At 35.0% G+C, this 72,089-nt stretch overlaps 1 protein-coding gene across 1 annotated transcript; it reads right to left on the bottom strand.

The window, feature by feature from the left end:
* Positions 1-11,731: 11,731 nt before the first annotated feature.
* CDH19 (cadherin 19) lies at positions 11,732-59,022 on the bottom strand. The gene is made up of 11 exons (XM_068993882.1): positions 58,828-59,022; positions 55,037-55,331; positions 48,532-48,651; positions 45,641-45,805; positions 43,353-43,534; positions 42,356-42,609; positions 37,563-37,684; positions 24,819-24,940; positions 19,478-19,592; positions 15,266-15,517; positions 11,732-12,222 (listed from the first exon to the last, which is right to left on the bottom strand). The coding sequence occupies exons 1-11, from the start codon at positions 59,020-59,022 to the stop codon at positions 11,732-11,734; spliced, it is 2,313 nt and encodes a 770-aa protein (XP_068849983.1).
* Positions 59,023-72,089: the final 13,067 nt, after the last annotated feature.

The following is a 72,089-nucleotide window of genomic DNA, read 5'->3' as shown; positions in this document are numbered from 1 at the left end:
TCTTATGTACCTGCAAGCTAAAGGGTGTCACCGAACTTTCTAACATCTGAAGAAATTCCACTGTGTTGTAGGTACATGTGTTCACATGATCCACAAACATCATATAAAGAACGACCTCCTTATCAATCTTTTTCAAGCCCAGTTCAAATGTTACCTGCTTAGAGAAAGTTTTCTTACCACATCTCCCTGCCCTACCCCCTCCTGGGGACCTCTTTGAGATTATGAGAACTGGAGCTGCATGGCTGTCTCTTGTTTAGAGTATATTTGGGGTCTTAAGAGAACTTGTGTCATTCTCTCTGATTTTAAAGACACTTAGGCATGTAATCAGTGCTCAATAAATACTTACTGATTAGGATTTAAAAGGGAAAATTGAATAAATATGCTGTCTATATGTCATTAGAAAGAACCAAGGATGAGAACAGCAGAATGGATTCTCACTATCTTATGGTGTGACTTCTGCCCCTTACGATGTATGTTACTATGAGTTGCTATAGTTTGTATATGTGTGTGTGTGTATATATATATATATATATATATATATATATATATATATATATATATATATATAATGGTATTTTTCATTGCTGGGCTTCCCTAATGGCTCAGTGGTAAACAATCTACCTGCCAATGCAGGAGATGAGGGTTTGATCCCTAGGCTGGGAAGATCCCCTAGAGAAGGAAATGGCAACCTACTTCAGTATTCTTGCCTAGCAAATACCATGGACAGAGGAGCCTGGTGGGCTACAGGAGAGTCGCAAAAGAGTTGGACATGACTTAGTGACTAAAAACAACAACAATTTTTCACTGCATGACACCAAGTAAAATAGAACCAAATCATCCTAAAAAAAAGTAACAATATAGGGATCATGTAGCTATCACATTTAATAGTATTATGCAAATGGATCTTTTGAAGAAAATAACTACTAAGTAACAAAATCTTTTAACATATGCATTTTCACATTTTCCTCCTACTTTTAGTAGTGAATGACATTTTTGGGACTTAAGTGTCATTGTATCTTTCAAGTAGGTTAATAGTGGTTTAACTGTATGAGATTTAACTTTTGAAAAGATTAACAGTGTTAACTACATAGTACCTTTTCCCAAAGAATACCTACTAAATATCTGTGTATTCCAAACCAGTATCGCTTGACTCTTTTATTACTAATGCAAAGCAGTACAGGCATGTCATTTTAAAATTCATTGTTATACTGATCCTCTTTGACTTGTTCAGATCCTCTCTCACCTGGGGTAATGTCTTAAGTCAAAAGCTAATTGTAAAAGCCACAACTCAGATCAGTTCTGCTTGAATAAAAGGACTGTCTGGAAGAAGAGAGGCACCTTGAGTTGCTTTATAAAGGTTTGATGTTGCTGAGATTCCCAGTCTCTCAGTGGGACTGATGCCATGTTTAACATATTTGATACATTTAAGTATCCTGCCTTTCAGAAATGCAATTAGAGGTCATGATGGAATACTCTGATTAACTTAATGTTGTAGACAGTATGAAAGTCAATGGAAGTGATTAGCGAAGGGAAACTATGAGCTGCAACCTGCCTCAGGGATTAGCATACATGCCACAAAACGTAACATTTGGCTTTTAGAAGTGTAAGGCACATGGCAAAAGAAGACTCAGCATGGAAATGAATTGCTCTTCCCCTGCAAGGCTTTTTGAGTTCAAATCCCAAGGTTCCACAAGCTTTGTGCAATCAATTTAATTAGAAAAAAAGAATACATTATAAGGCAGCAAATGATTTACAAGGGCAGAAACCCTTCTGCCACCCGAATGTTAAGTACACTAAGTTGGTTCATTCATAGAAACCTAAGAAATGACTTCTAGCTCTAGCTATCTATGCGTTTTAATAGCTCTGATAGTTTTTATTAATGTTGCAAACCAAACATTTTAAAGCTGAAAATCACAAGAAAAATTTAGGATTTTAACGTAATATAAAATTCCGTGTGGGTTGGTGCGACTTCCTCATACATATTCAATTATATTCTCTTCCTCTGAGTCAATAATGATAATCTTTGCTTTGGCACAAAAATACAGAAGGGCCCATAGTCTTTATTGAATTCTACCCATCCAACCTAAAGAGTGGGTAGAATGCACCCCCTCCCGGGGCAGATTTTATGGATGTCATATCTACTTTGCCTTTGCCAGGTCAGTCAAGCTTTATTTCATCAATAGAAACAGGCATTTTAACTGCTTGGCAACGATTCAGTAATGATTCAATGCTAATAACTGCCCACCACGCTTTACTATTTACTCTAAAAATATTAAGAAGAAGGATTTTAGGTTACTTTCTTTCCATAAGGAGAGTAGAAAGAGAACACGGAAAATAGTCACTGTAGATAAAATGGAAATTTCCATTTTGTTTTTATCCTGAGTGAAGTGGGTGTGTGTTAGAGAAATCAGTAAATGACCTGGTGCTCAGTAGTGACGGTGGCTATTATCTTGGTATTTCAGGCCATCCCTTGGTCAGTTGCTGTCTCCTTTAATCAAGGAGAACTACATTCTTTGATATAATACAGACCATGAACTCTGATATCAGAAGAGGAGAATTAAAAGAACATGTCAGGCTTATTATCTTTCTTTTGTTCCTAGGGCAGAGATCATTTTGCTGAAAAATGCATCGGGGAACCATGTGTGTTTATTATGAAAGCTTTCTTTGTGCTACCCAAACACATCAGAATAATTCAACAATCCTGTGAGACTTGGATTCAGTTCTCTCTCTGTCTCTGTGAATCTCAAAAGTCATAGCTTAAAAATAGCTAATCCCTCTCTCTGGTTGAGGATTAAATTATGAAAAAATCAAACTCATTCTATTATAAGTTTTAAAAGATACAGAAAATACTCACATAGGAAAACAAGCAAACAAACAAATAAACAAAAAACAGCCAAGAAAGGAGCAGGGGGATGTGACAACAAGCAATGCCAATGAGGAGCTGTTTCTCTGAATTCCCCAATGTGAATTTAGTGCTTTTTCATATTCTTGCCTACTTTCTTTTCTTTCTTTTGCTCATTACTGCCTTGCTATTCATGACAACATATACACAATTATTTATTTGTATGCCCTTTGTGGATGATCTTTAATATGCAGAGGGAAACTATGTCATATTAAGTAAATTAATATACTGCATTTTTATGCCAGTTTAATATAACAATAATTTAAGAATGCATATCCTTAAATTATCAAGGTTCTTTCTGTTCCCACATATGGTTTGAATGTGTCATTTCTATGGTTGATTAGTAGCAATAAGGAATGGTATGTAATAATAATAGGAAAAGAAGAGTGTTTGCCATTTAATTTTGATAGAAACTCAGTTTCAGTGATAATAACATAAAAATGACTAAGCATGTTTTGAAAAAAGAATACTAATCAGCTCTTTATTCTATCCATGTATGCTTATAAATATTACCATATCATCTAAAGTAACAAATCATCAGTAACCAAATGAAAAAGCACCAGATTAACAACCTAAGGAAGTGACACAGATTTAGGAGCTAATATGGTATGATGGATTAAACCTTGGAATCTAGAACTAACTTGATCTTGTGTATGACTTTAGGCAAATCAGTTTTTCTTTGTCCCAGTTTCCTTATTAGTATGCTAGGAATAAGATCAGTACCTTACTTTGCTAATAGAGATTTAAATGAGATAACACTTAAAGCAACACTTAGAGTAACACCCGGAAATGCAACTGCAATTAAACAAACAAAAAAAGGGTGAGTGAGACTTTAAGGGATAGCTTTGTTTATCATATCCAGAAACATTTGAAATACAAATCTCATCATGGATACGTTCTTGGTTTTGGCCAGAAGCGTAACTGAATGAGGATCAATAAGAGGCAGTGGCTCCTTTTCGAAGCACAGAGGGAACTAACTCAGCACCTTGTCTCACCTGGGTGCCAGCCTGACACCCAGGTCACAGTCAACTCAACCTCAACTCAACCTCAATGTGTTGCTCATCATTATTTTTCAGGCGAGGACACACATATAGCATTTGTTAGGATTCCAATCAGGATTCATTGCTCAGCACTCAACGTGGTGTTGTTCAGTAGATGATACTAGTGGATAAAGTCTTTGATGTTTGCTATTTATTTACAGAAGGTGAGTGAACACAAGAGTGAGAAATACACAGGATTTGCACAGTTAACACATTTTCCCAGCATGTTCTTCTGTACAGATTTCAATTTCAAGTACTTACTTAAAAACATAAAGTAACATGACTGTAGAATACTTTACAAAGGGGGAGAAATGTTTGTTCTTAAACACTGTGCTATTTGGACAAATTATTTTAATGATATACGGTGATGGGTGAGTATGAATAAATATATTATAAGATTTCTAAACTTCTAATTTTATTTATATAGTCCCTGAAACTTGACATTTTCAAGTGATCAGATGAAATTCTATGTAAACTGAATTTGTCAAGTGCAGGTATGTGTTAAGTTTTAAAGAGAGTTAAACTTAGATAATTAGCTCTGCAAAGGAAGCTTCCAGGATAATGCAGAGGTCTTCTGGGATGAGAAAGAAGTTTCTGAAAACTGAGGTGTCAATATGAGCTGGATAATTGCCTAGAACTTGCCTGAGCCCTAAGAATAGTTAGAAGAGAAAAAGATGACAAAAACGTTCTCATCAGAGAATATATGGCAACATGTCATTATTTTATTTTATTTTATGTTTTAATGAGAAAGGACAGTGGAATATAGAGAGAAGCCAGGTGCAGCTTTTCATTTTGTATCTTCAGAGGTGATGAGAACAATCTGCTTTGTACTTTAAATTCTTAGTATAAAATTAGAACTCTGGGTATCAGATCTGAGATATTACAAAAGGTATGAAAGCTTTTTCTTGGAGCCCTTAGCCCATTTACTTTGTTTTCCGTGTAGATCCAGTATTAACATAACATAGAAATAATTTCACTTTTCCATCAGTTACAAAAGTAAGCAAAATCAACCCTTTCTTTGTTCATAGTTTTTTTTTGTTTTTTTTCCTAAAACAAATAAACCAAGAAAAAGTCACCACCAAGTGCGGCTACTACTTAATTTAGCAGATCTTTTTCCAAGTAAATGTCACAGAGGAGGGATGTTCAATTAGAACATCTCATACATAATGTATAACTCGAGCAATTAATTTTTCCTTTGGTAGGAACAGCACATTACCATGGACGGGTCAAAGTGGGCAGGCAGGAAGTAACAGCAAGCTAATTATTGTCCTAAATTAATTTATATTCTTCTCACCTTTTTTTGTATTATTAACTATAGTCAACATACTGTGCGTTTCATTCTCAAGACTTATTTTATAAACGGAAGTTTGTAGATAGCTTTCAGCCATCTTCACTCATTTCCACTTCATTTTCTTTTTCCCATAATATTTCCAGAGTAAGATGAGTCTATGAGCATTCCTAAAGATTAACTTCATATAATTATAATAATTCTTATTTTTAACAATCACAACAAGTTATAATGTCATGTTACCTCGACATTCAGTTCAGTTCAGTTCAGTAGCTCACTCGTGTCCGACTCTGCAACCCCGTGAATCAGAGCACGCCAGGCCTCCCTGTCCATCACCAACTCCCGGAGTTCACTCACACGTCATTCGAGTCAGTGATGCCATCCAGCCATCTCATCCTCAGTCATCCCCTTCTCCTCCTGCCCCCAATCCCTCCCAGCATCAGATTCTTTTCCAATGAGTCAACCCTTCTCATGAAGTGGCCAAAGTACTGGAGTTTTCGCTTTAGCATCATTCCTTCCAAAGAAATCCCAGGGCTGATCTCCTTCAGAATGAACTGGTTGGATCTCCTTGCAGTCCAAGGGAGTCTCAAGAGTCTTCTCCAACACCACAGTTCAAATGCATCAATTCTTCGGCGCTCAGCCTTCTTCACAGTCCAACTCTCACATCCATACATGACCACTGGAAAAACCATAGCCTTGACTAGACAGACCTTAGTCGGCAAAGTAATGTCTCTGCTTTTGAATATGCTATCTAGGTTGGTCATAACTTTTCTTCCAAGGAGTAAGTGTCTTTTAATTTCATGGCTGCAGTCACCATCTGCAGTGATTTTGGAGTCCAAAAAAAAATAAAGCCTGACACTGTTTCCACTGTTTCCCCATCTATTTCCCATGAAGTGATGGGGCCAGATGCCATGATCTTCGTTTTCTGTATGTTGAGCTTTAAGCCAACTTTTTCACTCTCCACTTTCACTTTCATCAAGAGGCTTTTTAGCTCCTCTTCACTTTCTGCCATAAGGGTGGTGTCATCTGCATATCTGAGGTTATTGATATTTCTCCCGGCAATCTTGATTCCGGCTTGTGTTTCTTCCAGTCCAGCGTTTCTCATGATGTACTCTGCATAGAAGTTAAATAAGCAGGGTGACAATATACAGCCTTGATGTACTCCTTTAAGCTCAGTTAATTCTTTATATGTATTTTTTCGGTTACTTCCTCTAATAATATGATGAGGTATATATCCTTAATGTTACCACTGTACAGATGGAGCTACCAAAAGACAATGATTTAAGTAACTTCCAAAGTTTACACAAGAAAGAAACATTAGCAACTGGAAAAGAATGTAAAATGTACTTCATTACACCACTTACTCTCTTTACCATGTAAATAAAGCAATATTACAGAAACGTGATTTCCATATATCATCTCTACCCCCTTTTTTAAGGCAAAACATTCTACAGATTTGTACCTCTGTGTCATCATGAATATATCGTCATTTCTATGTCTAGCCTTAAGTCTGGCTGAGATAAACCACTTAACACTGCAAACCCCAAAGAACAGACCAAAATTTAAATATTAAAGTGAATAAGCACAAAAAAATAGCATAAAATAAAGTTGTGCAAACTATTTTAATATGCTTTCAAGTGGCCTAAGAAAACTATCAATTATATTTACTTTTTTGTATTTTGCTAATGCTTCACACTAGCAAGGTGAATTTCAAATTATTCAAACTACATGAAATGCCAAATGAATTTGATACTTTAATGTATCCACTTTATTGATTAGTTTGCAACGTGAAAGAAACATCATGAACATGCTTTATTTTATTCAGTTTTTAAGAGACATTTCCATTGATCTTTGTTATGCCCACCTTGGCCAAGGTGGCTCTGTCTCTCTTCTTCTTCCACTTTGTGCGTCAGGACCTCTGGTTTCTGGGTAGGGATGGAAAGGTGAAAGACAAAGGCCTGGCACTATCAGAACTTCACAGCCAGAGTCCTGAGTGATGACAGGCTTCTGATGGCTGCCCCTCCATTCTGGATTTCATGCAGGGGGGGATTCGGAGACGTTTTAAGGACCAGAGGTCTCTGTTTTTCCTTAGCTGTGTCACACAGTCTTTGAATGACTGATTTAAGCTCCCGAAGCTTCTCCCTTCTGTGCAAAATATCTACAGGTGCAATGACTTAATCTCTGGGAAATTACACAGTTTTGCCTTGTCAAAGGGTAGGAACTGCATTTTGCCCAGTTCTTGCCCTCTCTCCTTGCCATTTCATACCAGGCAGCTTCCCATCCTCAGAGCTCTCTAGGAAAAGAAGACAGCAAGTGCTAACAGGTCCCAAGGATCTAACCTGTGATTGAGATGTTAATCTCTAGTGTAATTGTGAAATTACAATTTTCTGGAGGAGGAGATAGATAATAGTCCGGAGATAGATGATAGATAGATATGCGGCTGGAAAGATGGTTGGATGGGTACACAGATATAGAGGACAGACATAATTAGATATATAAAAAAACACATATGGGACTGGCCTGGCGGTGCAGTGGTTAGGACTCTGGGCTTCCACTGCAAGGGGCGTGGGTTCAATCCTGGTCAGGTTGCTAAGATCCCACATGCTGCTCAGTGTGGCCAAAAAAAAAAAGAAAAGAAAAAGAAAAAAAAAGCCACATAATCCTTTCCTACATTTCTCTCGCTAATATGTCTCCCAGCTTTTAGTGTCTTTGATACCTAATGCCTATTTATATCATAAAAAAGAACGTGAAGCTACCTTGAAGGTTTGTGTAGCCCTGCGAACTTAACAATACGTTTGTTCCCAGATTTTTTTCTAACATGTGAAGCAGAATTGCCATGCATCACAAATGTTTTCCTGCACATCACACTTCATGGGAATTTATTCATATGATAATTTATACAGCAATCATCAAAAGACGTGTTTCGACCAAACAGGGTAACTGCCATTACCCCTCCCCACAACAGGAAGTGATATGATTAAGTACAAACAAGTTAAAATAACAAACTCATAATTTACAGAAAGATTTTGAAAATCTGGGGTATTTTCAAAGTTCTGGAATATTATTTGTATCCCAGAACTACCCAGTGCCAATCTCATTTGACAAATACTTTAATTCCATATTAATATTCAACAAAATTAAGGTTGCTTCTATAATACATGAACAAGAAAAACAGATTGAAATTCATTACTGCATTCATTCAAGAAATATTTATTGGTCACATACTGTGTTCCAGAATCTATTTCAGACAAGAACAAGTGAAAAAGTCAGACAATTTCTTGCCCAATTAGGCTTTACATTGTAACAAAAGGATAAAGACAATAGCAAGTACCATATGTACAATGAAATACTAAGTAACTGAGTGATCGGATGGAAAGAAAGCAAAGCAAGGGACCCACATTTGGGGGAGAGTGGCCCAGCAGGTCAGAGTGGGGAAGTCAGAGTTGATCATAGACTTGAATGAAGTGAGGGAATGAAAAATAGAAATGTTTGGAGAAAGGTTGCTTCAGGCCTTGAGCATGACATTGGAAGAGTGGAGAGGATACAGATATAAGCAGAACACAGGATGATACACGACATTGTATGTCAGGTCAGAAAGTTGACTTATATTTCAAATATGCTGTGAAGCCCTTGGGATTGTTCAGTGTTTGAAAAGATAGGGATCTGTGCGTTCCAGCAGGGGCGTGTCAGCCTCTGTGATGATGGGCTGTCATTCATTGAGCTCTTGCGTTTTGTCTGGTACTGCACACTCTCCCTGTTTTGCTTATTCTTCACAACAATTGTGTGAAATAGGTAGATTGGACCTCATTTTAGCGATCACAACCTCAGCCGTGGAAAGATTATTCAGTTCGACAAAGTTCACACAGTTACCTAAATGAAAGTGAAATAATGCAAACTCAGATCTGACAGGCTCAAGCCATGGGCTTAGTGAACAAATATGCCTAATATTTCCTGATCCCTATAAAGGCTTTTAACATCTTCCTGTATCAACCACCAGTAGTTTAAGACTTAGGCATCGACCTCTAAGTTAATGAAGAGTGACATTTAAGTCTGTGTGTGTTAGTTGCTTAGTTGTGTCTGACTCTTTGCAACCTCATAGACTGTAGCCTATAAGGCCCTTCCGTCCATGAGATTCTCCAGGCAAGAACACTGTAGTGCAGGTAATAATGTGAAGCTGTGCTATTTCATAAATATCCACACTGATTTACCTGTATTAAAATGTACAAAAATGAGAACTTAATGTCATGTCTTTCACTTGAGATACAGCAGTATTCTTGCAACTCCTGTGTGACTAGAAAAAAAAATTTAAATAGTTTTTGAAATATTACTGAGAATAATTTCTAGAAAATTGCAACTTATCTACTAAAATCTGATTGTATTTTTTATATATAATTTTAAAAGAATACTTTTTAGACTAACATATAGGTATCCATCCCTGAATCTCTTTTTCTATGTATGCTATGATTGACAATCCTATCATTAATTAAACCAGAATTCATGTTAACACATCTGCTGAATGCCACTGGACTCAAACAGTAAACCTTATTGATGCAGATATTGCATCAATGTGCATTTTTATAAGGTGTTCTTCCAAGTTGATAAGCTGTTTATAAGGCTTCCATCCATGACAGAACTAACTGTGAGCCCCAAAGATTCTATTTTTTTTCTAATCTATTTTCCATGGATTGCTTCACTTGCTATTTATCACACTTTCAATTTCTTTAACCAAGATTATATATACTATTTTCTAAATACAGGGAGCAGCCATTCATGGAATGATTCATGAAATTTTCCTTAACCATACTTTTTCAATTTTTATGTCAATATGATAGGAATGTAAATGTTCTCTCAACCCACACGTGTTTTTTTTTTACTTGCAAGTTTTTGCTCTTCTGGAAGTTTCTTTTATTTACTGTTCTTACTTTTCCCTAAGTAAATAATGATATGCATGTACAAGGATTTACTACAGTTTATGTCCTCTCCAACTGCTTTTAATATCTTCCAAAATTGTTGTATTTCAAGTCTGGTTTTCTCAGGCTTTTGTAAAATTATATCTGTGTTGCTGACACAAAATGATATGAATGATACCTGATTGATATTGATGAAAAAATTATCTTCTATTACATGGTTTGGATGTTTATATCTCAAAATACAGAGAGAGAGATTGTAGGTACTCAACTGTTCCAACTTCAGCTCAAAATTATTTGAAATATTTGATTTGAACATATATGATCAATTTAGTTCAGTTCAGTTTCATACTCTATTCATAAAAAAGTGAACACATATAGCAATTTTGAGCACACAGTATTCACTACTTTCTGTTCAACCTGTGAATTTCGAATTTCACTTTGATTTGGATAGAACAAGAATCATTCTTACAAGGCTGATTAAAATCAGTGTTTTATTATCTTACTATCTAATGTTACCTTCAAGCTTTATGTCCAGCAGCTTAGCATATTTCCTCCATAATGTTACAATAAAAGTAACTATTGCACCTAATTTTATACTGAGTAATAAAAAAAATGACATAAAAGAATCAGTTACAGTCTAAGCATCGATAAAAAAGGAAATGCTGAGAATTTTATCATGTTTTATTTTATGCACAGTAAGAGCAGCACAGTTGATCATAATATTTAGGATGGATACTAATTCCAGGTTGAACTCAGTACTCCTTTCACTTACTTCTATCATTTTGGTAGCAATAAAATTAAAATGAAAAAATTTCACACAATTATTTAAGTTTTAATTTAATCTTGAGGAAATATTGATATGTACTTTGTGATTGCATTGTGACATGATAAAGAAGTATTTTGAATACATAAGAAAATAACTTATGAAAATCTCCTATAGTCTATGCCTTTTTTTCTATAAAGCTGTAATATCAAAGAGAATATAAATTTACACTATATCTTTGATTCATAAACAAATACCAAGCATCTGCCTAAATTTGAAAACAGTTTTAAAATGTGGTATTGAAGACAATTTTAAAATATCAAACTGGAATGAATCATAGACTCAGGCATAAGCTTGCATATTCATAGAAAAGAGTTTTTCAAAGTTGTATATAACTACCCAGATTCTCCTATATGTCTTTCTCTGTAGCGTATCAGGAAGGTAACACACAGAAACACTTTACTCTTACTTTGCAAGATTCACAATGTGAATAAATGAAATAAAGTTAAGACGATCTGGTTCATTGCCCTTTTCACATTAAACAGTCAAAAATTTTGAGAATTTGTATTTGACATTAAAAAAAAAGAAAAAAAAAAGTCTGAAAGAGTATTTCAGGGGCCTGCTAGAGGGAGTCTGCAATTAGCTCACTTCCCTTATTTGCAGTCAGGGACGATATGGGATATTTACTCCAAGAAAATCAGAGAATAGTATAAGTTGCATCTCTTTCTTTTCCCAGGGATCTGAAGTAAACAACTTTTCACCAAGCGACTACCAGTTTGCCCAAACATGCATTAGCATTTTTAAAAATATATATTAGTGAAAAAAGCCCTAATTCTTTGACTGCATAGCGGAACCAAACATGCACGCTAATCTTTTAAAGCGAGGTCCCAGTTCATTAAGATAATCATAATTTTCATCGTGATCAGAGGCTGCGGAGTCTAAGGAGCTCAGGGATCCAGCTAAGGACCCTGTTCCCTCAAAAGCATAGGTCTGGAGGGAGTCGAAAGGTGGGGCACAGGGGTCAGTGTCAGCCTCTTCCAGCTTTTCTAGAATGAACTTCCTGAACACCGCACTGTCCGGACCGACCTGCAGAGACTGCCTGTAGAGGCTGCGCATCTCCGCCCTGGCGTGTCTGCGGGGCTTGCGGCCCCGCATTACCGCGCTGCCTCGCAGCTGTGCAATGTCAAAGGCCTCTGTGTCCGCCTCTCCGCCACCTTCATCATCGTATCTGAATATATTCTCTCTGAATTCTTCACTTTTCTCAGGAAACAGCGTTTGTTTTCTCCGTTGTTTCAGACCGAGGTTCAGAAAAATAAACCCTATGAAACAAAGCGTATCAGAACATTAATGCAAATACAATATTATATATTATAAATATTAAGGCTTCATATTACTTCCATTATAAATATAATGCATGTTTATATTTGTATTACTATATTATAAATAAACAATAATGCCTAATAATGTTATACTATATATTCATGTAAATATTGTTACATTTTTAATAATGCATACTATAATTAAATATGTTATCTATTTACATTATAAAAATTGTTAAATAGTATGTTATTTATAATAAGCTATAAATTCTTGCTTTTGTTACAAGCTTAAGACAAAAGCATCAGTTTTCTGATTATAAAGCAAAGATATATTTGTCATTGAAAATTTACCAAAGGGACTTGCAGAAAGATAAGGCAGTATAGCAGTCTTAACTGGTTGATGATATAGAGTGGAAAAACATCAGAGAAATATAGTGAACTTTATATGATGATCAATTTATGACAAAATTTTATTTTTTTTCTTTATTGAAAATAGAACAAAGATGAGAAATAAGATTTTCCAATCTACGTGCCTCTGTCAATCTCAGGAACCAGTGATCCATGTTAGAGGAAGTTAAGCACACTGAGATGGTTTGATTTTTACCACTGAGACACATTCTGTGGCATAATTTCTTTCTAAGTTAGTATTTATTGACTACAAAGTCTGTACTAGTCATTTTTCTAAAAGTTCTACATATACTCATTGATTTGCTGTGATACCCATATTTTATTATAGTGCTCTAGTGAAGATGGTGAAAATGAAGTGCAGAGATTAAATCACATGCCTAGGAAACAAAAAGCTGGCATTCAAAACCAGAAAGTTGGCTCACAATCTGTGCTTTGCTATACCATACTAATTTCAGAAATTCCAAACTTACCAGGTTTTTGAGTCATAACACTGGTATGTTCACATCAATCAATTGTATCAATATAAAATATTTTTTAAATTGTGTAGAAATAGAACAATTTCAGAATGCTTTTTAAAAAATTTTTGGAGAAAAGTGTATGTGTGTGTTTCATGCGTAGTCAACCTTTACACAATTTCAGATCTTATGTATCTGTTCAGAATTTCATCTACAGGAACTGAAACAAACAGGAAGTAATGTTATTAATATTATCAAAAGAGAAATACATTAGGCAGTGTTTTAGGTAAATCTTACATTTAAATAAATTGAAATAGTGTTCCTGAAATAAGCTCACTGTGCCTGAATCCAGGTGCAGTAATTTAATAAAGCTGAGATATATGGTTGAAATAGAAAGGGAGCTAACAAATAGGTTTTCAATCTATGAATTGAAGCACATATTCATGAAACTTTCACAGGAAACTTCTGACTATTGTTGAACCTGACATTCCACCTTTTCAATATGACTCATGTCCTTGACTATGAGGTTGCCCTTGGTTTACTTGCAGGGTCTCGGGACTAGGTTTGGGTCTGTACCAGTGAGCAATTTTGTATTTGCAACCTGCAAACATCATACTGTTTCTACTGCTTCCTGCTTCTGATATCTAGTTATATAGCTCTAAATTCAGTTTTATGATAAAGGATCATCAAAAATAATTTGAAAAACTGAAGCTAGGTAGAAAAGCAGGGTAACTTTGGTAAAAGAGAAATGCATGATTTTTAAAGATTTGAGAAAGATGAGAAGAGTGAAAGTAAAGCAAATCCTGAAACATTTTGTATGTCAGTTTGAGTAGTGAGTTTGGGATTTCATAACCCATGGCTCATACAGTTGCTGTCAACATTCAATACAGTTGTGTTGGCTTTGATGTGAAGTTATGAGGGAAGCAACAGAAAGGTTTAGACTATATAGACTGGTATGTTAAGAAAAGGAAAAAGTTGTGTTTGATGCATAATGTGTAGTTTTGAAAGCCTAGCTAAAACATTTGGAGCCTCATTTGCCTCATCTATAAAATGACTATAACTTATTCCCTTGTAAAAACAACAGCAACAACAATAGCAAACAGACGAAAACAAGTGGAGCTATTTTACTGAGATTTCTTTCGTGTTTAACACTTTAAGTTAGACTCTCTCTTTTACATGTTCAGAATGAAAACTATGTTTATTTTTAACTACAAAGCTAGCTTAAGCATAATTACCCATCACAAACAAGTGTTTTTGTTTTTGTTTTTTTTTAAAGAGGAAGCTTTCTGTTCCTTCCTCATGATAAATGCTGGAAAGTTGGAAACCCTGAGATATATGTGACCGACAGAACTATGTGTGTCCTGATCAGTTGGAATTTCCTTTTTTTTCCCTTTTTCGTAGTAGAGTTGATTTACAATACTGTGTTAGTTTTAAGTGTACAGCAATCAGTTATGCATGTGTACATATTTAGTCTTTTTTAGACTTTTTCCCACATAGGCCAGTACAGAGTATTGACAAGTTCCCTGGGCTCTACAGTAGATCCTTGTTACTTCTCGTTTACATTTTTTTCATCCTAACATTTACTCCCCAATGCTCCTAGGCTTCAGTGTGCTGCGGCAAAGGGGTGGATGGAGGTGTGTTATGGTTATGGAACCTCAGAACTTCATTTACTAGCTGCATGACCCTTTGTAAGTTAGGTAACTCTTTGACTTGCACTTTCTTCATCCGTACAATACAGGCGATAACAGTTGCTACTTCTTGAGGTTATCTTGAGGAGTAAACTGCAAAATTTCTGCAAATCACTTAAGACAGTCTCCTGGAATATAATAAGTGCACAACAGAAGTTGGCCATTATTATTACTAATGTTTATATTACTACATATGTTGCAGTGTGTGTGTCAAAACCACTCCCAAAAGGCCGTGCACATATGTACTCATATACTCATCAAATTCAAGAGTCATTGATTTTCAACTTGAAGTGCATATTCACTCCATTTCTCATTTACTCCACTTGTCTTAAGAGTTGTAACACATTCATAAGGGCAATTAAACACACACAAACAGGCACACACACACACACACACAAGTCCACATTATATCATTATAATGGGGTTAACTCTTTTCTATATGTATTATATTTCTGTCAATAAATGAATATATGCTCAGTTCACATGACTTACCAAATATTATCATAATGCATACCAGCACAGCAGTTATGACTTCTGCCCTGAATCCCATGGAAAGCATAAAATCCTTATGACTGCAGGTGTGTGTGCTGTCAGCATCACCACAGTCACACACGTGTATGGTAAGGGTGTTTGTACTTGTAAGCGATGGGATTCCATTGTCAGCAATTAGGATGGATATGTAGAAAACAGGCTCTTCTTGAAGGCTAAAACCAGTTCTATTGGTCACAACTACAGCTGTGTTATCTAAAACAAAAATCCACAGGCATAATTTTTTTAATAATGCAAAAGAAATTCATAGCCACTAAGTGTAGAAGAGGCAGGAATGTAGAGATTAAATAAGCTCAAATAAGAAAGAGTACATTTCTCATGAAAAAGAAAATTAAAAGATCAATTCAAGAAGTCATTACTGATTTCGACTTTGCCTAAATCCCAATTACAAAATTAGATGAATTATATAAATCAGTTCTATTTTTTTTTTTGGTAAAGATAGGAAACATACATATGGAACACAGAAAAGAAATTGCTTTTTAATTAGCCATTGAAAGTATATGGGGGTACTAGCATTAAATGTATAAAGACACATCAGTTTCATTTGAATTAAATACTCATGACTCATTTTTCTAATAGAAACTCATTACTTTCACAAATAATATGAACACATGAGATTTTCAAAGTCACCTCTGTGTCACAGTAAGTGATCTCAAATAATGTATTTATTAATAAGGCAATATAATTAATTTTATTTGGAGTTAAAGTTTCTTTTAGAACATTTCATTTCACCTTGACATTATTAACCTATTTTCTACTTATATTTCAGAGAATCATTAAACCTTAATAGTACTGATTAATTCACTTGGCTAGAATGCTCAAATAGTTAACAAAAATAAATCATATATACTTCAACATATTTAATTTTTTTCCTTGACTCCCCAAATATGCTAAATGGTCTTCTCCAGTGCAGTTTATTGTGTATCAGTCTATGATACACAATATGTTTCCCCCCAGACACTTTTTTTTTTGTATTGGCATTCCTTGAAACATATTCTGTAGCAATCAAACAAATTTTAGAAGACACAAACAAATAAGAGGAGATAGATAAATGGAAGTCTTTGAAATAGATAAATGAAAATAAAAGTCTTTTGAAATGTACGCCTACTTATCACTTTTCCCAAATCTCCTTTTAAAAACAAACTCTCCATCATGCTCTTGAAGTTTATAAACCTGTGATTTTATTCACTAGACAGATCAAACAGGTGAGAAAGTTTATACTTTTGGGTATGCATTTTCTTAAATTACTTATAACCACAAATATTAAACCAATATTAAATTGTTCCCTTTATGTTTCAATATATTTATTTTGTCCCACTAATTTATTTTATATTAATATAAACAAATCTATAGCTTATTTCTTATTTTGATGTGGCTTTTTTAAAAATCTTAAATCTATTTGAGTTTCTTTCACTAGGGAATTTGACAAAGCCAAAGGGGAAAGAATGTGTCTGGATTTATTCTTCCATAAAAGATCTCCCCTTGACGGGAGCTTAAACTCAGGTGTAAGGAAGAACAGCTGCAGGTGTTTGATTATAGATGCCGGAATAATGACTCCTACAGTGCTGCATATCTTTGTGATATGAAGCAAAATTAGAATGGAAACATATATGACAACAAAAAATATTTTACTGAAGGAAAAAAGAACACTGCAACTTTGTACAAAGTTGACCTACTTCTGTATGGAAGGAAAAGGAACTCCGTCTCTCCATATGAAAACCTTTAGAACATTTTGTTCCTAGGCTGATACAACCATTTAGTTTTGAAGGGAAAAGAACAGCCTTTTCAAATATTTATAGCTTCTAATTAATGATTCCAAATATCTTTGAATCAATCAAGTGACTATGAAAAGTGAAAGTGTTAGTTGCTCAGTTCAGTTCAGTTCAGTCACTCAGTCGTGTCCGACTCTTTGCGACCCTATGAATCGAAGCGCACCAGGCCTCCGTGTCCATCACCAACTCCCGGAGTTCACTCAGACTCACGTCCATCGAGTCACTGATGCCATCCAGCCATCTCATCCTCTGTCATCCCCTTCTCCTCCTGCCCCCAATCCCTCCCAGCATCAGAGTCTTTTCCAATGAGTCAACACTTCTCATGAGGTGGCCAAAGTACTGGAGTTTAAGCAGCATTATTCCTTCCAAAGAAATCCCAGGGCTGATCTCCTTCAGAATGGACTGGTTGGATTTCCTTGCAGTCCAAGGGACTCTCAAGAGTCTTCTCCAACACCACAGTTCAAAAGCATCAATTCTTTGGCACTCGGCCTTCTTCACAGTCCAACTCTCACATCCATACATGACTACTGGAAAAACCATAGCCTTGACTAGACGGACCTTAGTCGGGAATGTAATGTCTCTGCTTTTGAATATGCTATCTAGGTTGGTCATGACTTTTCTTCCAAGGAGTAAGCGTCTTTTAATTTCATGGCTGCAGTTACCATCTGCAGTGATTTTGGAGCCCCCAAAAATAAAGTCTGACACTGTTTCCACTGTTTCCCCATCTATTTGCCATGAAGTGATGGGACCAGATGCCATGATCTTCATTTCCTGAATGTTGAGCTTTAAGCCAGCTTTTTCACTCTCCTCTTTCACTTTCATCAAGAGGCTTTTGAGTTCCTCTTCACTTTCTGCCATAAGGGTGGTGTCATCTGCATATCTGAGGTTATTGATATTTCTCCTGACAATCTTGATTCCAGCTTGTTTTTCTTCCAGTCCAGAGTTTCTCATGATGTACTCTGCGTATAAGTTAAATAAGCAGGGTGACAATATGCAGCCTTGATGTACTCCTTTTCCTATTTGGAACCAGTCTGTTGTTCCATGTCCAGTTCCAACTGTTACTTCCTGACCTGCATACAGATTTCTCAAGAGACAGGTCAGGTGGTCTGATATTCCCATCTCTCAGGACCTTCCACAGTTTATTGTGATGCACACAGTCAAAGGCTTTGGCATAGTCAATAAAGCAGGAATAGATGTTTTTCTGGAACTCTCTTGCTTTTTCCATGATCCAGCAGATGTTGGCAATTTGATCTCTGGTTCCTCTGCCTTTTCTAAATCCAGCTTGAACATCAGGAAGTTCATGGTTCACATGTTGCTGAAGCCTGGCTTGAAGAATTTTGGGCATTACATTACTAGCATGTGAGATGAGTGCAATTGTGTGGTAGTTTGAGCATTTTTTGGCATTGCCTTTCTTTGGGATTGGAATGAAAACTGACCTCTTCCAGTCCTGTGGCCACTGCTGAGTTTTCCAAATTTTCTGGCATATTGAGTGCAGCACTTTCACAGCATCATCTCTTTCAGGGTTTGAAACAGCTTAACTGGAATTCCATCACCTCCACTAGCTTTGTTTGTAGTGATGCTTTCTAAGACCCACTTGACTTCACATTCCAGGATGTCTGGTTCTAGATGAGTGATCACACCATTATGATTATCCAGGTCATGAAGATCTTTTTTGTACAGTTCTTCTGTGTATTCTTGCCACCTCTTCTTAATATCTTCTGCTTCTGTTAGGTCCATACCATTCCTGTCCTTTATTGAGCCCATCTTTGCATGAAATGTTCCCTTTGTATCTCTAATTTTCTTGACGAGATCTTTAGTCTTTCCCATTCTGTTGTTTTCCTCTATTTCTTTGCATTGATCGTTAGTTGCTCAGGAGTGTCCAGTTCTTTGGGACCCCAAGGACTATAGTCTTACAGGCTCCTCTGTCCATGAAATTCTCCAGACAAGAATACTGGAGTGAGTTGCCATTCACTTTTTTAGAGGATCTTCCCAACCCAGGACTGAACTTGAGTCACCCTCATTGCAGGCAGATTCTTTACCGTCTGAGCTACCAAGGAAGCATATATAATTTTCTTTTCCAGATATGAAGACATGAGAGGAACTGCAATTATATTTTCAAGGTCATTCAGACTTTGCAAGGGCTTATAACCAATAATTACTTGAAGAAGTGCTTCCAATTTAAAGAAATCCAATGGGAAATGAGGCTGTTATTCCCAGAACACTACTTTGGGTTTTGTTTCCCATTTCCGTTGCCACTCCTCGAATAATTTCTCAACACTATCATATTGCAGGAACAGTATAAAAAGTAATGCTATGAATTTTCTTAAAATTAAACAAGATCTCGAAGAATGAACAGAAAGCTATTATAAATGAATGGCATTACCTTGATTATCTATGATTGCAAAACTCAAGTTATTTTCTTCCACAGATAGATTGAAATAAAAATGGTGATGTTCTATGGATTCATCTCTATCCACTGCACTGATGGTCTGAATCACCTAGGAAAAAAAAATAGGGATAAGTTTTGATCATTCTCTTTATAATATTCTGATTATTATTTTAAATTATTATTAGCATCTATTAAAATTGCTTTACCAAAATCATTATGGATATTCCAGAGGATATCTCAAAATTGGTGGAAAATATGAAAATATTTTCTGAGGTTAAAAACATGTTTACTTGCTCCTTTCAGAAGAATGTTTTGCTATTACATAGAAAGTAAATTTTTATTAATGGATGAGATGATTTCCATAAGCTAAGTTTGTCAGAAAACATCCTCCGATCCTTCCTGCCTGGATTTCTCTTTTCTGTCCTTTTCTCCTTCTCTCTCTTATCTGAATACTAACCATTACGATTTGCTGAAGTTAAATAGTTCCTGCATATATTGGAGACATAACTGTAATAAACATTATTGTCTTACTTGAGTATTTGTTAAACTAATGAGTTTATAAATTGATTTTAGGAATAGTGTATTTAAAGCTTAGGGGTGATGTACATGATTTCCTTTCACCCAGAAGATTAGAGCAAAAGTATTCCATGTCAAGTAAATTCCTCTGTCTATCTCAGATTACAAAAAAGTGAAATAATGCAACTAGGAACAAATCAGTTCACAATTAGTCCTTTGGTTTCAAGACGTGAAAGTGTCAGTCAAGTAGTTAATTATTGTCAAAAAAGAGATGTGCTGTCAAGATCAAATAGTGAGACTGTGATTAATTCTGGAAATTAAAGTAAATTGACTATAGAAGTTATTGTTTTGAATTTTCTAGAATTAAATTGCTTTTAACAATGTGTCAAGCAAAAATACCCTTAGTTGCAAGATGACAGATATGATTTACAATCTTATATTTCAAAGCATATCTCTACACATGCATGAAGAACCTTGTGAAACTAATGCAGTTTGTACATTATTTCTCTACATTGATTTATCTTTTGCCTTACAACACATTCCTAATTAAATCACAATCATGGAGTATTAATTAAATAATCTAGTAAAATAAAACATTTTTATTCAATCCATGCTTGCATAATAAATATGCATTGTATCAGGATAATGCTTTCGAGTTATTACAAGATTTTGTATAGCCAGGATGAAGGTTATGGGCTTGGAAGTCTAATATTCTAAATTCTGTCTTTCCCACTTAATGTTCTAAGTTTAAAATTTGGAGAAATATTTATTTATTTATTGGCCACACTGCACAGCAAGTGGGGTCTTGGTTCCTGGGATGGTGGCGCTAACAGTAAAGAATCCACCTGTCATTGCAGAAGATGTAAGAAACACGGGCTTGATCCCTGAGTTGGGATGATCCCCTGGAGGAGAGCATGGCAACCCACTCCAGTATTCTTGCCTGGAGAATCCCATGGACAGAGGAGCCTGGCAGGCTATAGTCCATAGGATCATAAAGAGTAGGACATGACTGAAGCGACTTAGCATGCATGCACGCCATGGATCAAATATGTGCCCTCTGAAATGGAAGCCCAAATTCTTAACTACTGGAGCGCCAACTGGTTCACTTTGCTGTATATCTGAAACTAACACAACACTATAAATCAACTATACTCAATAATTTTTTTAATATGGAGATATAAACTTTTAGTTTTATTTTTATTTATTTTTAGGATACAAATTTAGTATTCAAAAAGGTTGTGAACATCTGTTCTAAAGGTCAAAGTGCTAATCAAATAATAGAGCTACAAGAAAATTGAGTCTGTAGTCTGTTTTATTTCTTTCTTTAGAATGTTTTTAAGGAAAAAAATATTGAGAAGCTCATGATAGCTTAACATTTTGATAGTAGACAACGGCAGAACAACTGTTTCAAAAAAAAGTTTTCACAAAATTTTAGTAGATGTATTTAAATTTCATTAAATGTTATGTTTTGCCATTAACTTGTATAGATGTAAATTTATTCTGTTAAAAATGAAATAGTCTTAGATTTTATCTCAATATAGATAAATTACTTTTGTAATTTTTAATAAAATTCTTTTAAAAGTTCACAGAATATCATCACATATAAATTTAAACTATGAATGTATATAATGAATATCCCAAAGGTATCCATTTAACAAATGTTTCATTGGCATTTGGAGCATGCCAAGTCATCTCAGGTCTGGGTGTCCCATGGTGGCTGGGGCCAAGAGTGTCTCTATCACCACTGTTTACATTCCAGTAGAATAGATGTAGAAATTTTCTCTAATTATTTGGACTTACAGGCATTAACTCTAAGAGAAAGAACTGGCATAAAGATCTAGAAGTCATTTGCATACGAACTGTAACTGAGACATTTTGTGGATAACAGAAAGAGTGAGTCTGAAAAAAATAAAAGGTAAGGGACAGGAGAAAGAAAGGAAGATGAAGAGAACACCAGGGATTACGCTGTGGGATCACAGAAATTTAGGCAAGAAAAAATTTTTACATGGAGACAATGTAACTGTCTTTACATTAGACTGTGTATTGGTATGAAGGAATCTAAAAATTACTGCTATTCTCCTTTACTTCTGGAAAAGATATTTGGTATCAGTCAAGATAATCAGAATCATTAATTTGAAAAATGATAACTATTTACACCAAACAGAAAAGGCAAATTGCCCTAATGTCACTCATTTATTATATTCATATTTTGCAACCCCCTGAAAAGTTTTACTCTTCCTCTCCACCCCATCCTGGCCATTTGCACATAAGGAACAAAAATAAAACTTCTGCTTAGCCACATAGGTCATTAAGGGAGTGTCTGATTTCCTTTAGAATAGAGTGCACTGTTCTGGCATTTGGGTTTCCTACAGTGATTGTACTATTTACCCAAAGCAGATAGATACAGAGGACCTTTTAACACAACATTTTGCCCAGCTGTCTGAGCCTGTGGGAAATGAAGCAAGAGTGATTTTCATAGTATGAGAAAATACATAAAATATTTCCCTATATTCTTATTACATGTGAAAATCATCATATTCTGTCAAACGTTAAAATTAATTTTACCTCTTTCTCTCCTACATTTTAAAAACTTTGTGGCAAAAGCACTTAAAACAAGATCCACCCTCTTAACACATTTTTAACCATAGTGACAATGTCACAGGCTTATTCACCCAGCTTAATGGAAACATTACAGCTGTTGAAGAGCAACCTCCTCTTCTCTCTCTTTTTTTTAATGCTCTCAGAAAAATCAAAATTCTATCTTATTTGTCAGCACTTTACTCACTTTACTAGATAATCTTATGTTCTCAAATATATTTTCTTCTTTTTGGTAACTCTGTTTTGTATGAATTATATGTGTTATTATATGGACCTAAGCTTCAGAACACTATGAATTAATAGTATGGGAAGCAGAGATTTTATTCTCATTATTATTTTAAAAAATACTACCAAATGTATTTCAGTATTAAGGGAGATTTTGACTATTAGACTGAGTACCAGTTATATCATTTCATTCTTACTTTCAAATATTTTCTGCCACTCTGTAATTGTCTTTTTTATTCTTTTAACAGGGATTTTCACTGGCTTAATTTTGATTACATCAAATTAATACATGTTTTCTCTTATGGATTGGTATTTTGGTGTTATATTTAAGAACTCTTTGCCTAGTCATAACATAATGTTTTCTCCTCTGCTTGTCTCTAGTTTTAGGTTTATGTTTAAATCTATGATACATTATAAAATAATCTTTGTATAAAGTATGAGGTTTAGATGGAGTTTTCCATTTCCTCCCTGTTTCCTTCTTATCCATTTGTTACAGCAAAATTTGTTGAAAAGACTGGAGAATTTTAATATATTTATGTATCATCTTCCCAACACTGTTTACATCATTCAGATTTTCAAATTATTAGAACACACAAATACCATATTACAAAATAGAGATTTAATTTTTATAATTTACCAAATTTTTCTTTCTTTTTCTTGATATGCATACTCAAAGGTATCATTTCATTGTCTTTCAAACAATAATTTCAAAATAAAATAATCTGATAAAAAATATTAACTTACTTTAAGAAAGGAAAATGAAATTTATTGAGTTATTGCTTCTGAGATATTTTATAAAAACAATATAATATATTTCAAACCAACCAGAATATATTAAGAATCTAACTAAAAAAACCTCCAATAAAAACAAAACCAGTACCAGTAACACATTTATATTTGTTTTTGTAACATTCAATTTTTGTTTTATAGTTTTGTTAGTACTTGATTCTATTTTTTTTTTTTTTTTTGGATGCTTTCAAATTGTGTTGTTAGAGAAGACTCTTGAGAGTTCTTTGGACAGTCAGGAGATCAAACTAGTCAATCCTAAAGGAAATCAATCCTGAATATTAACTGGAAGAAGTGATGCTGAAACTGAAGCTCCAATATTTTGGCCACCTGATATGAAGAGCTGATTCACTGGAAAAGAACCGGATGCTAGGAAAGATTGAGGGCAAGAGGAGAAGGGGAAAGCAGGATGAAATGGTTGGATGGCATCACTGACACAGTGGACAGGAGTTTGAGCAAACTCAGGGAGATAGTGTAAGACAAGGAAGCCTGGTGTGCTGCAGTTCATGGAGTGCAGAGAGGCTGACACGACTTAGAGACTAAACAACTGCAATACTTATTCAGTATTTTAAAAAGTAGTTTTTTTAAAATGTTTTATAAGATTTAGTAGGATAACTAAAAAATGTAAAGTTATTGTGTATTGGAACTGAGATACTCAAAGGAGAATCTAATTTAAACTCTACATTTTACAAATGTAAAAAGGTAAGCCCCATATAACAAAATGTGTGAAAAAATTGTGAAGTAATGATAAAGTATTTCAAAATGAGTATGCTTTCTTAAGTCTTTATATATTTAATAATTCATTTCAAATTGAATTTCATCTGTTGATGTCTGATGTATTTTATTTATCATTTTATCTTTTATTTGCATGATGGATGGAATAATAAAAGTTAATTAAAATTATTTACAGAATCACAAAAAATAATTTGTTTATTGTCAAAGTACAAATGATTTACTATTAAATTCTAAGGGTTAGGACATCTTTCAAATGTGAGGAATTTGGAAATAGAAAATTTGAAGTTTACATATTTTTTGAAAGAAAGAAATTTAAATTATACGTAACTTACAACATTAAAGCCTATAATTAATATAGCTAAATAAAGGTTATTTTTATTAATATCGTTTCAAAGATGCAGGAATACATAGAAAATGCTATTCTGTATAATACAAAGTACTGTTTAGATATTGACGATTTATGATGGATTCTTACCTGACCAGTGACTGCATTTTCACAAACGTAAGTCTCATAGTATTCGGAAAACTCAGGAGCATGATCATTGATATTGAGAACTTGTACATAGACAGGGACTGAAGAAATCTGTGCGATATTGTCTGCAAATTGAGTAAACAGAATGAAAATAAAGAATAATGCTGTTGTTAGGGGTAACATAGTCATGAAAATTGCATTAGAGGCTATGTGGTATATTTTTATTTCACATGAATAAAAGCCAAGGACAGGATCTTTATATATTTCATATACAACAATATAGCCTACAAAAAATGTTCTCAGAATATTCAGCTCAATCAGTGTTTACCGCATGCCTTGTACCTGCCATCGACTGTAGGAAGCTGATGAGGAAAAGCAGTAAAAGTAAAGAAGATAGTCAGGTATATGAACATTTTTTTTTTTTTTAATCCAGGAACTGTCAAACATATTTGTATTATCCCTGGCCTCTACTAACTGAATGCCAGTAGCATTGTCCACTCTAGTTGTGAATATCTAAATTGTCTTCAGACATGGTCTGAAGGTACTAGGAGAAATAACTGTCCACAGTTGTGACCTGTTGAAAAAAAGTGCTAGTCACACAGTTGTGTCTGACTTTTTGTTACCCCATGGACTGTAGCCTGCCTGGGTCCTCTGTCCATGGGATTCTCCAGGCAAGAATACTGAAGTGGCTTGCCATTCCCTTCTCCAGGGGATCTTCCTGACCTAGGGATGGAACCCGGGTCTCCTGCATTGCAGGCAGATTTTTTACCAACTGAGCCATCAGGCAATGGTATTGCATATTTGTATATCATTATTTCAAATCTTTCTTTGTTCATTTAAAAAGCCACTGGAAGGTACATACATTGAAGAGTGGGAAGGCGTTTCTTTTGTCTCAGTGTCTTTATAATCTTGCAGGCTCTTTTTTTAATCAAAAAGCATTGTATTTGAAGTTGTAATGTGTAAAGGCAAAGAACAATTTAAAAAAAAGAGAGAATTAGTTCTGTTGAAAATTAGGGAAAAGTCTTTTCTTCCTTCCCCTTCTTAGAGTGTTTACTTTAGAAAAGCTTGTAAATTATCTTTCTATCTCTTTGAAATGTATGTTAACCTTTTAAAACTGAGACAAATCTCTTGCCAACTTTACAACCCAAGCTTGTCTTTTTTCGGTGCTGGGAGCCAATTCTTTGGAATGTAATTAATCATCAAGGAAGATACTAATAGCATATTTTCTCCCATTTTCTGTGGGAGGGTAGGCACCTAACTTCAGCAAAAACCTTGACCAAGATACAAAACTATTTCTTGTCATAAACGTATAAAAAGTTTAGCTTTCATATGGATAAAGCCAGTTAGCAAACACAAAGGGTCATTCCAACTACTTAGTGGACTTAGGATAAACTGTGTGACACGTGGTGGTGCTAAGTACTCCCACTTTAATACCAGTAATTGTTCATCTGGGCTTCTTGGTGGCTCAGTGGTAAAGAATCTGCCTTCAAGGCAGGACACCAGAGCTGGATCCCTGGGTCTGGAAGGTCACCTGGAGAAGGGAATGGCTACCCACGCCATTATCTTGAGACATGCCTGCAGCGGATCCTGTTTGGTTGAGTATGTAAAAGGCCTGAGGTTTCTTTCTGACTTGGCAGTTTCTTTCCAACTATGATGCACATCAAATTCTAGTTTAATGTTTTTAATTATAAAACTGTTCATATCTGTTTCACCTTGTGAAGAGATTTTCCAGGTTGTGATGAGATTTTGTATGTAATTATTTTAACCAATACATAATCAATTAGTTAAAATTAAAACTTGTGGTGTTTTTATTACATATACAAGAAACCCATGGCCTTTAGGAATTACATAAACCACTAAGAATTATTATTTGGTGACTCTATTGAACTATTTTCAGGATCAAATAGATTGAAAACATTAAAATATGAAAAGATATTTCTGGAAATTTCAAGATGAAATTATTCAAAACTTAAGATTCATATTTCATGGTTGAACTATGCATCGCTGTAGAACAACTTTCTGCCTAAGTAAAATGGACAAAGTATATGTTACAAATAAATTTAAGAAAATTAGTTTTAAAAATCATTTAAAATCTTTATCATTTTTTTTTTCCAAAAAAGCTGTTTAAAATTAAGTTCAGGAATCAGAGAGGATGGAGGAAGAGTAAGATGGGGAGATCGCTAGTCTCCCCCCAAATACATCAAAAACTCATCAAGATATGGAACAACTCCTGCAAAGCAACCTCTAGGCAACAGCAGAAGACCCCAGGCCTCCGGGAGACAGGCTAAGCTCACTGAAATGAGGTCGGAGAGAAGAGGGAGACTTAAAAAGGGGGAATTTCTGGGCAGGAGCTTGTGCCCCAAGGGAGGGTGGGAGACCTGAAACAGGAGTTCCCCTGCAGTGGGAATCTCCCTCATAGGCAGGCCCAAGGTGGAGCTGCGGAGTCTTGGAGAATCAGGCAAAGCAGGGACTTGGAGGGCAGTAGACAGAAAAGGCTGTACTTCTCAGTCCATTAATAGGCCATGGACTGTGACCCCAAACAGATGGGCGGGCTCAGGGGAACCGAGAGTGGCGCAGCAGCGCGCATACAACCCTTGCAGTACAGAGGGCGGGCCCAGGTAGCAGGTACACAAACACGAGGTGCTGAACAGAAGGGAGGCATGCAAACTTGGGCAGCGCACACAACCCCTCCCGGCACAGCCTTAAGAAGAACAAATAACCCCGAGAAGAACAAATAACTCCCCCGCGACGAAGAGTGCAGGCTGTGAGAGGAAACAAGTGCACTCAAACCCCGCGACGTAGAGGGTGGGCACAGGGAGCCGAAACGAGTCCACACTAGCCCAGTGACGCAGAGTGGACGCCCAGGGAGCTGAGACAAGTGCACACAATGCCCGCGATGCAGAAGGTGGACCTCGGAAACTGAGAGTCAAGTGCACACAGCCCTGCGTCACGGAGGGTGAGCTCAGGAAGGTGAGGGAAGCCCACACAAATCACCAGGACGTAGAAGGATCCACACAGGTACCTACCTAGCAAGCTTCAGCCAAAAGCGCAGGGCGGGACGGGGAACAGAAGCACCGGCAATGATCCTAGGGACAAGTAGGGGACTGGTGGCACTGCAGTTATGCTGAGGGCCACTTTGAAGCAGCTGCGGAAACAGACGCGCCTAACACCTTGAGAGTCCCTTGGACTGCAAGGAGATCCAACCAGTCCATTCTGAAGGAGATGAGCCCTGGGATTTCTTTGGAAGGAATGATGCTAAAGCTGAAGCTCCAGTACTTTGGCCACCTCATGTGAAGAGCTGACTCATTGGAAAAGACTCTGATGCTGGGAGAGATTGGGGGCAGGAGGAGAAGGGGACGACAGAGGATGAAATGGCTGGATGGCATCACTGACTCGATGGAAGTGAATCTGTGTGAACTCCGGGAGTTGGTGATGGACAGGGAGGCCTGGCGTGCTGCGATTCATGGGGTCGCAAAGAGTCGGACACGACTGAGCGACTGAACTGAACTGAACTGAACTGAACACCTTGAAAGGTACAACAACTGCCCAAAGGCATACTGAACCCATAGACACTCCGAAACCTACTCCTGGACACTGCACTGCCCTTTAGAGAGGTGAGATCCAGTTCCATCCACCAGAACTCAGGCACAAGCTCAGCCAACCAGGAAAACATCACAGAACACTAACCCAGCCCCATCCACAGAGGCAGACTCCACAGCCAAGAGCTACGATCTTGAAAATCCTTTATTTATTTTTTCCTGTTTCATTTGTTTTCTTTCTTTCTTTCTTTCTCTTATAAATCACAGTTTATTCCACCAATATAGCTCCATCTTCACACTAGCATTTAGTGGTGTTATGGAGTTTTCCTCTTTGTTTTACTTCCTCTTTGTTATATATATATATATATATATATATATATATATATATATATATATATATATATATATAAATCATTTTAAGATTCTTTCTTATTATAAATCACACTGCTTATTGCCCAACATATTTCCACCGTAACATTAGCTTCTGTAGTGCTGTGGAGTTTTCTTCTTTTTCTTGTTAAAAAAAAATCATTTTAAGATTTTTTTTCTCTCTTTTTCTTATAAAACACATGGTTTATTCCCCCTACATATTTCCACCTCAGTATTAGCCCTTTGCGGTGCTGTAGAGTTTTCCTCTTTGTGTTTCTTGTCAAAAAAAAAAGCAAGAAAAGCATTCATTTTCGGTTGTTTCTTTTTTCTCCTTCTCACTTTTTTTCCCCTTGATGAATATTTTTGGATTTTGTTTTGGATGTATTCAACTGCTTTTCCTACTGTGCTTTACCAGCTGTAGCTATTGGTAAATATATATAAATCTTTTCCACACACATTGATTAATTTTTGTTTTTCTATTTTTTCTTCCTCTTTTTAAAAAAATTTTAAACCTCTTCTCCACCCCTTCCTTTTCTCTTTTCCCTCCCTTCTCCTCTTTGTTTTCTCTCTCTCTCTTTTTTTTATTCTCCTTTTTTCCCATCACTCTTTCTTCTTTGACCAAGTAAGTTAAACTGTTGAGTTCTCTATGCTATATTCCTCAATTGGCCTTCTGCTCATACTCAGATTTCCAGATTGAGCATTAGGTAACTCTTCTTTCAGTTGGTTGATATCACTTCTTGTTTCCCTTGCTCACCAAGTCAATCTCCCTCTTTCCTTTAGAATACTTTGATTATAACTGAATGTGTGGAAGTGTGTGTGTATATGTCCCAGTGTTTCTGTAATTACCTACTTGACCTTCTCCCACTAGAACACAGCCACAAGTCACCCCCAAGAAGAAATCAACACAAACCACGCAGCCAACATTTCCCTCCAAGGGCAAAAATCAAAAGGAAGAAGTAATATAATCCTAAAGCTTGGAAAAGGAGACCTCAAGTGGAGCAATTAAAAAAAGAAAAAGAAGATGAAAAGGCAGAGAAATACAACACAAATTAAAGAGTAAGGTTGAAACTCACTAGACCAAATAAACAAAGAGGAAATAAGTAATCTCCCTGAAACAGAATTCATAATAATGATAGTAAGGATGCTCCTAAGACTTGAAAATAGAATGGAGAAAATGCAAGAAGCATTTAACACAGTTAATACAATCACCAAGGACATAGAAGAAATAAAGAATAAGACAACAGAGATAAATAACACAATTATTGAAATTAACAATATTCTAGAAGGAACCAATAGCAGAATAACTGAGGCAGAGGAATGGATAAGTGCACTGGAGGATAGAATGGCAGAAATAATTGCTGAAGAGCAGAATAAAGGGAAAGGAATGTAAAGAATTAAGAAAAGCCTCAGAGACCTTTGGGACAATATTAAATGTGCCAATATTTGAAATATCGGGGTCCTAGAGGAAGAAGAAAAAAAGAAAGGCACTGAGAAAAGTTTTGAAGAAATTATAGTTGATAACTTCCCCAACACAGGAAAGGAAATAGTCAATCAAATCCAAAAAGCACAGAGAGTCTCCTACAGGTTAAACCCAAGGAGAAACTCATCAAGACACATATTCATCAAGCTAACAGAGATTAAGCAGACTGAATATTAAAAGCAGCAAGGGAAAACCCATATGATTAACAGAAGATCTTTCAGCAGAAACTCAACAAGCCAGATGGGAATGGCAGGATATAAAGTACTGAAAGAGAAAAACCTACAACCACAATTACTATACCCAGCAAAGGTCTCATTCAAAATTTATGGAGAAATCACAAGCTTTATGGACAAGCAGAAATTTAGAGAATTCAGCACCACCAAATCAGCCTTACAACAAATACTAAAGGGATTTACATAGCCAGTAAACACAAGAGAAAGGAAAAACCTACAAAAACAAACTCAAAACAATCAAAAAATACCAATAGGCACATATGTATCAATAATTACATTAAATGTAAATGGAGTAAATGCACCAACAAATAGATACAGACTGACTGAATGGATACAAAAACAAGACCCATATATATGCAGGAGACCCACTTCAGACCTAGAGACACATACAGATTGAAAGTCAAAGAATGAAAAAAGATATTCCATAAGAATGGAAACCAACAGAAAGCTGGAGTGACAATCCATATTTCAGACAAAATAGACTTTATATCATAAGAGACAAAGAAGGACACTACATAATGATCAAGGGATTACTCCAAGAAGAAGACATAACAATTGTAAATGTCTTTGCAACCAACTTAGGAGCACCTCAATACATAAGGCAAACAGTAACAGGCATAAGAAGAGAAACTGACAGCAACACAATAATAGTGGGGGACTTTAACACGCCACTGTCGTCAATGGACAGATCATCAAAACATAGAATCAATGAGGAAACACAAGCCTTAAATGAAACATTAGACCAAATGGACCTAATTGATAGCTTCAAGACTTTTCATCCAAATGCAGTAGAATACAATTTCTTCTCAAGTGCACATGGAACACTCTCCAGGATAAGCCACATCTTGGGCCACAAATCAAGCCTCAGTAAATTTAAGAAAATTGAAATTGAAATTGTGTCAAGTATCTTTTCTGACTACAACACTATGAGACTAGATATCAACTACAGGAACGAAACAGCAAAAAACACAAACTCATGGAGATTAAATAATACATTACTAAATAACAAAGAGGTTACTGAAGAAATAAAAAAAGTAATCAAAAGATTCCTAGAAACAAATGACAAAGAAAATATGATGACCCAAAACCTAAGGGACTCAGCGAAGCAGTTCTAAGAGCAAGGTTTATAGCGATACAATCATATCTCAAGAAGCAGGAAAAGCATTGAATAGACAGCCTGCTCTACATCAAAGCAGCTGGAAAAAGGAGAACACAAAACCCCCAAAGTCAGCAGAATGAAGGAGATCATAAAAATCAGAGCATAAATAAATGAAAGAGAAATGAAGGAAACAATGGCAAAGATTAATAAAACTAAAAGCTGGTTCTTTGAGAAGATTAATAAAATTGACAAACCACTAGCCAGATTCATCAAGAAAAAAAGGGAGAAAAATCAAATCAATAAAATGAAAAAGGAGAGGTTACAACAGACAACACAGAAATATAAAGGATCATAAGAGAATATTATGAATAACTATATGCTAACAAAATGGACAACCTAGAGGAAATATACAGATACTTAGAAAAAAATCAGCCTCCCAAGACTGAGCCAGGAATAGATAGAAATTTTGAACTGCCTAATTACAAACATTGAACTTGAAACAGTGATAAAAAATCTCCCCTAAAACAAAAGCCGAGAGCCAGTTTGCTTCATAAGGGAATTCTATCAAATAGTCAGAGAAGAGCAAGTGCCTATTTTTCTGAAACTCTATGAAAAAATTGCAGAGGAAAGAACACTTCCAAACTCATTCTATGAGGCCATAATCCCTGATACCAAAACCAGGAAAAGACAACATGAAAAAAGAAAATTACAGACCACAATCTCTCATGAACATAGATGCAAAAATACTCAGCAAAATTCTAGCAAACAGAATCCAACAACACATCAAAAAGTTCATGTGCCTTTTTCAAGTTGGGTTTATTCCAGGGATGCAGGGATTCTTCAATATACACAAATCAATCAACGTGATACAACATAACATGAAATTGAAAGATTAAAAACCATATGATCATCTCGATAGATACAGAAAAGGCCTTCAACAAAATCCAGCATCAATTTATGATAAAAATACTTCAAAAATGGGCACAGAAGGAACCTATTTCAACATAGTAAATGCCATAAATGCAAAGCCCACAGCAAACATTCTCAATCGTGAAGACTAAAAGCTTTCCCTCTGAGGTCAGGAACAAGACACTGTCACCACCATCATTCAACATAGTTTTGGAAGTCCTAGCTACAGCAATTAGAGAAGAAAAGGAAATGAAAGGAATTCAGATCAGAAAAGAAGAAGTAAAACTCTCACTATTTGCAGATGACAAGATACTAAACATAGAAAACCCAAACGAAAGTATCAGAAAATTACTAGAGCTAACCAGCGAATTCAGCAAAGTTGTGGGTTACAAGGGCAATACACAGAAATCACTTACACTCTTATATACTAACAATGAAAAATTATAAAGAGAAATTAAGGAATCAATACTATTCACTGTTGCAACAAAAATAATAAAATATCTAGGAATAAACCTATCTAAGGAAACAAAAGACCTCTATATGGAAAACTGCAAGAGACTGATGAAAGAAATAAAAGACAACATAAACAGATGAAGAGATATTCCATGTTTCTAGGCGGGAAGAATCAATATTGTGAAAATGACTATACTACCAAACGCAATCTACAGGTTCAATGCAATCCCTATCAAATTACCAATGGCTTTTTTCACAGAACTAGAACAAAAAATTTCACAATTCATATGGAAACACAAAAGACCCTGGATAACCAAAGCAGTCTTGAGAAAGAAGAATGGAGCTGGAGGAATCAAACTTCCTGACTTCAGGCTACTACAAAGCTGCAGTCATCAAGACAGTATGGTACTGGCACAAAAGCAGAAATATAGACCAATGGAACAAGATAGAACCCAGAAATAAACCCGCTCATCTATGGGTACCTTATTTTTGACAAGGAAGAAAGAATATGCAATGGGGCAAAGACAGCCTCTTCAATAAGTGGTGCTGGGAAAACTGGACAACTACATGCAAAAGAATGAAATTAGTTCACTACCTAATGCCATGCACAAAGATAAACTCAAAATGAATTAAAGACCTAAATTTAAGACCAGAAACTATGAAACTCTTAGAGGAGAACAGAGAACTCTTAGAGCAGAACACTCAGTGACGTAAATCAAAGCAAGATCTTCTATGATCCACCTCCTAGAGTAATGTAAACAAAAACAAAAATAAACAAATGGGACCTAATTAAATTTAACAGCTTTTGCACAACAAAAGAAACTACGAACAAAGTGAAAGACAACCCTCAGAATGGGAGATAATAATACCAAAAGAAACAACCAATAAAGAATTAATTTCCAAAGTATACAAGCAGCTTATACAATCAGTCCCAGAAAAAACAAACAACCCAATCAAAAAGACATTTCTGCAAAGAAGACATACAGATGGCTAACAAACTCAAGAAAAGATCGATATCACTCATTATCAGAGAAATGCAAATCAAAACTACGATGAAATACCCCCTCACACCAGTCAGAACGGCCATCATCAAAAAGTCTACATGCAATAAATGCTGGAGAGGGTGTGGAGAAAAGGGAACACTCTTGCATTGCTGGTGGGAATGTAAACTGATAAAGTCACTATGGAAGACTTTATGGAGACTCCTTAAAAAGCTAGAAATAAAACCACCATATGACCCAGCAATCCCACTGCTAGGCACATACCCGGAGGAAATCAAAACTGAAAAAAACATGTGTACCGCAATGTTTATTGCAGCTCTATTTACAATAGGTAGAACATGGAAGCAACCTAGATGTCCATCGACAGATGAATGGATAAAGAAGCTGTGGTACATATATATATATATATATATATATATAATTGAATACTGCTCACTCATAAAAAGATCACATTTGAATCTATTTTAATGAGGTGGATAAAACTAGAATCCATTATACAGAGTGACATAAGTCAGAAAGAGAAATATAAATATCATATACCAACACATATATATGGAATCTGAAGAGATGACACTGATTAATTTATTTTCAAGGCAGCAGTGGAGAAGCAGACATAGAGAACAGACCTATTGTTAAGGTAGGAGGAGAGGAGGGAGAAGGGGAGATGTATGGAGAGAGTAACATAGAAATTTACAATACCATGTGTAAAACAGATAGCCAATGGGAATTTGCTGTAAGACTCAGGGAACTCAAACAGGAGCTCTGCAACAGGCTGAAGGGTGGGGTGGAAAGGGAGGTGGGAGGGAGGTCTTGGAGGGAGGGGACATGGGTATACCCATGGCTGATTCTTGTTGCTGTATGACAGAAAACCACATTTTTCTGTAAAGCAATTATTCTTCAATTAGAAAATTAAAAATAAATTAGAAATTAAAAAAATTAAGTTCAAATGAAACATTTGACATGACTATACAAAGCATACCCATATCTTAGCAGCTTCAGTTTAAAGTAGTTAGTTGTTTTATTCTGTTATGTAGGTAGATTAGGAAAAAGAAGTCCAGAATGGTGGTGGCTAAAAGACAAAGAAAGGAAAACGCCCATGAAAATAGAATAAAAGAAGGTCCAAGGACCAAGTGAGAACCTCAGGTAAAACAAACAGCGCTCCTGCCTAACCCAATTTACATAGGGCAGGTTTATTGGGAGGAGAAAAAACATACAAAAAGAGGAGCCAAAATTGAGCGGGGATGGGGGGGGTGGGTGGGGGGTGGGGGGGTGGGGGTGGGGGTGGGGGGGTGAGGACTCTTTTCTCTTCATGAATTTTAGGTGGCCCACTCTCACTCCTGGAGGATGTGTTTTCCTTTGCTTGCCAAAATATACTGAGTTGTAACAATAGTCTGTTCATTGCTTCAAATTTCTGCTGCAGCGAGACAGAACTGAGGAAATTACAAACTCCCCTGACAATTCACTTAGCTGTCATGTTGATAAATAGCTTGATGCTTAATTTGGGAAACTTTCCAGGAAAAAGACTAAGCACACAGTGAGCTCCATTATCTGGGAAAACACATGTTAATTTGAAGCGTGTCTTTCCTATAATCAACATACCTGATATGTCACAAACTTCCAGATAGTTAACACATGCAGCAAGTGCTTTATGCAACAATTTTATATGAAGCCCTGTTTTCCACCATCTGGGTGTTTTTGTTTATATTAATATGTCTTAAGTGACTGAAATGGGTCAAAAATTATTTTTTATATCAATATTACCGTAATAAAAAATTGGCACTTGCAATTATTTTTTTCCAAAATTGTTCTAAAGTGAGCTTAATAATGTGGATTAAAAATGAATCAAGAGATAGAGGAAAAAATGCATGAAAATTGGATGCTTGGTGTAATATAAGTTCTTTCTAAACAATTCCCTTAAAATGAAACAGATATTTTACAAAATATATCTTCAAAGATAAGTTTAAATGAGTTTTTTTTTTTTACTCTCAGAAATGAATTTTATAGCACAAGAAGCAGATCAGCAAGAAATGTGTAATTTCTAAACTTTATAACATTTCTAATCACTTATTTCTGGAACAATGATTAACTTCTCAGTAATAAATTTCATGTAATATAAATATATTGTTTATTTTCAATTTGCCTTTCACAGGCATTTTTTCATTAACCATATTTTTAATCTTCTTCTATTTATAAAGTGTTTTATAATTTTTACAATATTTGTGTCTTAGAATATACATAATCCATTTTAAAGACACTGCTTTATAATAACTAAAATTCTAATTTAAGAATGCTTCTAATTTAATGGAAGTTAATGAAATATTCTTACTTAAGTTCTTCTTATATATAAAATAAAATTACAGTGGATAATTATTTACATAAATTTCATTAAAACATGCTCTTTTAACAGTTGAAAACTACTTCTTGGAGAAACACATTTTTCAAAGATGTTCACTTATCCTTTGAACTGATTTGAATTCTTTCTTCAATAGCTTTGTAAATAGCAATAAATTTTTTTCTCACAAATATCCAGTGAATAAAAGCTTCTTGCTTTTAGGCTAAACATCCTTGTGTTTTCTGACACCAAAAGCTTTAGCATTTCTTCTGTGCAGCAGACATTTATTCCCTTGAAACATTTGCACCCCATCCATTTAATGTTTAAATAGAAAACTCAAGACTCAGCCCCAATCTTCCCGGGTGCCAAAGAGCCACTCAGTGTATAACAAAAAATATGTAAGTGATGCTTTCTACTCCAGCATCTCATCAGCAAACTGCTCAATAAGGTGAGGAGTAAGATATGTGTTTAAAGACTTTTAAAGAACAAGCCAAGTAGGTAAACACGATTATTAAAATTCTATGCAAAATCAGTTTGGAAAGGATGCATTCTGATACATTTCAGATTCACAAACTGAATCCTTTACTGTATTATATGAAATCCATTGACTATAATAGTGATGATTTTGATAGTCTTTTCCATTCTGTTCTCTCTATTATTTTGAGCTTGATTGATTTAATAACTGATTAATTGAAATTTTAAAGACACAAACTAGCTGGTAAACTGGATAATTTCATCTGTTTTGAAACCTGAAAATGGAAAAATACCTGGTTACTATTGATTATTGAAGATGTGACCATTAGCACAGCTGACATGAGTTTTATTTGAGCAAATTTCACTGGGCAATATTTACATGTCCAATTTGAAAAAAAACTTGCAAAATTTATTTTCAATGTTTAAAAATTGATATAAAATGTATTCATGAATAATATTGTAAGAGCATATAATAAATAATTAAAGTTTTTAAATTTCAAGTAATGTGGGTTTATTTCTTATGTTTTTCTGAATTTTCTATGATTCATTTCTTATATTAAACATTATATATTGCCATAATAAAATAGAGATATTTTGTGGTAAGTATATAAATAAGCTGTAGTAAGAATAAACAGACTGTTAACTTTCAAATAATAAATAATATATACTTATATATATAAACACTTGATATATAAATGATATACATGATAAATAAATGATATACTCTTGATATATAAAATACCATTTAATTCTAATTTCAGCAACACTTTAAGCTACCCTTTGTCCCTATGTTTAGAGACTGTTGAATGGGTTAAAAAACATGGTGAACCAATATATGGTTCTCAAATAAATACTTACATTTTTCCGTGGCTATAACACTTAGGTTGTACCAAGCACTAGTCTCTCGATCAAGTGGGTTCGTTGTGAAGATTGTGCCGTTGTCATCAACACTGAACACTTCACTTCTGGTAATAGAATATCTGCACATACAGACACAAATAATTCCTTTAAAGTATTATTTTCTCTGTGCAACTTTAAAGTGTATACATTGTTCTTTTTAAGCAAAAATATATCAAATCCACATTCTACAGAGCTAGTATGATGCTGCAAAATTTCAAAAAGATAATTTCTACATTTGCGCTTCAACCCAATGGAAACAGAGGAGAAAAACCTGAAACACACTCTAGTTTTCAAATAATGTGTGCTAAATCTGGACATGCCACTCACTCTCACTTGCAAGAGAGAATTTTAACAAGGTCTCTAAAAATTATCACACTAATTTGTTTGTTGTTGGGGAAAATGAAAATAGAAACTACAGAGAATTAAGCTTTAAGGAAATTCCATTTTAGCTCTGCTGCTCCTGCTGAGTCGCTTCAGTCATATCTGACTCTGTGCGACCCCATAGACGGCAGCCCACCAGGCTCCCTGGTCCCTGGGATTCTCCAGGCGAGAACACTGGAGTGGGTTGCCATTTCCTTCTCCAATGCATGAAAGTGAAAAGTGAAAGTGAAGTCACTCAGTCGTGTCCAACTCTGAGCGACCCCAGGGACCACAGCCTACCAGGCTTCTCCATCCATGGTATTTTCCATGCAAGAGTAGTGGAGTGGGGTGCCATTGCCTTCTCCAAGTTTTAGCTCTGCTCATTGTTAAATCTTTATAAGCAATTTGCTTACATATCAACAAGTGGTCACATTTCCTAGTTAGATATTTTTGACAAAATGAAACAGTTCTTGTTAAGTTGCTTAGTTGTGTTTGACTCTTTGTAACCCCATGGACTGCAGCATGCCAGGCTTCCCTGTCCTTTACCATTTCCCAGAGCTTGCTCAAACTCATGTTCAATAAATCGGTGATGCCATCCAACCATCTTTTCCTGTCATCCCCTTTTCCTCCTGCCTTCAATCTTTCCCAGCATCAGGATCTTTTCTAATGAGTCAGCTCTTCGCATCAGGTGGCCAAAGTATTGGAGCCTCAGTTTCAGCATCAGTCCTTCCAGTGAATATTCAGGGTTGATTTCCTTTAGGATTGACTGGTTGGATTTCCTCGCAGTCCAAGGGACTCTCAACAGTCTTCTCCAACACCACAAAGAGTCGGACACAACTGAGCGACTTTCACTTCACCTCACCATTTAAGAAATAAGTGTGTAATATATATTAGAAAGAGTATGGACTAAAAAGCCTAAAACATAAAGTTTAGATGTTCAGATTAATCTTTGGTTTGCTTTGTAATTCCTTTTTAAAGATTCTTCATTCCACTAAAAGTGCCGAGTGAATAGAATGTGGTTGTGTGGTGGTTTCTCACTGCAAAGGGTTCCTGACAGAATGATGTAAACAAATGATTTCTCCATGCATATAAGGATCCCTTTATAGTCTGTTCTTAATCTTCATACACCTCTACAAAAGTACTATTCCCGTCTCGCAGAAGAAGAACTGAGACACATAAAAGCCAAGCCCATAACAAAGGCTAAATCTTCCCAAGTAGGTGCAACTCCACCAGATCTTTCAAGGATGCTTTTATGCACAAGTAATAGAGGATTTGGGTTTGTTTTTTTTTTTTTTTAACTTTTAAGTTTGTATTGGGGTATAGCCAATTAACAAAGAATGTTGTGATCATTTCAGGTGAAGAGGGAAACCACTCAGCCATATATATACATGCCCCTTTGCTCCCCCAAACTCCCCTCCCGTACAGGCTGTTACATAACATTGAGCAGTGTGCCCTGTGCTATGGGGCTTTCTTGGTGGCGCTGTCAGCAAAGAATCTGCCTCCAATGCAGGAGACCTGGGTTCAGTCCCTGGGTTGGGAAGATTCCCTGGGGAAGGAAATGGCAACCCAGTATTCTTGCCTGGAGAATCCCATGGACAGCGGTGCTATACAGTATCTCCTCGTTGGTTATCCACTTTAAATATAGCAGTGTGTACATGTCCATCCCAAACTCCCTAACTGTCCCTTTCCTCCAGCTTTCCCCCTGGGAACTACAAGTCTGTTCTCTAAGTCTGTGATTTGGTGAAAGGTGTTTAAAGACAGCTTCTTCCACTGGTGAAAGAAATCCTTGTCATTCTTGAAAGAAACACAAACCTGCTTCCAGCTAGTGAGGCTGGAAGGCTCTTTCCCACAAGCCTGATTACTCAGATTATTTATCTTTTGCTGTGAATGCAGGCAGTTTTTCCCTTTCAAGGAATTGGTCTGAATTCATAGACATAGAGTTGTTCTTAGTATCTTCTTATAATACTGTTTAATGTCTACAGGTTCAATAATTGCATTCCCTCCTTCATTTCTGATAATGGTAATTTTTGCCTCTTCTTTTCTCCCCTTGGTAGTCTGGTTAGATGGATAACTTCTACCAGTGTTTTGGAAAAACCAGCTATCATTCCATTGTATATCTTTATTTTCAATTTCACTGCTTCTAAAGTTTTTAAATTGCTTTCTTTTCCTTTAATAACAGAAAAGATTTTAGTGCCATTCCCATATTTATAAAAATTATAAAATTTGACTCTAGGTTTAGTTAGAAAGGAAATTTTAACAATGCCCAAGGAATAAATTATCCACAGTAGTGGCAAAAGAATTTATTCCCTCTATCTGTCATCTAAACAATGAAGTAATATAAAGAATAAGGATAAGATGAAAAACTTTGGGAAGATTTCTTGTGCAGTTTCTTATAACTTCATGATGGAGTTTTTATTACACATAATTTCGAGGTTCTAATTTCTAGCACACTAGACTCCTTAAAACAACTATTAATACATGTTTTCCTCCACCACCTTCCCTTATTCATCTATTTTCCATATTTATAGTCCAGAGAATTACACAGGCTTCTAAGATGCTGGGTATTGCTTTGCTGTTTGGAAGGGCTACTAATACAAAGAAGAAGCTTCTTTACATTTTTAAGATAGACGATGCTCCAGTTTCCCACTGTAATTCCTAATCACAAAATGCTGCCTTCTGACATGTAGATATAGTTCCTATTTATTAGCAGTAAACTTAGTAATGAATATAAGTATATATATAGTATGTGTGTGTGTGTGAGTTGCTCAGTCGTCGGACTCTTTGTGACTCCATGGACTGTAGCCTGCCAGACTCCTCTGTCCATGGGATTCTCCAGGCAAGAATACTGGAGTGGGTTGCCATTCCCTTCTCCAGGGGATCTTCCCAACCCAGGGATCCAACCTGGGTCTCCTGCATTGCAGGCAGATTCTTTACTGTCTGAGCCACCAGGGAAGACTTCCAATATATGTGTGTGAATATATAATCAAAGCACAGTACATTGTTTAAATTTTAAATAGCATGTCTATTAACCTACTTGTTTTTATGACAATAGTAAAGAACACATAACTTAATAAATACTTTCCTGATTAAAGTTTTCATTATACTATCATTTATAATGACAAATTGTAGAAACAATTTAAATATCTAATGTCAGTTGCGTAAATAAGGCAATGACTGATGAATGCTTTATGAAAGTCGCTCAGTCCATGTCAAACTCTTTGCAACTCCATGGACTGTAGCCTGCCAGGCGCTTCTGTCCATGGAATTCTCCAGGCAAGAATACTGGAGTGGGTAGCTGTTCCCTTCTCCAAGGGACCTTCCTAACCCAGGGATCGAACCCAGGTCTCCCACATTGAGGGAGGATTCTTCACTGTCTGAAACACCAGGAAAGCTCAAGAATACTAGAGTGGGTAGCCTATCCCTTCTCCAGCAGATCTTCCTGACTTAGGAATCGAACCAGGGTCTCCTGCATTGCAGACAGATTCTTTACCAACTGAGCTATCAGAAATAATGATGAGTAAAAACATAGCTGAAAATATAACATTTAAAAAATACAACAGCATTAAAGTTGATTATATGCAAAATATTATGTAACATATATGAGAAAAATGTGACCACAGCCAAATATAATAACAGCTTTTGCTTTTATCTCTAATAAGAACTACAAGGAGAATAAAAATTTTTTTAAAAGGCAGGAAGTATATTATCTGAATGTAACAGACTAATTTAATGGATGGTAAATATAGTTTGATTGCAACAAAAAAACATTTCTAACTGATTGGACTCATTTTTATGCCTTTAATGGTATCTTGTAAAAGCTTGATTAACTTTTGAATATCATCCCCTGGTAGCTCAACTGGTAAAGAACAGCTCAGAATGTGGAAGACCTGGGTTCAATCCCTGGTCTGGGAAGATCCCCTGGAGAAGGGAACAGCTACCCACTCCTGTATTCTGGCCTGGAGAATTCCATGAACTGTATATAAGTCCATGGGTTCGCAAAGCGTCAGACATGACTGAGCGACTTTTATTTTAACTTAATCAAATAGTGTTTGTTTGAAGCACATTGTCATCAAAATTGTTTCCCTTCTGACTTGGCATAATCAAGGGTTTCTTTTCCCTAACATCCCTATCCCAATTAATAGAGTTGATTGCATCGAATTTCGGTGCACAGCCTCTCTCTTGCCCATGTTTGCAAGTGCTTATTTCTTTGCATCTTAATCAACAGTGAGGTTTCCTGTTTTGATTTGTTTAAACTTTTGCAAATTTTATAAGTGACCATAGAGAGAAATATAGGTCTGGATATATTCTTGTTCCACTTATAAAAAAATTTTATTTTCAAGCTAATCTGTGTTCCCTCATTTATCAATGCAAAGCTGGGCTTCCAGACATACCCAATAGGAGATTTCCTCTGATCAGGATCAGTGGCAGAGACCGTGCCTACAGAGGATCCATGAGGGCATTCTTCAAAGATTTCAAAGATGTAATATGGGAGGAGGAAAACAGGAGGCTCATCAACATCCTCCACCTGGATCTTGATGACAGTGGTGGAAGCTTCAATGTGGTATTCCCTGAGTTGCTCATCAACTTGGGGATTTTTAACTTTTGCTCTAATACGATAGTGGTTCTGGTCCTCAAAGTTCACTTTCTGCAAAGTAATACAGTGTACACAGAAAACCCAAGGAATTACTTAGGGGGAAAAAAAAGGTTTTGTTGATAAATTAAGTCTCAGGTGCTTTCCAGTTAGGTTTTTACTATTTATGTTCTTGGATCCCTATGAGATTGTCATTAAATATTTAGTAGTTGTGGAGAAAATCCCTATGTTATGTGTATTTGTTATTTATAACTATTACAAAATGTTTTTGGTTAATAACTAGTTTTTTTTAGGATTAAAACTATACTTTTCTGAGTATAAGTATCTTAGGGAGTTGAGAATTGATTTCCTGTTATTTAAGATATTTTTGAAAAGTTTGTCCTCTGTTTTAAAATATTTTTCAAAAACTCTCCTACAGTGTAATTCAAGGAGCTCTGTAATATATCTCTCATCAGTTATATCTGAAATATATAGATAGAAATACAAAAAACTGAAATTTTTCTTAATTTTTTCAGAGGTATCTTGCACAAAACTGATAATTAGCTATTTTTAAATTATGCTTTGTAATTTATGCTAAAATGTAGGCAATATATGTTTATATTCTAAAAAATGAAACATCTTGGAAGTTTTTTAAAAGCACACATATCTTTCCTTTTTTTTGTAAACTATAAATCACAAGATCTTAATTTAATCACTTAATTGAAGCAAACACTAACTGGTTACACAAAATAATTATATATATATTTCTGATTTGATTTTGCATTATTATTCAAAGCAAAAAAAATTAATGCATCTACCTTTTTTAGTATAATTATTCCTTCTTGGGTCTCATTATTGGTAATGACGTCAAATGTTCTTGAATCGTCTTCGATGCTGTAGTCCATTTCTGCATTCTCTCCTATGTCTCTATCATATGCCATGATTTTTCCTATAGATGTCCCAACAGGTGCAGATTCAGAGACAGTCAAGCGGTATAAACCTTCAAAAACAAAATTCAAGATATTTTGCACAGATAGTCAACATAAGAACTTCAAAATATAGCACCCTCTCCTTATTTAATGTGCTGTCAGAAAAAAACATACCCACTCTCACTAACTGCTTATTCTAAATACACCCCCCTCTCTCTCTCCCTGTATATTTTGCAGTCTAAACATTTCCCTCGTACCTTTTTGAATATCTATTATTCTCTCTTTAAATATATCTTAGAAAGGTCTTTCACCACCACATAGAATTTCCAAATTTCTATACATATTTGTGTGTGTGTGTGTGTGTGTGTGTGTGTGTGTGCGCGCACGTGTCTATTAGCTACTCAATCATGTCCAACTCTTTGTGACCCCATGGGCTATAGCCTGCCAGGCTCCTCTGTCTATGGGATTCTCCAGGGAAACTGATAGACATTTCCTTCTCCAGGGGATCTTCCTGACCCAAGGATGAAACCCTGGTTTCTTGCATTGCAGGCAGCTTCTTTATTGTCTGAGCTACCAGGGAAGCACATTCATACTCATACCTTCTCACTATTCATGGATTTATTTTCTGTTGTATCTTTCAACAATGCCAAATTATATTTGATACAAAGTTTTTCAATATTACTCAGGCATTCTCTGATACCTAAAATTACCATTAAATTTAAGTATGAATTAAAGAAGGTAGCGTCTAAAAGCAAATATTTGAGTTCTAACTGTAGTAGTTTGATTTAAGAGAATATGTACCTGGATTGCATTAACCATAGTTGAAAAGAAATAGAAAGATGTGGAAGTATGCATCCATAAGAAAGAATGAAATAAGAACATTTGCAGCAACATGGATGGACATATAGATCATTATACTAAGTTAACTATGTTGGAAAAAGAAAGACAGATACCATGTGCTATAACTTATATGCGGAATCTAAAATATGACACAAATGAACGTATCTACGAGGCAAAAACAGACTTATTGATATGGAGAGCAGACTTGTGGTTGCCAAGTGGCATGAGGAGTGGGGGAAAGGATGGATTAGAAGTTCAGAACTAACAGGTGAAAACTATCATACAAAGAATGGATAAACGAGTCCTACTGTAGAGCACAGGGGACTATATCCAATACCCTGTGACAAATAATAAAGGAAAAGAATATGAAAAATAATGTATGTATGTGCATAACTGAATCACTTTGCTGTATAGTAGATATTAACACAACATTGTAAATCAGTTATGAAAGTGAAAAGTCACTAAGTCATGTCCAACTGTTTGCAACCCATGGACTGTAGCCCACCAGGCTCCTCCGTCCATGTAATTCTCCAGGCCAGAATACTGGAGTGGGTAGCCATTCCCTTCTCCAGCGGATTTTCCTAACTCAGGTATTGAATTCAGCTCTCCTGCATTGCAAGCGGATTCTCTACTATCTGAGCCACCAGGGAAGCCCAAAATATACATCAGTAAAATAATTTTAAAAAGAGACAAATGATGGAGCAGCAATAGTTGGTTGGTTGTGAAAAAGCATGCTGGCATCAGATGACTCTATTCTTTTTATATAATGGCAGTTATATTTGAAATACATTGACACAAATAAAAATAAATAAGCTTCCTTTCTTTACTTTTCAGAAGTAACTTGCATAAAACTTATTAAAATTAGTTACTCATATATCATTTGTAATTTATGCTAAAATGCAAAAAATCATCAGGAATGATAACATCCTAAAGAGTAAATCTTAGAATTAAAAAAAAGGAGCACATCCAGTATAATTTTTCTTTAAAGGGATTCATGATTTCCTTAGAAGCACAGAGCGAGTCACTACACAGACTGCCTTGTGAGATCGTTCTCTTTTTTTAAGCGGGAGAAATGTCACTTTAAAATTGGTAATATTTTGCTGTTTTCAGGAAGTAAGAGTTTAAGTATGCTACCATGTATCTGTCATTGTGGCGAAGTTAAAAGAATCATTTATTCAATTGCACAAATTAAAAAGTGCCAACAAATTACTCTTGAGGAGAGAGTGACACTATCCTAAATCTGAAAGCAGATGCTTTAATACATTGCCAAATCAAGGCTTAGTCTATGCTGTTTCCCATACTTTCAAAGATCATTTGTTAGGGTACTTCTTACTTACTGTCTTTAAATATGGGTTTATTGTCATTGACATCAGAAAGTTTGATTAATACACTTGTTGTTCCAGACAGTGCTCCAGGTAGACCAATCATGTCTTTGGCTTGAATAATCACCCAGTACTCATCTTGCAGTTCTCTATCCATTTTAGAAGATATCCTTATTTTTCCTTTAAAAATGTAACAAACGACCATTATTATTTCATGATTAACCATGGCTTCTCCCTAGTTAATTTCTTAAGAATTTGAACATAAGATCATTGGTTTGACACATTTTGAATCACTACAATGTGCCAGATGCTGCCCTGGAGATAAAAAGGTGACAATATACTAATCACCAACTCTGCCTAGAGTTTAGTCATCACAATACTAATAGTAGTAGATCCTTAATAAAATACTACGCTAAGATAAACCACAGGGAGAGAGGAAGAAAGTCTTATTTTTCTGCTTTCTTTTTTGACCTGATACTAAGGTGCTACAATTAACTGTTCCCCTAAACTTGGAAGAAGTTGATTTACTACAGATAGGTGTGTAAATAAAAATGCTAAATTTATGCAAAAAATACTGCGCACCTGTGATGTTAAAATCTATTTTGAGTCATGACCTGTGAAGAAGGGCTGATTTTTGATTCACAGTTACTCATAATCCACCAACAGAGATATTCAAACCCACACTGGACCATGAAATTGTTGTATTAAGTGTCCACTTTCTATAAAATTATTCAATAAAACGTTATTCATCATTGAAGAAACCTAGGAAAAGCTTAAGATGGTGAATAGGAGGGCAAAATGCAGTCCTAAAGATTGGGGAACACATAATACAAATATAAGACAGGGAATGGCTATTCTTCAACAACGTCTGGGCAAAGGTATTTATTAAAAACTGTGATACCTGAACAAAAATAAAAGAAGGGTAAATTGGACCATACCCTGAAGATATTTTAACTGTGGACTGGTGTTTCACAATTATATTCTAGTATATGTAATCAATATGGAAACCATAGAATATATGAAACAGATGCTGCTACTGTCTTCCCTAGATGTGACTCAACAGAGAATCATGTTTGCTATTAGCAAAGGTGAATAGTATTAGACCTTCTGAATTATATATCCAAAGGTGTAGAGACTGAGAGGGACACAAAGACCTTCACTTCTCATGTGTGGAGGCTTCAACTAACTTTGCCTACTTACTTTACTTTTCTTCTCATCTTCAGAATGAACAAATTTAAATATATTCCTAGATCCTCTTACACACTCCAAAACTTACCTCTTCTGTGTTTTGGCTTTTAATCGCCTTGTTGCTCACTCTACTGCTCCTCCACTAATGAAATTAATTGGTTTAGCAGATTTGCTCAATATATAATACTTGAGAAGCCAGCGAGGAATAGGAGGGAAAGACAAGGCTCGAAATGGCCAAGAAGATCGAGTGCCACCTGGCACACGTCTCCTTCACAGATCACTCACTTTCTGCTTTCCACCTGTTGTGTTTTCTCACCCTGGTGCCTGGATAGTCTAAAGCTTCAACACTTCCCCTTCTCAGGGATTTCCTGTACATTCTTCCTATAATCTGGAATGCCTTCCTCTCCTCACATTGGCTGCAGGCTCAGCTCAGCATCCTGTTTTCAGTGCCTTCTGCCTTGCCAGACAATATGAAATAGTGCTTACTTTCTTCTATTGAACCTTGTTTATTTTACTTCATGAAATACACAAACTAAATGCATGTATTTATCAATATGCAAATGTTTAATATTTATATTTAAATTACAAGAGGAAAGAATTCCAGTTGCTTCCTTTTCATTATTTTTTTTAATATTGCAATGTTGTACTGCTGTAAACATAATATGTTGTAAACACAACGCCTGTTACATATTTGACCCTTCTCAACCAAGATCATGTAAGAGAATGAAAACCAAATGTCTTAAGGCATCCATTCATTGCATATAGTAAAATAACTTTAACTTGTACATTCAGGATAATAGAAACTAGGCATTATTCTGGGAGAATTAAGAATATAGTCACTCACATCATACTTTTCAAAATCTGATTCTCACAAGAGACCTGACTGATAAAAGGTGAGATATTTAGTATTTGCTAAATGAATGAATCAATAAGAAATGCTTAAAGAACCAACATATGCTTTAATTGCTTAAACCTTTTCATGTCATTGAGATGGATATAATACTTGTCTCATTAACAAACATAGAATTTTACTCCTTTTGGCACTTGCCACATTTTTGGGTGGTTATTTAGGTACTTCTTTTTTTCATCTTTAGAGAATATAAACTTCTTTATGTGTATTTAATCTTTGCAGTGACCAAAGAAATCATAGTTGTTAAATGACCAATGTTTATAAATCTTATATGCTCAATAGATATTGAAAACTTTTGTTTTATTTATTTTATAAAGTATTCAATTGATTAATAGAAATTGAAGAAGCACGGATAGAAAAATCAAATGCTATATTCATGTAAATCAAAAGTACATAACACTCTGGCTGGGTGTACAGGTGGAACTCTGTGATTTTAATTTGCATTTTCATGATGACTACTAAGGTTGCACAATTTTAATATGCTTGCAGGCTTTCTTTGTATCAACTTTTTTGTCAATTGTTTGTAAATGTCTCTTTCCCATATTTTTAAAATGTAATAATCCTTAGGTATGCTTTATAATCCATACACAAATCATTTGTGGTATGGATGTGAAAAATCTAATCTCTCAACCTTAGAAAAATCAGCTAAAAAATAAAAATAATTAAATGCTTAAGATTACATTACAACCTCCTTGTTTATGGAAACATTTGGTCCACTTTACAACACATTTGTAGGCAGGGAATTTTTGCTCTGATGTTTGCCAACTTAGAATCATGTTGAATTGCATGTTATTTCATCCAGGAATACCTGTTGTTGGTTCAATGGAGAAATATGGTTGGCCTTGTAGTAAGCTGTACACAAGACGAGCATTATTGCCACTTGAAGGATCATCAGCATCACTTGCTGTCACCTGGGTTACTAATGTTCCTGAAGAGAACATAAATAGTTACAAGAAATTAAGACTCTGGTTTTTGAAAAATGGATCCTAGTTCTCTAAGATTCTTTCTTTAGCAAGAAAGATGATGATATGCAATGAAAGACCTGCCCTCCTTTTTATAAATTATGAAACAAATATACTTTTGTTTAGACAAGAAAATATAACTTTATAAAAAAATAGCCCTTATTCCCAAATACAATATAGAATTTTAAATGCGTAGATCTAATGCAACCTAAATATTAAATAACCCACTAAAATATATAATTAAGGATTATTCAAAGATGTTTTATTAGTGGAGTAATCAAAGGGAGATTTAAAAGCAGTTTTTCTTCAAAAACCATATTGTAACCAGTTCTTCAAAAATTATAGAATTTAAAAATATTAATAAGTGTTATTAAAATGATCTTGACATAATGTCAAGCTGAAAATAAGCAGAATTATTTAGCTAATATCATTCCCTTCAACAAAATGCCTACTTTAATGAATTTTCTTTTAAAGTGCAATGTAAAAATCTACCAGCTTGATAAGGTAAGCGTTCTTAATCTAATTTAGTAACAATCAATAAAATTCATGGGAAATAAATACTTGTATGTTCAAAATCAGTGGTTAACTTAAATATCTTTATTTAATTGTGCTTTCTAATGATTTTTATGTAAATATGGAATCTAGCATTATGAGTCTTGTTGGAAACACAGATTTTTGAAGCTCTGTGTTCTTTGTTTTACCATGAAAATAATTAATGTAAAAAAATTAAGATGATACAAATTTGAGGCAGAACTTCTAAAATAAATTTAATAAAGTCTTGCTTTATTCTGACTCATAATTTGTAAATATCAGCTATAAAATTTAGAAGGACTTTAGGAATGGTCAATTCTACCATCACTCTAATTATCTGATTATATTTTTTTCAGTTTCTGTCTTTCTTTCCTTCTGTTTCAGTTTTATAGACATAACATTTCATTAAATACAGATTAATTAACTTTAAAAGCTTTAAATATTTTCTAAATGTTTTTTTCTAAAAAAGTCAGTAGAGAGAAGCAAGCCTGTATAAGTTCTTAATCAGTAATTAAAAAACTGTAGAAATCTTCAAAAATAGTAAAGTAACATAAACAGTAATAATAAATAAGCATTGAAGCAATTAAGAAATACACATCATATGATAGTATTTTGTATATTTTCTGTGAGAAATTGTCATGTATAAGAGAAATTGTACATTGACTTGCAGTTCAGTTCAGTCGCTCAGTCATGTCCAACTGTTTGAGATCCCATGGATTGCACCTTGCCCGTCTTTCCTGTCCATCACCAGCTCCTGGAGCCTACCCAAACTTATGTCCATTGCATCAATGATGCCATCCAACCGTTTCATCCTCTGTCGACACCTTCTCCTCCTGCCTTCAATCTTCCCCAGCATCAGGGTCTTTTCCAATGAGTTCATTCTTCAGGTGCCCAAAGTACTGGAGGTTTAGCTTCAGCATCAGTCCTTCCAATGAATATTCAAGACTGATTTCCTTTAGAATTGGCTGGTTGGATCTCCTTCCTGTCCAAGGGACTCTCAAGAGTCTTCTCCAACATCACAGTTCAAAAGCATCAATTCTTCGGCACTCAGCTTTCTTCATAGTCCAACTTTCACATCCATACATGACCACTGAAGAAACCTTAGCTTTGACTAGATGGACCTTTGTTGGCAAAGTAATGTCTCTGCTTTTTAATATGCTGTCTAGGTTTGTCATAACTTTTCTTCCGAGGAGCAAGTGTCTTTTAATTTCACAGCTGCAATCACCATCTGCAGTGATTTTGGAGCCCCCCAAAATACAGTTTGTTACTGTTTCCATTGTTTCCCCATCTATTTTCATGAAGTGATGGAACAGCATACCTTGATCTTAGTTTTCTGAATGTTAAGTTTTAAGCCTACTTTTTCACCCTCCCCTTTCACTTTCATCAAGAAGCTCTTTAGCTTTTCTTCACTTTGTGCCAAAAGGGTGGTGTCATCTGCATATATGAGATTATTGGTATTTTTCCTGGCAATCTTGATTCCAGCTTGTGCTTCTTCCAGCCCAGCATTTTGCATGATGTTATTTGCATATAAGTTAAATAAGCAGGAGAAATATATACAGCCTTGACGTACTCCTTTCCCTATTTGGAACCAGTCTGTTGTTCCATGTCCAGTTTTAACTGTTGCTTCTTGACCTGCATACAGATTTATCAGGATGCAGGTCAGGTGGTTTGGCATTCCCATCTCTTGAAGATTTTCCAAAGTTTGTTGTGACCCACACAGTCAAACGTTTTGCTGTAGTCAATAAAGCAAAAGTAGATGTTTTTCTGGAACTCTCTTGCTTTTTTCATGATCCAATGGATGCTGACAATTTGATCTCTGGTTCCACTGCCTTTTCTAAATCCAGCTTGAACATCTGGAAGCTCATGCTTCACATTCTGTTGTATCCTGGCTTGGAGAATTTTGAGCATTACTTTCCTAGCAAGTGAGATGAGTGCAATTGTGTAGTGGTTTGAACATTCTTTGGCATTGCCTTTCTTTGGGATTGGAGTGAAAACTGACTTTTTCCAGTCCTGTGGCCACTGGTACATTTTCCAGATTTGCTGGCCTATTGAGTGCAGCACTTTCACAGCATCATCTTTTAGGATTTGAAATAGCTCAATCAGAATTCCATCACCTCCATTAGCTTTGTTCCTAGTGATGCTTCCTAAGGCCCACTTGTCTTTTCATTCCAGGATGTCTGGCTCTACTTGAGTAATCACACCATTGTGGTTATCTGGGTCATGAAGAGCTCGCAGTTAGGAATGTTATACAGTACACAGAATGTTGACAAAATCACCACGAGGCCAATGATATGTCTTTCATGGAAACAATCAATGATTGTTTAAAGTGTCCCTTTCCTTATAATACCAGTAAACATAGATAACAGACACTTGGTGATTGAGTATTATATTTCATGTGTAATACTCAATCAGTGTATGAAGCATGGTGTATGTCATATATATAATCTAAACTGTTTAGCTTCTATTTACTCATTTGATCAACATTTTCGTGTACTCTCACTAAAACTGATAAGGTTGACTCTACGACATTAATAGGTCAAAAATTAAATTCTCTCTAAATTATATTAGAAGTCAATATATTTTTAAAGGATAAATGACCTATATGTAAGATATGTAATGAAAGATATCTTATGCAGACTATTTTAACCTGAAGTATATCATCAGGATATCCTTCATCCACATTTGGATCATTTGATCAGTTTCTCAGATTAACTGTGTTTTATCATATGGCCCTCATTCAGATTTAATCATGTCTTAAAAAGAACTACATTCACTGCCCATCTGTCTCACACATTCTGAAAGAAACTGGAAGTAAAACAATAGATGCCTACAAAATTCACTCTGGCTTATTGTAATGCAAGAATTAATATTTTAAAAAAAATTAAAAATCAGTGACAAATGCTTCTAGTACAAGTTGCAAATATATATATAGGTGTGAGTAGGGTGGTCCGTGGTAGAACTGGAGAGCTGATCACCCTGCTTAGAACTACTGTGACAATGCAGAATGATCATGAAAATTGTGTGCTAAGGGAAGGAGTAATAACCCAAAACCTGTATTTGTGTACACTGAATTCTCTCACCCTTATTTCCTATTATTCTATCTTATGACACCACTCTATAATTAGAATTGGGTAATTTATGGAAACTCTTAAAAAATTAAATTGAATAACTTCTTGAAGTTCAATTAGCAAGGAATGTATACCAGAGAGAGGGAAAGCCTTCGCTTGGTGACTGAAAGAGCTAAAGGTCATTGAATTTCTGAGCTGTCACCACAGCTTGGTCACAGATGACTAAACTAATTGTAAATGCAAAGACACAATGATTGGACTCTTGTAGTCTAAAGATCTCTTAAATCAATTTTTATCTATCTCGTTATGCGAAGAAAGTATAATTACAAAAAATCACTTTCTCAGATTTTAATAAGAGCAATTTCTCAGTTTACTTAATCCTTTAATAAACTTACAACATAGCATGTAATAGAAAAACCTGTGTCCTTATGTCTCCAGCATTGGCAGGAAGGTTCTTTACCACTAGTGCCACCTGGGAAGCAGTTTATAACAACAAAGTATGTAATATAGTAAGTCTGCGTTCTATCCATTACATTGATAGTTGATATTGTTTTCCTATATTATCCTTTAGAGATTTTCTCAAAAATGCAAAATTTAAATCAACTCGGTTGTTCTGAATAGCCTCTTAATCTTCAAGGTAGTTGTTGCAAAGGACTTTATGAAAATAAAATTTAAGATGATATTTGACTTTGTCCACTTTATCAGACATATTGCCTGGCAAAAACTTATTTTGTGTATGTAAACTTACATGAAACTTGTACAAATGCTTGGAAAAAAATCATTCTTCTCTGTTGATTTTATTCAACCTCACAGCAGCTTCCATGCAGTTGTAGGATCTCTTCTTTTGCAACATTGCTTCTCATGTCTTTCTTTTCTTATGCGACTGTCTAATTCCACTGATTCTCCTTCACCAGTCAACTCCTTTATATCTAGCAGTTCTGTCACCCTGTATATTTTCCTTTTCCCTACCTACATTCTTCACCAAGGAGATCTCATCCATTGCCATGTGCTCTGCAGCTCTCTTCACTGTGCCATGGGAATTTTTTTCCCAGAACATGGCATGGCTGGCCTCTTTGGATCATTTTCTTTAAATATTACTTCCTAAATGACCTCACTTTGTCCAGTCAATTAGCCATCATCATATTTTGCTCATATTTAACAGTTTAATAACATATAAGGTCAAATATTACCTGACTTCTTTAAAATAGTTGCTTACAGATTGTACACTATAATTAAAATATAAGGTCTGTTAACTAGCAATTACTTCATATGTTTCCTTTACAACCAAATCCCCAGTCTCACAAAAAATTTCTAGAACATGTTAGATCTATAACATATGTTTATTGAAGAAGGAAAAGAAAAGAGCTAGGAGGAAAAGGAGAAGGAGGATGAGAAGGATGAAGGAGAAAAAGAAATGTATCTCTGCCTGGTGATCAGACAGGACAATACTAATTCATCATTTATATCTAAGGATAATTGGCCTTGATATATATTGAGGCGAGGTGAAGTCACTTAGTCATGTCTGACTCTTTGAGACCCCGTGGACGGTAGCCTACCAGGCTCCTCCGTCCATGGGATTCTCCAGGCAAGAATACTCGAGTGGGTTGCCATTGCCTTCTCCAGGAGATCTTCAAGAATACTGGAGTGGGTTGCCATTTCCTTCTCTAGGGGATCTTCCTGACCCAGGGATCAAACCCAGATCCCCCACATTGGAAGCAGACGCTTTAACCTCTGAGCCACCAGGGAAGCCCATTTACACAGCTAAATTTGTTTATGCTGGTGTTAAAAATCTATGTTCTGAAAACATGTAGAAATGGGTCTTTTATTTATTTATTTATTTATTTATTTATTTATTTAGAAATGGGTCTTTAAATTGCTAGTTGTTAAAGGGTGAAGAATCAGGAAAGTATATTATGGAATCTACATTTTTAGACATGCTGGATAATGGATCAAATTCAGATAAGGCAGTGTTAAAGCACCTTAGCATAATTTAAAAATCATTATTGAATTACACTTAAACAAATTCATTTATCACAATTAAATACATTTTATGAATTAAAAATCATATACTATTTGTTGTTTTGTTACAATTTTCTGACAAAAAAAGAGTGGACAAATTTTGTATGATTGTATGATAATTTTCCCCCTATTGGAAACAAGTCTGATTTCCAAGGCAGTCAATTATTATATCTCATGGAAAGCATTTTCCTTTACAAGTATTTATAGTTAAAGTATTTATTAAAATGATATTGGGTTTGAAAAAGAAATTAAAAATGGATGTGGCTACACAGAGATCTTCAACTGTTTTGTTTTTAGTTTTCATGATTCCTCGTTTGGATGATTATAGATTTTTGTCTTATAAAATGGTTTCTCTTATTTTTAAATGGAGATGATCTTATTTTTTTTTCTTTGAGATTCAAAAGTATATTTTGGAAAATAAATTCTTATATTGAAGAAACTAATAAGTGAACAAGTTAAATAATTTCATGTATCACTCAAACATGTTTAACCATTTTTTATTGAAGACTGAAATTATATTTTAACAAGACAAATTACCTAATAATAAATAGTATTATTGCTTATAAAATTTTAGTGTATAGTCAAATTTTTCAAATATTTTACTTAACAGATTTGCAGAAGGAAGTACCCAGGTAGAACTTTAAATAATTCATGTTCAAAACATATGCTTGAAATTTTAAATTTGTTTTCATTGTTAACAGGTACATCTTTGATGTAAATTAATATGCAATACCTTCTGGAGACATCTCTGGTACAATGGCCTCATAAGGTTCATCTAGGAATTTTGGTTCATTGTCATTGATATCCGACACTCTGATGACAAATTCAGACTCAGGTTCCACAGCCCTTCCAGTACTGGTGTCGATTACCTGGGCTCTGAGAGTGTAGAGGGACCGTTCCTCTCTATCAAGCTTCTCTACAGCATATATGTCACCTGTTCTTTCATCAATGGCAAAAATATTTCCAGCTCCAACTCCCAAAAGCTTGTACTGGAAAGAGTTGTTTCCATTGTCTAAATCAGATCTTAGCTGCAAGTGCAAAGAGAGATAATTTACTGTCTAGATATGTTAAAATAGATATATTTTAACTGTATCATTTTCATGTTTGTTAATTATTCTCCAAACTAATAATTTCAGTTCAGTTCAGTCACTCAGTCATGTCCGACTCTTTGCGACCCCATGAATCGCAGCATGCCAGGCCTCCCTGTCGATCACCAACTCCCGGAGTTCACTCAGACTCACGTCCATCGAGTCAGTGATTCCATCCAGCCATCTCATCCTCTGTCGTCCCCTTCTCCTCCTGCCCCCAATCTCTCCCAGGATCAGAGTCTTTTCCAATGAGTCAACTCTTTGCATATTAGATGAGGTGAAATGTTAAATTTAAGATTAAAATCTATCACCAGGAAGATGACTCTGAAATTTCACTGTAAAGCAGTATACAAATTTTATTACTCTAAATAGATGATTCCAATTAGAAACTATAGTGATTGAAAAACAAAGCCTCTTTTATACATTATGCACAACACAGTCAGTTCATGTTTACTCAGATGATTACATTTTTAGCCATTAAAACCATACTCTCAAATATTTATATTAGATAGGGATCTAGAGACAGTTAAAGAGATAATGACTTACATAAATTTAAATAGTGATGTTCTATCTCTAGGCTAAAAACACATAGAAGACATGGAAATATTAGTAAGAAAATTAGGGAGCATGTTGAGACTATGATAATAATCTCAATCATCCATAAAATCTGAAAATTGCTTTATATTAGTTTTTTCAATTAATTCTCATACTAATATTGTAAAATACATATTGTTGATTTAATAAATTCTTTGAATAGAGAAGAGAAGTGAGATTTAAAAATATAAAAACTTTCACAGAGTTTTATGGTTTGGGGGTTGAATTATGATTTGGACCAAAGCCCTGTTTGACCCCAGACCCTCGCCCACACAGCCCCTCCCCTCTTACAAACATGGTCTTTTAGTCCTCAAATTTAAGCCAAATTAGATCTAATTCTTTCTTTCCAATATAGTCCACTTAATTCTCAAATGTGCCTATTCTTTGGCTCTCACTAAATATCTTATTCATCCTAGTGTTAATGAAATTTTGAATTTTATATGTTAAAAAAGGTTATGATATAGATAATACTACATGACTTTTCATATCTAACTTATTTTACATGAAGAAAAGAAGCATTAGAGAGTAACCTCCTAATTATCGTGAATCCATGGTTTTCTTGATTCCTTATTCATATTCCAGTTTTTGAATGTGTGTGTGTGCTCATTCATGTATGACTCCTTGTGACCTCATGGAATATAGCCCACCAGGTTCCTCTGTCCATCTTATTCCAGGCAAGAATACTGGTGTGTTCATGTTCTCCTCTGTACATGGAATTTTCCAGGCAAGAATACTGGTGTGGTTTGCTATTTCCTCCTCCAGGGGATCTTCCTGACCCAGGGATCGAACTCATATCTACTGCATTGGCAGGTGGATTCTTTACCACTGTGCCAGCTGTGGAGCACTATTTATGAATATGCCCTTCTTCAGAAGAGCTTCTCTGAAAATATATACAGTAAACCAATAGACACAAGCTTAATTTCATAATTTTTCTGACAGCTCAAGGTACAATGTATCATTATTCTGAACTAATTAATACATTTTTCTATGTGGGGAGAATATCTCAAGATAGCAAAATGAACAATTTAATATTATAATGCTGTCTTGAATCATTGTTTTACAATAAAAGAAACAAATTGGAAATAATGAAAAAAGAATTACAGCTTTTAAATTTTGAAAGTCCTTAATTATTAATAAAAGTGAAATCTACATCCCCTAATGATAAGAAATTAAGGAAAACAAATGTATTTTCTAAAATAAGTATTAGAAATAAGAAGAATCACATGTACTGGTTTCCAATATCATTTCAATATAGTTTGAATATCAGGATCAAGGAAAGTCAGATTTGGTCATGGATAAATGCATTTCTAGTATATTCAGTTTGATTGTCATAGATCAGTGAGCTTGATCTTTTTAGGATGCAGATTTAATTAAAAAAACCATAATTTCAACATCTTCCTATTTATGTCACAAAATGCATAAGTTAAACACATTTCAATTTTGTGATTATACATTTTCTATTTTTCCATTCAAAACCATTTTTGCAATTATGTATTTACTATCAATTTGGAAAATCTTATTTGACTAAATCTTTACTTAATTGTGCTTCCAAATTTTAACCCCCTTTAACAAACTGATCAAAAAGAAAGTGATTTTTGGACATATCAGCTACATTGTCTTTTTACCAGCTCTGTCACTACAAACATGTAAATATTCACTATTACTTTCCTTTAAACAGTTACCATTTAAGCCTAATGAGGTTGTTTAGAGGAAAGATATCTGTTAGAATATTTTCATAAATATTTTTACAGAATGAAAAAGCTAAATGCTATATGAAAGGAGGAAATAAAAGTTATCTGTAGTGAGCAGAAGCAAAAAAAGAAATGAGAAAATGTGAATTAATCACATCACTAGTCCTCATTTTGATTGCACTGATGCACTTCCCTTAGAGCCTTACCACTAAAAGTCAAAAAAGGCATGAGAAATATTACTTATACCAGATACACACACACACACACACACACACACACACACACACACACACCCCAATGACTGAAACTGGCCTAAAATCTTAACCAAGGTCATTGGTTGAATGTACTCATATATTGGGCTGATGGGCTAGATGAACTCATGTGGAATCCAGACAACACACTAACACAGAAGTTCTTTTGAAAGGGCTGGAAGGAGGGAGTTAATGAATTTTGAGTGCTTCACCCTTTGGGCCCAATTAAATTTTAGTGCTAGTTAATTAGCGGTTAAACTTATTTGAGTTCATTCATCCAGAGAAAGAGCCTTACAGAGAAGAAGACATGATATTATAATTACCTCTGTTTAAAGAAAATCAACTAAGAATAAAAACTGAAAACATGAATAGGAAATGTTTTGTGTCATTAAGGACATTTTCTTAAAATGTTTTTCTAGAGAGAAGTGAAATAATTATTCATTTTACTTCAACTTCACTAATCAAATGAAGTGTGTAGGTTCTTCAAGCTACATGACTGTAAAAGTATTTGGTATTAATCTATTTCATTAAAAATTAATGAGGGGTAAATCAACAGCCACTTAGCATAATGGAAAATACAGCTAAATACTGTTGGTAAACATTACTGTTGCTTTGATCCATTACCAAAAATAACACCATCAGATTTCCAGATGTTGATAAAGGCTGCATTTTCACATGAGAGACTAAAGTGAAATTTGAAATGCAGAGCTTTCTCTCTTCTTCAAGTTTTGTGAATATTTTTGGTGTTTGCAAATATGAAACAATCAGTTATGCTGTTGTTTGAGCCTTTCTAATAGTTCCACTGAGAAAATGAAAAATTCATCAAATACTGAAGCCTCCACAACTCATTCGATTAGATTTACAAGGTTATTTCCAGTAGCACTTTCAGAAAATCAGTACCTGGCCAATGTGATGTCTGGTCTTATTCATTTCCTCTGGTACAAAAAACTGGTTCCACATCCAGCCACGCCTGATTCTCAAGTGAGATCCCGCTGGGTGCCTCACCTCCTCTGTTTTAGAGTTTTCTGCTGCTATAATGCAAGGCCATAGGAGAGGAACTCCGAACATAAAAGGCAGCAATAACCAACAATTCATTTTGCTCTGGATTCCAAATGGTACTCTTCAGGGGAAATAGTGTGCTGCAAACAAAACTCTTAAGCTCTCTTGTAATATTTTCAACTCTTACGTATCTTCCATATTCCTAGAGAACAGAATAAAAAATATTTTGAGATTAAAAAAATAACACTTTGACTCTGTGGGAGAAAGTGAGGGTGGGATGATGTGAGAGAATACTGAAATATGTATAGTATCATATGTGAAACAGATCGCCAGTCCAGGTTCGGTGCATGAGGCAGGGTGCTCAGGGCTGGTCTGCTGGGATGACCCTGAGGGATGGGATGGGGAGGGAGGTGAGGGGAGTTCAGGATGGGGAACATATGTACACCCATGGCAGATTCATGTCAATGTATGGAAAATACCACTACAATATTATAAAGTAATTAGCCTCCAATTAGAATAAATAAATCTAAAAAAATAATAAATAAATTCTCCTGAATCACCTAAAAACAAAACAAACACTTTCTCACAGAATTATTGAAGGCAGGATAAAACTTTTGCATCTGTAAAAATGGGACAAAATATGCATTTATTTTCCAGGTAAGCTAGTTAATCATATTTTGTAGGAATAATTTGAATGGAACAATTACAAATTTCTGCCTAGTTATTGTTATAAATCTGCCTGAAGGTGGAAAAGTTGCCCTACCAATCTCCTTGACTGATAACTGGCACTGATAAATTTTTAAAAGTTTAACTTGCTTACTTCTTTCTATTTCAGTAAAACTCAAACTCCATTAAATCAACTATCAAACCAGGTAAAAATGTGACATTTCTCTTTTTCAATTCAGTTTCTTAAATTATGATATTTTACATAGCTAATTAAATAGAAAAAAAAGAAAATTCAGCTTAAGACCTGGGGGACTTAAAATTTTATACTGATTCATAATCTTGATGTTATGAAATACTTTGCAAATAGAAACTCTAAGATATTTTTATATTGCAAATATATACAAAATAAATGTTTTTCATATTAACAAAGAAAGAAAACCATTTATAGAAAATAAAATAAAAATTTCAGTGCTTGGGTAACATGGCTAAATGTTTATAATAAGTAAAATGGAGATGAAAGGTATCTTTCAGTATTTAAATAGAAGGTGAGGATGGGATGATTTGACAGAATAACATTGAAACATATTTATTATCATATGTGAAACAGATCACCAGTCCAGATTCGATGCATAAATCAGGGTGCTCGGGGCTGGTGCATTGGGATGACCCAGAGGGATGGGATGGGGAGGGAGAGAAGAGGGGGTTCAGGATGGGGAACACGTGTATACTCATGGCTGATTCATGTCACTATATGGCAAAAACCAATACAATATTGTAAAGTAATTAGCCTCCAACTAAAATAAATAAATAAAAATGAATTTAAAAAATTAAGACAAAAAAAAAAAACCCAAAAAACAAAAAACAAGCTAGGGACTTTTCCATTTAGAACTTTCCATTTACCTGATACTGATCATACCAACTCTCCATGACATGATTGGTAATTCTCACCTTTAAATGAAACAGAATAACTTTTCATTTCCCATATTTACATAGTCTCCACATAACCAAATTGCCTTTGTTGGGATTAAGGAAGAAAAATCCCTGGAGAAGGAAATGGCAACCCACTCCAGTATTCTTGCCTGGAGAATCCCATGGACAAAGGAGCCTGGTGGTCTACAGTCCACGGGGTCACAAAGAGTCGGACATGACTTCACGACTTCACTTTCACTTTCACAGAAGAAAAATAGTTTTGTCAGATCTAACAATGCCCTAATCAACAGAAAAGTCATAAAATCTTTTTCAGTTAGGAGTCTTTCATACGACCTTGTTTGAATGTTCTCCATGTATCTTTGATTGTCCCTGATAGATTTCTTAGGTCTTTGGCTCCTGTTAGTAAGAGATATTAAAAAAGGCTAATTAACAAAAAACGTACTGTTGTTAATGGGAATTCCATGGTCCCTCTCTAATTCCTTCAAGCAGATATATTCTTTGTTATAAGTTTACTTAATGAAACTAAAGAAAAAATTCACCTGTGGTAAAAATTAAATATTAATTTTACCCTAAGTTCAATATTTGAAATTTTAATTATGTCTGTTGCTTAGAAATTGATAAAACACATATTTCTGATAGCAATGAACAATGAAAACATTTGACCAAGTACAGTTTTCTTTATGAAAAGATAATTTGTATAAATTTGGAAAACTATCACTAGCAGTGATATGTATTACACTTAAAATGTCAGATAAATACCATCAAAGTTAACTTTATATTATGGTATCTTCATACATTTAAGCACAAAATAGTATAATGAACAGCTATATGCCATCATTTAGGTTCAAAATTATCAAGACATGATCAGTCTTGCTTAATCTGTATACACACCTATTTCCTGATATTAAAAAATTTTTGAAATGTCCTATCATTTTAATGATTCATTACACACACAAGCAAACTTGGGCACACATGGCATATGTATATATGTGTGTATGTGTGTACCTTTTTTAAAAATCAAAATTAACTACTAAAATTTTAGAATGTCTTCAATACAATCAAATATTCAAACAATACTCAAATTAAAATTATTTAAACATCTTTGAGTCAAGATTCAGCTATTTCCACACCATGTAGTTTGTTGAGACATTTGTTAAATCTCAGTTAACCCACAAGTCTCATCACACTAAATTTAACTCTTCTTTCCATTTATGTGTTGAGAAAAGTAATTGATCCTATGGATTTTCCCACATTATGGATTTTTCTGACTGCATCCCCACAGTGTGGTTTAATATATTTCTTTATTCACTTTAAATTAGTAGAATCTTGATTAGATGCAATTTTACATATTTGTCAACAATACTCATAAGTGATCCTCTACATTTAATATTGCTTCATATCTGAAGGCAAACATTTCTTACTTTTGTCACATTTTATTTCCAGTCTTGATGTGTTCTTGTTCCTAAGTTTCATTATTAGCTTCATGTACTGGCACTTGAACCATTTATTATGAATTTCCTCATCATTCTTTCTTTTAAAGTTTTGCCAGTTATTGATGATAACCATCTAAATCAAATATTTTAGTGACCACATAATGAAACACAACAAAGAAAGAAAAAAAAAAAGAAACTCCTAGAACTGAATGATTTAATATCTAAGATCAAAATGGTTATATCAAAAGATCAAACATTATAGAAGAAAATACCATTGATTTTAAAGATTATTTTTTAAATTATTCAAATTAAAGTACAGAGATAATAGCAGCAGCAGAAAAAATGATTTTTAACAATAAAGATAATTTCAATAACTATGGAACAATTTCCAGTAGTATAACATTTATATAAATTGGAGTCCAAAAGAGAAAGGAGAGAAAATAATAATAACCAATGGTTTTTCAAATGTGCAGAACAATACCACACTTAAAAAGACACTCAACAAACATGTAAGAGAAAAATCAAAGAAAATCATGTTATTGTAAAATTACTAAAAATAAAATGCAAAGATAAAAAAGGAAACAATGAGAATGTCCATTAAATGCTCATCAGAAATAACTGATGAAAAGAGAGTGACGCCCATAAAGTTCTGAGAGAAAACCTTTCAACCTATAATTATATATCCTTCAAAATCAAGGGAATATAAAGCACATTAGAATTAATCGACAGCACAACTGCACTGTAAAACTATTAACTGGAAACTCTTCATAATGAAGGACATGTGGACCAACATAAAATAATGAATTAGAAGGAAATATTAAATATGTATAGATAAATATAAAAGGCTATTTTGTATTTTTATTAATACTTTAAAAATATATATTATTTATAAATTAATAACAATATTACATGGTATATAACATGTAGAATAAAATCAGTGCTGATAATGGTGAAAATAAAGGGATGCGGGAAATTACATTATCTATTATTCAACTTATTACATTATAGATAAAGTGATGTAGCAATTGCTCAAGTAGGCTGTTGTGAGAAATGATGCATGCACGCCAAATTCACCAGAGCAATCACTGAAAATAAACAAAATGTCATATCATGGGACCAAGAAAGGGAAAGTAAGATTCTAGAAATTGTTTATTAGTGCAATAATGAACAGGAGAATGCAGGAGAAGAAGTAAACTCAAGATTGTATAGCAAATTCAACCAAATAAGTCACTGCAGTAAAATGAGATTAATAAAGCACTACAAATAACATGCAGTGTGTCTGTCAATTTGGAATTTAAAAACTTAACCCAACAATGTACTAAACAAAGCATGTAATTATAAATACACAGATAGGCTGTAAGGACAAGGAGGAGAAAAATGTACCATAAAATAATAATCATAAGTTAGTGGAAATGCTGTATCAGTATCTCAGAAACAAGACCTCAAGATAAGAGTTATATCATTTGACATAACAAGAGCATTTACAAAGACTATAAAAGGAAATTTACCAAATAGGCCTAACATTCCCAAACATACGTGAATTTAATACCAGAGCTTTGGAATACATGAAACAAATATCAATAGAACTAAGGAGAAGTAAATAGTTATAATTGTGGAGTAGTTAACACTGGCCTCCTCTATTGAAATGCGAACAGAACAATAAAAATCTCTGAGAATAAAAAAAAAAAATTAAAAGCACAATCAATCAACATCAAATAATTAAGACTATAGATTGCTGTACCAAATGGGATATAGTTCTCACGCGCTGCTGGTGAGAATGGAAGCTGGCACAACTGGTGTAGAAAACAGGTTTTTAAGTTAAAAACTTGAATATACACCAGCCATATGACCCAGCCATTCTATTCTCAGATATATGCCCCAGATGAATAAAATTACACGTCCAAGCAAAGATATTTACCAGAATGTTTCAGTTCAGTTCAGTTCAGTCGCTCAGTCGTGTCCGGCTCTGAGACCCCATGAATCGCAGCACGCCAGGCCTCCCTGTCCATCACCATCTCCCGGAGTTCACTCAGACTCACGTCCATCGAGTCAGTGATGCCATCCAGCCATCTCATCCTCTGTCATCCCCTTCTCCTCCTGCCCCTCCCAGCGTCAGAGTCTTTTCCAATGAGTCAACTCTTTGCATGAGATGGCCAAAGTACTGGAGTTTCAGCTTTCGCATCATTCCTTCCAAAGAAATCCCAGGGCTGATCTCCTTCAGAATGTTTAAAACAGCTTTATTTAAAATCGCCCAACTGACTACACATCAAATGCCTAGCAACAATTCAATGTATTAAGTGTGGTACATCCATGGGGTGTAATTGTGCTCAGTAGTAAAAATAAATGAACTATTGATGCACAAAGTAACATCCCCAATAGTTACGCTGAATGAAAGAAGCTTGACAAAAGATAATTCAGATTGCGTGTTTCCATCTGTATATAATTCTAGAAAATTCAAACCTATTACAATGACAGAAAACAGGTAAGTTCTTGAGAGAGCACTGAGCTGGAGAAGAAGAAGGAGGGAATACCAAGGGTCTTAAGAGAAAATTGAGAGGTGATGGCTTAGTTCATTATCTTGACTGTGATTATGGTCTCACAGAAGTATAAATATGCCAAAGAAACCCAAATTAACTTGAATATGTGTGGTTTGTTCTGTCAGTTATCCCTCATCACTGCTGCTAAAAAAATCTGATTTATTTCAATGCTACTCTCTCAAATCTTCCTACCTTTTCCTCCCCACTATTGCATCCAAAAGTCTATTCTTTTGCACTCAAACGTATGCATTAGGGCTTCCCTGCTGGCTCAGACAGTAAAGAATAAACGAGCAACGCAGAAGACCCAAGTTTGATCTCTGGGTGGGGAAGATCCCCACTCTCCCCTTCCCCCACTGTGTCCAAAAGTCTGTCTTTTTGCATTGAAAGTTCCAGTGGGAATTTGTTATATGAGGCAGGGAACCCAAAGCCTGTGTGCTCTGTGACAACATAGAGGGACAGGATAGGGGAGGCTTCAACATGTTAGTAGTTCGACCAAAAAAGTGTAGGGTTTTAAAGACGACACTGTGCTAGATTAAAAGATGTTTAAGATACAAGAGCAAGTGTAAAGTGAGGACATTGTCTAGATCTTGATTTGTATAAACACATTCTTATCCTTACATTTTTGTAAATCTCTAATATTTAATATGAATTGGTTATTAGATGATAAATAAAAATATTGCTAATTTTGCTAGTCATTGTTTTTCTGGTCAACAACTGATAATTTTTGGTCCTCCTGATAATTAATATTCTTGAAATTGGTTAATGAGTATTTGCACTGCATTTTAACTGTATTTAAAACATATTTTCAACAATACAAATAATAATTTCTTTTATATTTACAAAATCAATATGATGCACAGAAAGTATTAAATATTTTAGTACCTGCAGTTGATGAAATATACAAAAAACAGAACTCCATAATAAGTTAATGAAATTAAAAATTTGGGCAACCACTGAATTGGCATACCAGATGGCTCAAAGGTGAAGAATTCACCTACAGTGCAAGAGACACAAAAGACTCTTGTTTGATCTCTTCATCGGGAAGATTTCCTGGAGAAAAAATGGCAACCTTCTCCAATATTCTTGCCTGGAAAATTCCATGGACAGAGGACCCTGGAAGACTACACTCCACAGGGTCATGAAGAATCGGACACAACTGAGCACATACATGGACACGGTGGAGATAATTTGTCTAAATTTAGTATATATTTAAAAGCTAGTTTACTCTATAAACTAAGAGCTATTTTCTTTACCACTTTATACCTCACATAAAATTTTAAATTTGTCCACTTAGAGGCAAATATAAACTGAATTATGTAGGAAAAAATGTATAAAAAATTGAAGTTCAAATTAAGGCACCATGGAACACCAGACCACCTGACCTGCCTCTTAAGAAATCTGTATGCAGGTCAGGAAGCAACAGTTAGAACTGCCCATGGGAAAACAGACCGGTTCCAAATAGGAAAAGGAGTACGTCAAGGTTGTATATTGTCACCCTGCTTATTTAACTTAAATGCAGAGTACATCATGAGAAACGCTGGATTGGAAGAAACACAAGCTGGAATCAAGATTGCCGGGAGAAATATCAATAACCTCAGATATGCAGATGACACCACCCTTATGGCAGAAAGTGAAGAGGAGCTAAAAAGCCTCTTGATGAAAGTGAAAGAGGAGAGTGAAAAAGTTGGCTTAAAGCTCAACATGCAGAAAACGAAGATCATGGCATCCTGTCCCATCACTTCTTGGGAAATAGATGGGGAAACAGTGGAAAGAGTGTCAGACTTTATTTTTTGGGTCTCCAAAATCACTGCAGATGGTGATTGCAGCCATGAAATTAAAAGACGCTTACTCCTTGGAAGAAAAGTTATGACCAACCTAGATAGTACTTTCAAAAGCAGAGACATTACTTTGCCGACTAAGGTCCGTCTAGTCAAGGCTATGGTTTTTCCAGTAGTCATGCATGGATGTGAGAGTTGGACTGTGAAGAAGGCTGAGTGCTGAAGAATTGCTGCTTTTGAACTGTGGTGTTGGAGAAGACTCTTGAGAGTCCCTTGGACTGCAAGGAGATCCAACCAGTCCATTCTGAAGGAGATCAGCCCTGGGTGTTCTTTGGAAGGAATGATGCTAAAGCTGAATCTCTAGTACATTGGCCACCTCCTGAGAAGAGTTGAGTCACTGGAAAAGACTCTGATGTTGGGAGGGATTGAGGGCAGGAGGAGAAGGGGACGACAGAGGATGAGATGGCTGGATGGCATCACTGACTCAATGGACATGAGTCTGAGTGAACTCTGGGAGTTGGTCATGGACAGGGTGGCCTGGAGTGCTGCGATTCATGGGGTCGCAAAGAGTCGGACACGACTGAGCGACTGAACTGAATGCTACCAAATGTTTCAAAATTATAAGGTGATATATTATAAATTATTCTCATAAATTGGCTTTCTAAACTAATTCTAAGAAAAGAAAAATAATACACAGATTTTATGATGATAGTTAAGATTATAGGATAAAAAGAAACCGGTTTAACATTTGAAGTTTAGAAATATCTGTTGCATTTTTTTCCTCTGATACAACCTAGAGCTACCAAAACATAATATCCATTAAACTTGAATGATTGTTCTACCTTATGTTATTTTTTCAGCTTAAGTGTATAATAGAAATTTTTAAAAGTTAAGTTATCACTATTTCATGCATCTGTATCATAACAAAACAGATAGGAATACAATACCCTGTCGTTTGAAACTCAGGATAAAAATAGAATGAAATGGTGGCAATAAGCATATTTGAATGAGGAATTATTATGGCTTTGTTTACAATCTTCCATGTTCCAAATTTTCTATAGTGGTCATACATTTTAGGGGAAGGGAAAAATTGTTGCAAATAATGGTCCATTTTTGAATGAAGAGTGTTGGCAGCTGTCAACGGTGTCAGACTGAGAGACACCCAGAGCTGAGTTCAGGCTAATAAGGAAAACTGTTATCAATTAATATGTCTGAAATGGGCCCTAGAGAAATAGCCAGTGACATTTGTGACCTATGTCGGCAATCCTGGTTTTATTTTCCAATCAGGTGAATACAGGAATATGAATCTGTATAATATTTCTTTCTTTGTTAAATTTTTATTTTTGATTGGAGGAGAACTGCTTTACAGTGTTGTGTTGGTTTCTGCTGTACAACAAAATGTATCAGCTATAAGTATACATATATTTACATGTATCCCCCCTTATATACAGTATATACATACACTGTATATTATATGTATGCAATTATTAAATTTATATAATAATTATGTGTTATCATAATTATACTATATACAGTATAAATACTGTATATATGATACAGTATATACATATATTATCCCCCCATGCATAATATGTCAATATAGAGAAAACCATACCATTACTCTGAATCATGTTAGCTTGGTTGGATTTAATATTAGTGCCAGTATCTAGACATATGTGTAAATATTAAATAAAATGTATAGTATATATTTTTCAAAATATATAATATATTAAAATTAGGTGGCATTGATATTAACACAATGTTATCTAATAAAGTTATTAATATTTGAATACCATTATTATTATAAGCATCAATATAATATATCCAAGTAGAATCACATGATTTAATATAGAAAAGTATATTTCATATAATATATTATATTCACATATGAAGGGATGTCTATTGAGAAATTTTAAGTGATCTACATACTAAATAGAGGTAGGATTGTATATCTAATTTTAAGGTCATAGAGTCTACAATATACTTTGCGTTTTCCTGAATAGAAGAAAGGAAATGCATAGGTTTCTAGCATTGTGTATGACATCTGTCTTGGGTAGTTCATGTTATTAAAGCTGAATAAATTTCTTTAAATTGCATTTTAACTTTTGGACCAGTCTTGAAACTAGACATAATAAAATGTTTTTTATTATCTCCTTTTACACCATCATTTCCCCTCTTACTCTAAAGATTCTTGAGGTCACAAAGCAAAGGAAAGAATAAGTCAGAATGATGGATTTGGTGTCTGTGTGGGGGAAGATAAAAGTTGGAGCTGGGAAAGTGTGGATCAGATAAATATAGAAACTTAATCCTATTTGTGATCTCTTAAAAATCAAGGGAAACTTGGCAGTCTCTTAGAGTGACATTATAAATAAAGGCTTTTAAATGGCTTTCTCAAAACTGCTAATAGAATATACTAAGAAATGAGTGGATATAGCTTGCAGATATAAGTGAGAAGGAAGACAATTTTTGAACCAAAAATTATAATTAACCATGTGTTAACTCTTTCTTAAGAGATTTAGAATGTAAAAGACCTTTTTCTTTGTTCTGTTTATGAATTCTCATTAGACATATTTTACTTATTTACTGCGGAATTGACAGTGTATGCTACAGATGAAGCAATGTAATGGCTGAAATCACCTAAGCCCTCTTTGACATTACAGCCTTCTCCAACACTACTTGTGTGGTGTCCTAAAATGTAGAGTCAATTCATTCCTGGGCTGGCTGTTGTGAACTCTGTTTTGGAGCGGCAGTGAGGGGAGTCCGTAGGGTCACAAAGAGTCAGACACAGCTGAGCGACTTTCACTCACTTTCAGGGAGGGCTGTGGATTAATGAGCCCCATGTGAAGGCTGTGCATTGATGAGATTGAAAATGCCCATGCAAAATATTCCACAATGGGAAGATACAGATTTCAGTTGATGAAATACACATTGGCAAAATCTCATTTAAAAAAATCTGGTATCTCACCTTTTATTTCCCTTCTACAAGCTACCAAAATGGGATTCATTCTTATAACTTCAAGGCTAAATCTTTGTATAACTCTCTACTGAAGGTTCACCTGAACTCCTTTTGGACTATATTCCTCACTACATGTTGCCAATACAATTAATATGTACAAAACTTAACTATGTCTTTACCAGTTTTGTAATTTAATTTTAATTTAGCCATTGCAGGTCCACTGGCTATTTCTCAAAGTCAAAAAACTTTATTTTCTGAATTTTTTTCATATAACATTCTCATGAAAACATGTAATATAGATGAATAAAACAGTGCTCTATTTCTAATACCTAAAAAGATATTCTAATACAGTATTTCAGGAGATAAACTCATAAATATTTCTCTATATTTTTCTATCATTGTGTAATTTCAAAACACTGGGAAAATGCCTGAATACCTTGTATCTAATTATTTGGAGAAGATATAAAAAAGTGCTCTCATAGATGACAAAGAAAGAAGTGAATAAAAAAATGTTTCAAAATTCATGTTGGTGGTGGTTTAGTCGCTAAGTTGTGTCCAACTTTTGTGAAGCCATGGACGGTAGCCTGCCAGGCTCCTCTGTCCATGGGATTCTCCAGGCAAGAACACTGGAGTGGCTTTCCATTCCCTTCTCCAGGGGATCTTCCCAACCCAGGAATCGAACCTGGGTCTCCTGCATTTCAGGCAGATTCTTTACCAACTGAGCTACCAGGTAAGCCTGAAATTCATGTTAACATAATGCTATTCAGCTACTAAATGTTATGCAGTAAAGGCACTTAATGAAATGGAAATATGGTGCAACACTTTGCTAGGTGAAAAAAAGAAATTACGTAGAAAATGACTCCATTAATTTGACCATAAATGTAGACAAATTCAGAGAAGAAAGTCTGGAAGACTATGCCCTCAAATGCAAATAGAAATTATCTCTGAATTGAAGAATTATAAATGGAGTAAAAGAATATGCATTTCTATTTTTCAGTATTAATATTTATTTAGTTTATACAGATATACACATAGTTTTATAATGAATTATGAAGCTATTTTACATAAAGTAAGGTTATGTAGCACCATAATGAAGATCAAGAGTTTACTATTTCCTGAGTGAGGTGATTCTCCCAAATATGTTGAAATGCAATGTTCTAAGTCTGCTCAATGGGGTTAAGAGCGCCACCTGTGGAGCAAAGATGTCTATGACAAGATCAGCCCCACCATCCACTACTGTGTGACTGGGCAATACCTGCTCTGCTATTCTTGCCTGGGAAATCCCATGGACAGAGGAACCTGGGGACCTTCAATCCATGGGATCTCAAAGAGTCACACACAACTGAGCGACTAACACTAACTACATACCTCAGTTTTGTCATATGAAAAATGACAATGAAAATAAGGCATATCACTTGGGGTTATCTTGATTAAATGAGTGAATGTACACAGAATACTGTCTGATGCACACTATATGTTATGTAAGTATTTTAAAGTAATTCTATAAAAATAGCAACCTATACCTGGGTAGTAAATGCCTAGTGATTTCTTTATTTCTAAACTTTGAAGTGGTCAACTACTATTATTTCTGCAAACTTCATGCACATGTAAAAATTTTATAAATGACTATTGCAAACATAGTGTAGGATACATTGTTCTTAATGTATGTGTTCTACAAGTATTTTCAAAGGATGTGAATATCATTATTTTTTTCCAAGAATGCTAAGTGACTATGACAGATAAACATTGTCATGGTTGAAGCAATGTGTGATATTGGATGGGCATATATGGGCTGAAAATGATCCCACTGTGATTCAGAACAATTACGTTTTCAAAGAAGACTAATTATGACTTAAGGGATGAAAAATATGATAATCTATGCACTTATACAGTTTGTGACTGAATCTAATTACAAATTGTCTTTTCTATGACCTCTTCCTGGTTATATAAAGATAATTATTCCATCTGTGAAAACTTATAAAATATAATGTATTCTGAAAGGCTTGTGTAAAGCTGAAACTAAGCTCAACTTAGCCAGCTCCTCAAAGAGACAAGCAGATGGCAATTAATACAATGTCTCTGTCTTCCGAAAATCACTGAGTAGGCTTGGCCAAAATAGTATATCAAAAGACACACTTTGCAATGGTCAGGAAGTTCCAAAGCTTAAAAAAATAAACTATTAAAGTCCTAATTTCTAAAATGCTACTTAAAAATAAGATAACATATTTCTCTTTATTAATTTAAAGAAGCACATCTAATGTTTCATATTAGGATCTAAAGGTGTGAAGCAAGCAAATTCTATAAAACCTTAGGGCTGGACAGGCAGTAATGTGAGGCTCTGGGGGCTGTGAGTGGTAATATTATCACAGAGGAAGTAGTTTGAAATCCTTTTCCTTTTTCTCTTTTAATTTGACAGATCTTTTTACAAAAGAAAAACAAGGAATGTCTCTTAACAACCCCCTTATTCCATAAGCAACTTTATCATTCCTTATAAAGTGGTTGGGGGAAGGTTACAGACTGCACCTTGAAGTTCATTTTTTCCAAGGTTGTGGAACTGCCTCAATACACAGTCCAGAAGATACTCTGCATTTGTGTGAATCTATTTAAAAGCTTCTCTACTTATTTAAATGGGCTTCCCTGGTGGCTCAGTCAGTAAAGAATCTGCCTGCAATGCAGGAGACTGGGGTTCGATCCCTGGGTTGGAAGGTCCCCTGGAGAAGGAAATGACAACCCACTCCAGTATTCTTGCCAGGGAAATCCCATGGACAGAGGACTCTGGAGGTTTCAGTTCATGGGGTCACAAGAGAAACTAAACCACAACCACTACTTACTTACATGCAGAAGCAAGGATATTAATAATGTA

Source organism: Capricornis sumatraensis, chromosome 21 (genome assembly GCF_032405125.1).
Source record: "Capricornis sumatraensis isolate serow.1 chromosome 21, serow.2, whole genome shotgun sequence".
Classification (NCBI taxonomy): domain Eukaryota; kingdom Metazoa; phylum Chordata; class Mammalia; order Artiodactyla; family Bovidae; genus Capricornis; species Capricornis sumatraensis.
Note: the sequence above shows the minus strand (reverse complement) of the source record. Positions and strands in the feature narration are given on the sequence as shown.

What these genes read in the sequence shown, in the direction of transcription:
- CDH19 (XM_068993882.1), bottom strand. Translation starts at nt 59,022, where the DNA reads ATGAATTGTTGGTTATTGCTGCCTTTTATGTTCGGAGTTCCTCTCCTA. An exon ending in CCAGACATCACATTGGCCAG is followed by an intron (nt 55,332 to 58,827) that starts GTACTGATTTTC and finishes TTGCACTTGCAG; the next exon opens with CTAAGATCTGATTTAGACAA. An exon ending in TGCAATCATAGATAATCAAG is followed by an intron (nt 15,518 to 19,477) that starts GTAATGCCATTC and finishes TTTTTGTTTTAG; the next exon opens with ATAACACAGCTGTAGTTGTG.